Genomic DNA, 72,089 nt, shown 5'->3' with positions numbered 1-72,089 from the left:
CCTCCAATATCGAGCCCGATTCTGATCGTTCCTCGTGGTTTCAAACCAAGAATTTGATCGATCCCATAATCTATACCTCCATTGTCAAAAAGCCATCTTGTTTTCTCCCTACCTTGTAAATGAAAGCAATCTTTACAATCATATCTTGCATTATCCCTGTTCTGTCAACTAAACATTGGTAGTTTTTGCAAGTATAGGGGTCCCAAACAAGGCTTGTGTCTGGTGGAATTGACCACATGCTCTCAGGCAAAGGCGTCGGCTCAATGTAACCAACCGGGGACTTAGGGTGGCAACGCCTCCTAGGAAGTGGCTCACACCCTTTAAGCATGAGTTTTTGCGCAGACACATCGTCCACAGGACAATCTCCTCCAATGACATACGACATGTAATTTGACAAGTCGTCCTTATGCTTCAAGCATGCCCCACCAACCGAAGGATAGACCTTATCCGATCCCATTTGTGGGGTGAATCCAAGAGGAAGCTTGTGAGAGCCTAAGGAAAGTTTGGCCTCATCAGATATATCAGCAAGAAGATCATCGTAAACGAAATGTTTCTCCTTGGAGGTTTCTCTGACGTTTATGTTAACACGGGAGAGTTGAACCGAGAGAGTCTCGATCAGTGAATTGGCGGACTTGAGTTTTTGGCCCAAGTTTTCGAGCTCAAACCGAGTGGCATCGAGGTCGTCTTGCGTGGCATTTAGCTTGATCAAGAGAGTGGTTGTGGAGTCCCAAATAGGGAGAGAAAACTGCTTGGAAAATCTTGAAATAGGGTCTTGCAAATTGGAGTAAGAGCCAGTGACAATGAAGATTGTGAGGATGTTGGTTACTATGATAAGCAATAGTATTTTGAGCTTGTATCTGATTTGAGTCTTTTGGTTTGCTTGGTTTTTGGTAGAGTCTTCGCTTCCCATCCCTCTAACTTGCTTTGGATCTAAGGCAAGTTAAGCTGTTGGTGTTTATTCGGTATATATATTATTTAATTTAACAAGAATTTGCCAAAAATATACATCTTTAAAAAAAAATTCAAGGAAAAAATATATTTCAATATATTCTCTGGTAAGACCGTTAAGATACTTGCGGACTCCTATTTGATATTATTTATAACCCCAATTATATTTATATATATATATATATATTATTATCTTATCTATTTTTGTAATATAACAGAAAATTTCGATTTTAGTCATTACTTATTTTGAATTTTATAGTTACGTAATTTATTAAAGTTTGGTTTTCATTCCAACGCTTTGAATTTTTTTTTTCCTGCTCGAAGTCATTAAATCGCCGAATAGTACTTATTTAACATCGATGTACTTCAACGTGATTAAAATAAAACATATATTACACACATTAAAGTTTAGTTGAACAAAAATAAAGAGAATTATGAAAAGTAATTTTTTCGTATCATTTTGAAATATTGGAAAATGTTTTAATTTCTTTTCGCCTTTTTCTTTTCGCTAAATTTGGTTTTAATATATGTAATATATGTCTTATTCCTACAATATGTGTTGTGCAAGATATAATCGGTGTCAAATAAACAATATTTGACGGATAGAAATACCGGATAAAAAAACAAATTTATTAATTAGATTAAAACTAAATTTTGACAAAATACAATACTAAAATTCGAAACAGATCAACATACAGAACTAAAATTGTATTTTTCCCAAAAATCAAATGCTTACTAAAACCAAATACGGTTAAAATTTGAAAATATTATACATCGATATATTGATAAGGAAAAAAAAGAAAGAAGATCGCGTTTTAAATTCTTTTTATATAAAATAAATATATATAATTATGTCCTCGAACACCACAACATTACTACTATCCAATTAAAATATATGGTTTGAGCGATTAGTCATGTTACTTTCTTGCCGTTTTAGGCGTTCGAGGGAGGTTAGTTTATTCATGAAACATTAACAATCTCGAAATCTTGAGATTCGAGATCCTTAGTTTAGCCTTAATTTCAAGTCTACTTAGTAATTGTTTTTATATTTGGCAGTTAACTAAATTTAAGGGTACAAGATTTCGATGTTGAAATTTAGTGTAAGTTTCTTGTGAGACAGTTTCACGAATCTTTACATATGAGACGTGTCAATTTTACCGATATTCACAATAAAAAATAATACTCTTATTATAAAAGTAATATATTTTCATAGATGACACAAATAAGATATATGTCTTACACAATACGATCCGTGATACTGTGTCACACAAGTTTTTGTCTGAAATTTAAATATTATATTTTTTTTTATATAATAATAATATATGTAAGCCATATACATAGGTTCACTTTTTTTTTTTCTTTTTCTTTTTTATTGAAATATATAAAATAAGTAAATAAAGAAACAATAAATATTTATATGTACAAGCTGATTCAACGCTTTAGCAACAGATCTCGACATTATTTTACTCTTAAATTTAGAAGACTTTGCATATTCTCTGACAAATTTTCTTTGAAATTTTAGTGATTAATAACTTAGATTAGATCGAAAGATCCTACTTTCTCACTGCTTTGAAATCCTAATATCGTATAAAAATGATTTCCACAAGTCAAATGGAATCTTTTATTTATTTATTTATTTATTTATTATTTACTAGCTAATAAGAACTTGCATTCTGCGTATATAATTATTGGTTTTAAAATAGGGATAGTTTTGTGATTTGGGTTAAATCATTCAATAAATTTAACCAATTAATCATAATACCATTTTTGGTATAATTTTTATATAAAAACAATTATTTGTTTTTGTCCGTACACATATAAATAAATATATTGAAAAAAGAGGTTCTTCTTTTATGTATAGTATGGATAATCATTATATTATATCATAGTACTTACAAAATAGGGAGATGATATTTTTATTTTTTAATGCCAAACTTGATATTTTATTTTTTTTATCACAAAATGCATGCATGCATACATATACATATAATACTATTTTTGGTTTAGTAAGTTTTCAAATTTTGATTTTGATGCACTTAACTTTGTTTTTTAATCTTTTAGTCGTATTTCACCAAAATGCTAACGTGACACCAGAAGATGTTTACATGACATTGAAAATTAGTAACGTGACACAAGAAATTGCTGATTTATTCGATGTCACGTCAACAATTTGATCAAAATAGCCGAAACCAAAGTTAATATGCAAAACAAAAATTTAAAACCTTAACGGACTAAGACCCAAAATTGAACAAATCAGTAGACCCAAAAATTATTTTTCTTTTACATATATACTAATATCCTACATTTTAATTCTTAAGATAAATTTAATTGCTTATTTATTTTTTTACAAAGTATAAGTATGTTAGTAGAACTTTTTGAAACATTATTTTTTAACTTCGATTTTGTTATATTTTATTTTAGAGTTAATAAAACAATATCTTTGGTTAACCATTATTAGTGAAAAAATATATATAAAACATACATTTGGGACCATGAAAACCTACACACGCATTGCGAGTTGCAAAATTGACGTGAGAAATTCGAATCAATTTTTAGTTAAATCCCAGTAATTAATTTCCTGCCATGTATATTTTTGTTCATTTCAGTAACTATTTTAGTTTACGTATCCTTTGTATTGCCTAGCTTTAGTTTAATCCTTAAAAATGTTGGATTTCGTTGCGAGTGACCGAATGAATGTTCATGCCATTTGCGAATTTGTTTTCCCGTTCCTTCACTCATTTGTGACCGAACAAAGTCTCAATCAAGGATAAGTATCCCTTGTCTAGAATCGAGGACTTGTTTGATCAGTTACAAGGAGTTTCGATTTTTTCGAAGATGATCTTCGTTCGAGATACCATCAGATCAAGGTGAAGGAGCCAAATGTTCATAAGATGGCTTTCAGGACTCGATATAGGCACTAAGATTTTATGGTGATGTTATTCGGGCTGACCAATACGCCAACGATCTTCATGGATCTCATGAATCGAATATTTCAGCCATATATACATAGATCAGTTTATCATAGTATTTATAGATGATATTATAATTTACTCGAGGAGTAGAGAAGAGCATAGTCAGCACTTAAGAACGGCTCTACAGGTATGGCAAGATAGAAAGTTTTTCGCTAAGTTCAGCAAGTTCGAGTTTTGGCTCGAGAGGACCAAATTGTTTCTAAAGATGGACTTGAGGTCGATCCCAGCAAGGTCGAGGCAGTTAGAGAGTGGCCAATATCTAAGAGTGTGAGCGAGATCCGCAGTTTTTTGGGTCTAGCTAGCTACTACTGGAATTTCATTCAAGTTTTCTCTTCTATTGCAGTACCCCTGACCCCCTTGACGAAAAAAATGGGAAGTTTATTTGGGGATCAAACTGCCAGGAGAGTTTCGAGAAGCTGAAGCAAGCTTTGACTTCAGCGTCAGTTCCATCGATGTCATCGGGACAAAGAGAGTATGTTCTCTATACAGATGCTTAGAAGCTTGGTTTTGACACAATTCTGATGCAAAACGATCGAGTAATAAGCTAATAGCATATGCGTCTAGACAGTTGAATGTTCATGAGAAGAATTACCCGACTCATGACCTCGAGCTTGCAGAAGTAGTATTTGCTCTAAAGGTCTGGAGACATTACTTATATGGGGAGAAGTGCAAGATTTTCACTGACCATAAAAGCTTGAAGTACTTCTTCACTGAGAAAGAGTTGAATATGAGGCAACGAAGATGGTTAGAGCTGGTGAAGGATTATGACTGTGATATTAACTACCATCTGGGATAGGCTAACGTGGTCGCGGACACTTTGAGTAGAAAGACAGTTGTTATCGCTCAATTGACAGTTCAAAGACCATTGCAAGCTGAGATTCGGCGATTCAAGCTTGCAGTATATGCTAGCTCTGTGGTGGAATTGGACATGTTTATGAATTTGGTTAATGGATCTTAGGAATGCTGAAATCGATTGGACTATATTTGTAAGGCCCGAGAAATTTATCCTGTTAATCCGAAATGATTTGGGGATAATTGATATGATTATAGACGGAAAGAATTAGACCGGAAAAGACGGAAGGAAACATGAAAAAGGTGCGAGGACAGTACACCTCGCGCACATGCGCGACATGGATGGGCGCATATGCGCGACATGGGCAGAAGACCTCGCGCATATGCGCGACAAGTGGGCGCGCATATGCGCGAGTGGTGCGCAGAAACGAGTGTCATGACCCGAGAGCCTCGCGCATATGCGAGGAATGATGTCGCGCATATGCGCGAGCAGCCGAGGAAGTTACATGCCGAGATAGTAGGTCTCGCGCATATGCGCGAGCTGATAAATATTCAGACAGAACTCTCGGCGCATATGCGCGGGGCTTGGGCGCGCATATGCGCAAGTCATGCAGAAATAAAGAACTCCACTTGGTCTCTGCATGCAACGTGTATATATATATATATATATATATATATATATATATATATATATATATATATATATATATATATAAGACAAGCAATTCTCTTCCTTTATAAACGAAAAAGGAAAGGAATAGCTGAGGAAAAGCTTTAAGGTTCTTCGACGCTTATTTTATAATTTGCGAGAAATCCGTCCGTCTGATTTTGAATCTGAGTACAACACCGTGTTCCTAGCGACGACAGCTACAACAGGACGTAAGTTTTGTTACATTTTGATATCGTTTGAAATTATGCTATTGAAGAAATCGGATAGGATTCATATATAGCGTTCTTGACGTAATAGACATTGTATAATCGAAGTCATATTGAAGAACAGACTAGTGATGCAATTGTTATGATTTTCTGAAGAGATATGGTTGAGATTGCGCAGATTTGATATTGCGGTCTGTTATTACTGAGGTTATGAGTTGTATTGATACTGATTATTTCTCGTGATATTATATCTGTGATATTGAAATTGATGGATTATCGAGACTGTATTACTATGCCGTTGAAACATCATTAATTGGTATCGATCAGATTTAGTATTGATTATGATTGTATCGTTCTGTCGTGACATTGATCATATTATGTTTGATTTGAGTATTAATCAGAACAAGTTCTGAATTGAGTTGTATATTGATACGATATATTCGATATGTTATTGCCAGATTGATATTGATAGGCAGTTGGTTCGAGACTTCGGCAGAGTCAGAGCAACAGAATGAAAGGTATAAATTGATGTTGATGCGGGATTGAACAACTCAAGTTGGATTTGACTTGAGTTTCTCAAAATCACATACTTTATGTTATTGCATTGTTATTTGCAATTGAGTGTGATTGATATCTGTGGTCTATGGATTTATAGACAATGTATGTATTGAGTCATAGGCAGATATGCCTAGTCGTATACATTTGATCTCGTGACAGGGGTGTCTGATTGTGATGGAATCGTCACTGGCCTATTGCACATTGTCACCGAGGTTTGGCTATATCGAAGTGGATATAATTGGAGTTTCTTCTATTACTGATGTTCGATATAGACGCCAGGGTCGATAGGCCCAGTCTGTGGCTGATTCGCCAAGACGCCGGACGTTTGGTTATATCGGAGTGGATAGAATTGAAGTTTCTTCTATTACTGGTGTTCGATATGGAAAGAGCCAAAGTCCGTGAATAAGAACATGCCACCACCCCGATCGGGAGTGTAGTTGGGTGTATGTTCTTATTCCGATCGGGATCCCTAGATTAGGATTGAGTCGAGTCAGAGTCGAAGAATCACGGAGTGTGATTCGAAGTTTGTAATGAGTCATGTTTCTGATTTGATACATATTCAGAGTATGATTTACCGTTTGATATTGATTCATGTTTCTGACTTTGATACATGTTCTGAATATCTAATTCATGTTTTATATTGTTTACATGAAATGCATATATACATGATTTATACTGGGAATATAATTCTCACCTGAGTTATCCGGCTGTTGTCTTGTTTGTATGTGTGCATGACAACAGGTGGGACAGGAGCAGGGTCGAGGAGATAAAGAGAGGGATCATGATTAGAGTGGAGACTACGGACTTTAATGAAAGATAGGGTTTGAACAATTGATATATATAGTCGTCAAACTTTAGTTGGAATCGAGTGTAATGTATCTCGTACGGATTTGTACCTTTATACTGATATGTATATTAGATTGTGTTGCGTACTCTTTTATAAAAAAAATTTAGACCCTGTTTATTATAATGAATTAAATTGTCCCAATGATGATTAAGATTATGATTAGCGTCCGGGTCCCCACAATATTTATTTTTGGGCTTTAGTACCGATGTCCTACTTTTTACGCCATAAGTTAATCGTGAAGATTTTTAATGCTTTTGGGATATGTAAATTTTTCTAAGAAAATACTAATGATTCGGTTACTAGTTGAGTTAATTTTTTGGGAATTAACATAAGGAATAATGATTCGAAGACTGCGATAATCATTAGAAGTAAGAAAATGTATAATTTGGGATGTTAGGTTTCGATGGAAAGGTAATATTGATTATGAGAATTGATTTTGGGTTAATAAGTTTAAAATTATTGAAAATTATGTCATGGGAAACCTGTATAAATGAATTAAGAATTTCAAAAACTTATGAGTTAATTGTAGGATTTTCGAAAATTAAGGATCAATTGGATAATTTTTGAGGAAATTAGGAATATATTTTGCAATTGTTCAGGAATTTGAGGACTAATTTAACAATAAGTAAGAATTGAATGGTTTAAATGATAGAAATTTTCAATGATTTAGGCTTGAAATAATATTTAGAACATTGTGATAACTTGGTTATAATATTATAAGGGATGTTAATCAAGGGTATTGTAGGATGAATTGATATTAGGTTTGAAAATCTAAGCATTAATAAGTGTGTTCGGGATTATAATGTGGAAGTATGATAGGTTGTTGAACATTTTGGGTATAATATAAGAAAAGTAATATACGATAAGTGTGGTCATCCATTTCGAATATTGGGAATTGTAAGGAAATTCGAAATTCGTGGTTATAGAAAAAAGGAACTAGGTCACCATATGCATGCAAATTAATTGTGATGTGCATATTTACATGTTTAAATGTACTTCTGTGGGGACCCGGACGCTAATCATCTTCTTAATTATCGTTGGGATTTAATTATCAGTTCTGATAAACAGGGTCTAAAAATTTTTCTTTTTAAAATGTAAATGCGGAAGGTAATGGAATCTAAATAATATACATCTCTGTATAACAACTACAATTCAGTAGAAAAGTACAATACTGTACAACCTCAGTCTAAGGTTTAGTTACTAAGTTCAAGTAATAAAACAAGTCTACAGTAAGTCCGGAATCACCACGCTATCTAGTCCAGCCTCTTTCTCATCTTGACCCTGATCCAGCCCCACCTGTTGTCATGCACACATACAAAACAAGACAACAGCCGGATAACTCCGGTGAGAATAAATCCCAGTATAAAACATGGTAAGCATGTATATAAACAATCTAAATCATAAAACATGCTATCATGAATATATTCAAAGCAATAGATTTCATAATCTATGAAATATACTCAAAATAAGCATGCAACTCAATTCAGATAAACATGCAATCTATATCAAATCATATAAACACAGGCTATCATGTCTGAAAGCACTAAACATGGGTTTCATAATCTATGAAACCACATTTCTAAACACATGCAGTTCTAGTCAAATCATGTCTAGACTCGACTCAACTATAACTCTAGGGATCCCGGTGTGAATAAGACGTCAATGGCTGTCACCTACCCTCCCACTCGGGGTGACGGTACGTCTTATTCCTAGACTTCGGTTTGAGCTGTATCAACGACTGCAATAGGAGTCAGGGCTGCTCCTAAGCTGAGATACACCGAACATCTAGATAGCTGACAATGGCTGTCAACGACTCTCCTATCTCAATGCAATGCATAACAATCTGTAAACAATGCATAATCATCTCAACATATAAATAAATCATATTCAAATCAGAATATAAAAGTAATCTAGTATGTGATTTTATTGGGAAACTCAAATAAGATCTTATTTGAGTTATATCTTCCCGTATATCACATGAATTATACCTTTGTCGTCCCTATCTGATGAAGACGATGACCTGTATTCAACTCTGTCCATATCAAATCTGAAATGACAATATCGAATACATAGTATCAATGAATAACTCAATTCACCATCTGTTCTGATCAATACTCAATTCAGTATACAATCTGATCAATATCTAACCAAGACACAATCTGAGTCATATCAGTAATATCATAATCTAATCGAAATCATATCTGAATCTGATTAATCTAACTCAACTGATGTTTCGACGGCATAACAATACAATATGAATAACCCCGTCAATCTGAACATCACAAATATCATACTGAAACTCATAATCGGTGTCAATACAATCATACTCTGAATACTAACACAATTCTGATATAGAATCTCAGTCGATATCTTTTAAAAATCATAACAATTACAGAAATGGTCTGTTCTTTAATCTGACTTCAATTCTATAATGTCTACGGTAGCAGAAACATCATATATGATTCATATTCAGTTCTAACAATATCATAAATTCAAATCTTGTCTAAACGTAACAAAACTTACGTCCAGTTGTAGCCTGCGTTGATAGGAACACAGTACTGAAGTCGGATTCAAAATCAGACGAACGGATCGTTCTCAGTTTCCAAATTTTCCCTCGGTTTCCTTTTTCTTTTTCTTTCTTTTCTTTCTCTTCCTTCTCTCGTTTATGATGGATTTCGCATGCTTTAATATATATATATATATATATATATATATATACCCCCGTTTCATGATACAAGGGCAAGTGGCGTTGTGCATGTTCTGCACGTTTCGCGCATATGCGCGAACAATGTCGCGCATATGCGCCAGTTATAAAAACTAGCATTTGTCTTCTCGCATATGCGCCAATTATTCCGTGCATATGCGCCAATCATTCCGCCTATCCCGCGCATATGCGCCATTTATGTCGCGCATATGCGCCAGTTATGCAAACTAGCGCTTTGACTTCTCGCGCATATGCGCCACTTTTCTCGCGCAGATGCGCCATACCTACTGCCCCTCCCGCGCATGTGCGCCATTTATGTCGCGCATATGCGCCAATGCTACTGGACATTCCGCGCATGTGCACGCATTCAAGTCGTGCATGTGTGCGGGGACTTGTCTTGGCACCTTTTGTCGATTCTTTTCTTGACTCTCCCGATCTAATCGGTTCCGTCTATAAGTATCTCAATTAATCAATAAATCATTTCAGATTAATTTCTGATTACAGTAATAAAATCTCGGGCATTACAACTTTTCTGCATGAATGCATTAAATTGTATTTTTAAAAGGTTATTCGAATTGAGATCGAGAAATGGAGACCGATGGCTGAAAAATAGAAATTTTTTTTATTAAATAATGGTTTTTAATTATTTAAATTAACGTTGAAGATTTTTCTTATTTTTCATAAGGAGTTTTGAGGTGATTTTACACGTCGGGATGTAATTTTTATTGGTATACTATTTTCATCAAAAATACGAACATTTTGACAACTCGACTAATAATTTCACAAATTTTTCTACACGAAATATTTTAAATAAGCACTAATGGGCTTATTGTGCTTAGCTAACCTTGTTAATGGGCATAAACTACCATTAGTATTTTATTTAGTATTTAAAATACAAAACCCTACCCATTATTCTTCAAACTCACGCCCCACTCCCCTTAACCATTGATTTAGCGACGGTTTTAAATACCGTCGCAAATTCTACCTACCACAACGGATAAAAACTAGGGATGTAAATGAGCCGAGCTGTTCGCGAGTTTTTCGGATCTCGGCTCGTTAAAAAGCTCGTTCGGGCTCGTTCGTTAAGCTTATCGAGCCGAGCCCGAGCCTTATTTTGGGCTCGACAATTTTGTTGAGCCGAGCTTGAGATTAATGATGTTCGGCTCGTTAGCTCGTGAACATGTTCGATAATAGGTTCGTGAGCTCAAAATTGAGCTCGGCTCGTTTAGTTGGCTCGTGAGCTCGAGTTCGAGCTCGGCTCGTTTAGCTGGCTCGTGAGCTCGAGCTCGGCTCGTTTAAGTGGTTGATGGGCGAAAAAAAACGGAAATATCAGCGACGGTTTTTAATAAACCGTCGCTATATAGCGACGGTCTGCATTAAAACCGTCGCATATTAAATTTAGCGATGGTTTATTAAAACCCGTCGCTATTATAGCGACTGTTTACATCAAACCGTCGCTATAATAGCGACTGTTATGAATAAACCGTCGCCGATTAATATAAGCGACGGTTTGACATAATGTCGCTATAATAGCGACGGTCTAAAATAACCGTTGCTTTTTGGCGACGATGTCTGTAACTACCGCTATTTGCGACAGTTGTAGAAAAACGTCGCCGACCAGATCGGCGACGGTTTAAGAAAAACGTCGCCGATCCAGATCGGCGATGTTTGTGTAGATACCCGTCGCTATTAGCGACGCTTTTAATCAAAACCCGTCGCTATTGGCGAACCCGAGCCAGGCTCATTAAACAAGATAAACGAGCCATTAACGAGCCGAGCTCGAGCCGAGCCCGAGCTTCAAACCCGAGGCTCGTAACGAGCTCGAGCCGAGCCCGAGTCGAGAAAATAATGAAACGAGCCGAGCCCGAGCCAGCTACTGCTCGGCTCGGCTCGGCTCGGCTCGGCTCATTTACATCCGTAATAAAAACCGTTGTCGTTGAACGGGCTTTCAACAACACCCTCAGTTACAACAGTTTTTAAAAAGCTACGACAACGGATAAAATCCGTTGTCGTTGCCCATTTTTCTTGTAGTGTAAGCTCTCATCCCATTGTATTTATTCATAGCATTCAGGCTACTCTTTAGAGTTTTTCAGTTATCTTATGTAAGGTGTTGAAAAACTAAGAGTTTCAGTTTGGCAGTGTATAACTCCAACTGAAGTGGATTATTACAATCAGTTGTAATAAATCAAAGTCTTTTAGTGAAAAACATGTCCTTGAGATAGAAAGGGTGACATAGAAGCATTTGAAGCCTCTGAACATCTTTAAAACTCGTGTGTTCTATTTTATTATTTATTTAGTTTTAATAGCACATCAATCTAAGTATTCAATCTATATTACAGTCTAATTCTGCACTATCATTAGTTGACTAATTTATATTGACAAACAAGATTTCAAGATCAGTTCAATCAAAGAACTTCAAGATCAGTTCAATCAAAGAACTGATTCATACTCAAAAGATCTAAAAAACCATAATGTTTATTCAACCCTCTTTCTAAATACTCCAACTGCATTAGCCGATCCTAAAAACGGGGTATTTTGTCCTATAAACCTAGTCAACTATTATATTTAAAAAGGCAAAGACTTGTGTGAGACGGTCTCATGGGTCGTATTTTGCGAGACGAATCTCTTATTTGGATCATCCATAAAAAAATATTACGTTTTATGCTAAGAGTATTACATTTTATTGTGAGTGTCGGGTAGGGTTGACCCGTCTCACAGATAAAGATTCGTGAGACCGTCTCACAAGAGATCTACTCATTTAAAAAATAACATTCCGTAGCGTATTTCAAATGCAGTTGAGAAGGACCAAATTCATTTTCTTAACTATCCCCCTACAAGACCGTAGGATATAACAAAACAATAAATTTTATAACTTATTTCTAGAGAAAGTCCAACTGCATGGATATTATGTATTTTCTCCTCCTAACTAATCTGCTCTTAATACTAACTAACTTGTTTTCTTGGTATGACTATATGGTAATACTGCTTTTATCTCACTAAACAAATTTATCTTCAAATGATAATAATACAATTATCTCACAAACAAATCGCATGATCATTTTAAAAAAAAAAAAATAACATATTGTTCACACAATAATTTAACAAATTATTACAGAATAATTATAAATATTTTCAATACAATTTTTTGATAATACAAATACTAACTTGACAAGAATAACAATTATTCATAAATAAAAAAAAAAAAACAATTGTATATGCCCGCAGGCCGCAACGCTTTCATATGATTAGTAGTACATATAATTGGAAAACAAAAGTGGCAATCGGTCTTGACTTATTGGTCCATTGCTAGCCCAATTCTCTTTTGTGCATATATTGTTGATTCTAGTCATTTTGCCAACAGTACGCGATAATATTAAGATATATTTTTACACAAAAACTACCTCACAATTCAGTTTTATAGGTTGAATATCTTATTTGGGTCATCCATAAAAAAATTATTATTTTTTATGTTAAGAGTATTATTTTTTATTGTGAATATCGGTAGGGTTGATCCGTCTCACAGATAAAAATTCGTGAGACCGTCTCATATTTTTATACGAATTTTTTTTTTGAAAAAAAATTAGTTAAATTTAAATAAGTTACTAATAATATTACGAGATAGATGTTTAGAAATGATCATACGAGCTTTGTTAAACAAATTAATAAATCTAAGCGATTTACAGTTGTCAAATACGAAAAGGTGTCAGATGAGTTGTAGTTCATATGACATCAATATCTCAGTTTTGGAACGAGATCCCGAGACTCAATTAAAACAATATTTTCACCATTTTTTTTATCCATATTCTAAAAAATAACACTAAAAAACTCGAACTATACAACCAATAATCAAGGGGGTCAACTTCATGTAGTTGAGCACTAATAGGATTCACGAGACCTCATCCTCCTCCATTTATTGGTATCCCTAAAACCCACCAAGTCACGGAGCAATGATTTTTAATGAAGAAAGCGAAATTATAATATAAAATTCTAATAATAAAAAATTATTATTTGTTAAGTACAGAATAATTATTATTATTTATTAAGCATAGCCTATGAAAGTGACTAATTTTTATATTTTAGTCGACGGACAAAGTTATATTATACCTTTTTTTTTTTATTCAATACCATGTATTATATTTTAATAATTTATTATTCACCCGTAACAATTCAACTTTATATTCTTACTCTCCATAAAATTCTAAAAATTAATAAAATATTTCCCTAATATAATCTAGTATTTCTAATTTTAATAAAAAATATATGATATTTTGTTTCAAAAATTCAATTATGATTAATATTTGAAATTAATTTGATGAGGATCTTAATCATAAAATTAACAGTAATTACTATTTTTCTGCTATTTTTAAAAGTCCATGGACCAACATTTTTATGATAAAAAGTTTAAGGACTATTTAGTCGTAAAATCTTTGACAAATGATGCAAATGAGTGAGTTTTTGAGCTAAATGTGCTTGATTTTTAAAAATTGGAGGAAAATTATATTAGCATATTAATTTTTTCAGAGGGTTTTACACTTTTATACTTTTCATAGGTATTTTACAAGTAGGGAAAATATCATAATCAAGAAATTATATTTCATTTTTTATTAATTATTAGTTTTTTTATTGAGAAAGACCATAGTTTATCCCTTACATTGATAAAAACATTATAATATAATTCAGTTTTTATAAAATAAATTTATGCTCATAATTTAGTATATATATATGGCAAAAACTTATGTGAGAAGTTCTCACGGGTCGTATTTTGTGAGACGGATCTTTACTTGAGTCATTCATGAAAACATATTACTTTTTATTGTTAATATCGATAGGGTTGATCCGTCTCACAAATTAAGATTCGTGAGACGATCTCACATGACACTCACTCTATATATATTGTCAATATAAGAAAATGTGCAATAAAACCTGAACGGTGGTGTGGTTGGGCCGCCCATTCACGTTCTAGTGATGTATTATCAGTGGGCGCTCTATTGAATAACCAGAGATAATATGGCTATTTTGAATTAGGATAAGGTACATGATATATACTTGAAGTCTCATCGTATATTTCTTTTTTAATCTCACTTAACATTCAACAAGAAGCGATAATCAATCTGAATTACGTATCTCATGAGTCCCGCCAAAAACAAACCCTCCGCTACATATTCTATGACGATCGAGCTCGTTATTGCTCGATTTCTCTATCTATCGATCTGTTTCAGGTGATTTTCCGCCATTTTGCTGCATAAAATTTGTGATCCATCAAAAATTATCTATCGAAAGGAGTTTTTTCAAATTGAAGTTGCTCAAAACTTATCTCCGATCAACTATGTTACAAGAAAGACTAAATGACTTGAATACATTATTGATCGAGAAAAAAATGATCGAGAAAATTGATTGTGAAAACTTAATTTGTTGGGTGTGATAAACGTCCATGCTGGTAGAGCAATCGAACCGTAGCGTACGTATTGGTATATGTTTCAAAATATTTGAGTTGCATCATTTCTCTTAACTATAGCTTTTGATAAAGCGGCAAGCACTCGGTCCTGCACAATCAATATTTTCGCTTCCATATTTCTTATGACATATTATTTTGTATGACATATTTTATCAATCTTTTGTTTTTAGAATTCATATTATTTATACTACCGTATTTATAAAAAAAAATACGTAAATATTAATAAGCTTTAATAACACCATTTTATTGAGTTTGCCTCATGCTTCAAAAATATCAGGATCGACACTAAAGTACCCAAACCAATAAATGGTGTATGTAATATATAATGCAATAAATCAAACGGTGGTGTTGGTACTCTTGTTTAATAATATAGAGAAATTTAAGAAAATAAGAAAATGACAATTGATTTACTACAAATCGAAATATAAAGTAATAGATCTATGTTTTTTCTGCATTTTGAAGGTTATTTTGGGAAAAAAAAAACTAAAAAAATTACAATTCAAACAGAATATTTGATCAAATCATTTTTTAAACTATTTCGTTTGTTATATGATTAATGGATCAGGCCAGTAGTACGGACAGTATATTATATCTTTGTAGTCTAGAACAATATCATACTTGTATTCTAAAAAAAAAAGAGTAACGAGTGAGGCGACATTCCTTCAATGTCATTTTTATTAATCTTGGTAAAAGTAATCACTAATTAATTTGGGTAATTGTGAAGAGCAGGTCAAAAACTCATGCAAATCCCCACCTCCATCAGTTTGTAAGTGTCAGGTAATAGGTGATAATGGCTGTAATTAAGAATTTATGAGAGGACTGTAACTCTCAGATTTTCACTCCCTATAAATATCCATGTGAAAGACACTCAAAAAGATAGAATTTTTTTCTACAAGCAGCTGATGGCAGGAGTCTATGTCAAGATGAAGTCATTCTCGCACTGCAAATAGATTCAAAATTGTCCAACTTATTTAAAGTACACTGGTTCGTAAGTGAGCTTACTATTTTAAATCGATCATATATAGTATGAGTTCATGATGAACTGTTTGTTAATATCGAAATCTACGTAGAAATGAAATTTTGAAGTCTGATATGATCTTGATGTTGTAGGGTGAGAATGGTTGTTCTGACCTTATACGACGTGAAACTGTGTTTTTAGAAGAAAAAAAATTTAGACCCTTATCCGGTAGGTGAACCAATGTTCTGATTTAAATTCTAGAATGGTTAATTCTAGAGAACAGATGTAAAACCCAAGATTTTGTAATCGTGATAATATTTTAGTAATTTAAGTGTGCTAAGATTATGCAATCTTCGGGTATCTATATCATTATTTAAGATGTAAGATTTGCAATATTATCTAAAGTTGGGTGGATAATTATATCGTGTACAGTATTTTTAGATATCAAGATTTAAGATAATATTGTGCATATATTTTGAACTTGAGATAATAAATAAGTCTATCACAGTACAAGAAATTAAATAAGCAATTTGGATATAAGCAGGTAAAGTTGGAGATATAAATTGAAAGTTGGAAAGATTTTTACCAGTTTCAGATCTAAGATTTGATATACCTGGATAAAGATTAAGCAGAGGATAATATGATCCCTAAATTTCGAAATATCCAAGAAGTAAATATTTAGATTTCGAAATATTATCCAAGATCGCGGTTAAAAGAATGATAATTATCCTAGATTTAAAATTTGATTCAAAAGTTCAAGCCGAGGATATTACACGATCAGGATAACAACCACATCCCTATAAATAGGAGAAGCTCTCTTTCAGAATTTACACCTCTTTTACACATCAAATTTTCAAAATTCCTATCCAAAAAATTCTGCACGAGTCATCAAAATTCTGTCAGGGTTCAGAAATTCGTTTATCTAGCTCGGGTAGTGGGAATCCGATCTCCACCCTTCAGAATATGCTTCCATATGTTTCAAATAACATATCGAAATTTCAGCAAAATCCAACGGTTAAAACAACTTCCAAACTCGATCTCCACCGTTCATATTTTATCTGACGTACTTTTGAATGTACTATAAAAGTTTAAGCCCGATCCAATGGTTCAATAAGGCGCAATGAATTTTTCAAAACTGCTGATTTTTCGGGCAATGGTGTTGCTGTGTTTTCGAAGTGTCAGTTGCATGATTCTTCTATGATTTTTGAATTCTTCATGTTTTCTTCCAGGTCTAAGGTAAGTGGGCTTGTTTTAAAGATTTAATTTCGGTTATATGCATTTTCGTTTTCGAAAATTCGATCGAGTGCAAATTTTTCTTCAACCCCTTCTGATTACGATTATCGCATGATGTATGTGTTGACATTGTGAGGATTCAACTTGATATGGGAGAGAATCTCAACTATGATATGACCCTTACGCGGTGGGGAATGTAACCGCTATATGGCCTCGTCCCCTTAGAGAAGTAAAAATTAGGGACTGATATCAGTAAAATATTGAAAGTAGAGAAATCTCAGTGCCTGGTCAATGGCATGCATATGATATGAGTCATGTTATGCATGATATGTGTTTCGTATTTTTATGCATTTTGTTATGTTGTGCTCGAACGGACCCACTTGCTGAGTGAAAACCATATCACTCACCCCCTTACTCTGTCCTCCCAGATAAATTTTATCATTTTCAGAGTTACTATTGTAAAGACGATTCTATTTTTATAGTATTTATGATATAAACTGGTTTTAGTTTATAATGTACTACAAGGATTAATGTTTAGCAATTATGTGATGGTTGAATAACGTCGGTGTCGACTAATCCCGATCTCGGAGCGTGACAACTGATATAAGTAGTCATGGAGAAATTAGAGAATTTTCAATGCTTATATGTTTATGTTCGTTTTTTAAATATTTGAAAGAAAGAAATGATTTCCCGCTATGCTTCAACGATGTTGAGTATGATCTAAGTTGCCAAATGCTTACATTTTGTGACGCATTAACTTTGTCCAATGGGCAAATAACCTAAAATGAAGTTGGGAAAATGGACGCACATGATTCGCTATTTGAGCAACGCTGAACACATTATACATCGCGAAAAATGATATTATGTTTGATTGACCCCCGCTTATTAAGTGTTTTCAGCTTTTCTCCCGGATAAGAGTGAGAAAGAGCTTGAACATGACGAGCATGCATAATGTAAACGGCACTAGATAAACCTTCGAACTAACATAATAAACCTCATCGGCTAAACTCTGGTAGATATATATATATATATATATATATATATATATATATATATATATATCTACCAGAGTTTAGCCGATGAGGTTTATTATGTTAGTTCGAAGGTTTATCTAGTGCCGTTTATATATATATCATTGACTAGGAGAAAAAAATGAATAAAAGTTACAAATATTGTAAATGTCACGCGTGACTTTGAAAAAATTATTAGTAATAAAATGTCCATGGAATTTGACTTTGAAAATGTTGAAACAATTACAAAAAGAGGAGACCGAGTCATTTGGCAGTGTGCAAGACTTCGATCCAAGTAGGAGTCTTTTACTCTTATTGACAGGTCGGTCCATTGCACCACTTCATTGAAAATGGTTGTCGCAATCGAGCTAAATTTTGTGTTTACTTTTTTAGAAGAAGAATATTAAGCTACAAATTATAATATTTGTTTTCCCTTTTTAATTGTAGAAATAACCATATTTTATATGTAAATTTAAGCTTCGATCAATTTTTTTTTTCATTCATAAGCATTGGACTATGTTCTTTTCTTTTCCATGTGAAACTTGTTTTATATAATTATCACTAATTATTTCCGAGAGTCGAAAATTAGTAAATTAAATTATGCATCCAAATATTGGATTCATGTACGAGAATCAACTATACGTTCTAAAAATATTTCTTTTTTCTCGAGCAATCAAGTTGAATGAATTGAATTTTTTGTTTTCATGTATGACATTTGACTTTGATTGCTGACTTACTTTTTTGGAGTCAAAGAGATACATTTTCTTCTAGTAAACTCATGATTGAGTATTTGGGAGGAAATTTCAAAAATTGGATCACTTAGAGTTGTAATATTTGAATTTAAATCAAATTATATTAGAGTATAGTTTCTAAGATTGGGAATTGGAAAATCTATAAAACTTGTTTAGTTACTTGCTTCGTTTTTATTTTTTAGTTTTGAAAATCGTCAGAGTCTGGTTTTAGTTCAGTACCTTTTCTCCCTGGAGATTGATCATGTGGCCAGACACATTAAAAATATTTGATATCGCATCAGTAATATATAACATCATGACATGAGTCATATTCAAATTCACGTCATTAATGTCTAACTTCATGTCACCACACAAAAAAAAATGTCTAAAAGTAAAAAAAAATTGACAAACTTATTTAGATTACGAATATATTTTGATATATACAGGACGGAAAGTTAAAACAGACTAACTTACGAGATGAAATTTATGACTCCATCCCCTCCAAAATGGGTTCATTGAATTACCAAATACAAACTAACCACAAGTTACTTCCCCAATAAATTGATTTAGAAAATTATTTTTTATTACATTGGGGTGGTAGGCATGTTGTCGGATCGGATCAGATCGGACTGATGACGGATTATTAATTCATTAATTAATTATCTTTTTTGAATATCTTCATGGAACCAGTTCCGATATCAGAACCCATGCATTAAAATATATTAAAATGATTCCGGATCCATTTCAAGAAACCCTATCCGACTCATTATAGGTTTCGGATTGAATGGATTCGATTCAATCCGAAACCTATTAATTCGGTTCCAGATTAAATCGGACCGGTTCCAATCCGATTCTCGATCGATTGATTCGATCCGATAAAGATCCCTAATTCTACGTTTATGTCACTATACCACTAAGTCCTACTTCAGTTAAAAATTAAATAGCTTTTAAAAAAAAATTGAAGGGAATGAATTTTAGTTATTGGTTATTATGCATAGAGTGGTCTCGGCCATTTCTTTGACTTACGAATCCATGCCCATCCTACAGCAACCCCTATTCCACATTTATTAAAATTATTTACGAAAGGACATCGAGAAATTATTTCCTAAGAATTTCACATTTTTAATTATGCACTCTTTAAGATAATTAAAATGTCACTAAGTCTACGAATTATTATGCATAAAATTAAATGAAAGAAGCAACGTGTAAGAATTCTAGTCGTCGTCGTTATTACTTTTTTTATAGGTAAATAAATTTATTAACAGAATAAAACTTAATTTAAATCAATAAAATGGACAAATATTTGTATAATTTGAACAACGGATCAATTATTTATTTTTGATAATATATGAACATAATTTTTTTAAAAAATAAGACGAGTTTGCGATTTATTTGAGAAAAAAATTATTTATTTCACTCGATCACATTTTCATGTATTTATATTTTTCAAAATAAAATTTAGTTATTAAAATATGATCTAGTTTATTATACTAGAATTTAGAAAAAATCAATATTATAAAACTGAGAATATTAATATAATTTTTAAAAAAATATTTTTATTAGTGATATTCAAAAGCAAAAAAAAACAAAAAATTTAGAATATTTATGTTAACTTGCTTTAATTTATTGAAAATTATTTAATTATATCCAGATTTAGAGTATACACAAGTAGCGCGTGCAAAATCTCGCTAGGGGGTTGAAATAGAATTTCTGGATTATTAATATGACGAAGGGTCGCCATTTTATTCTCTCATTGAATGTACCAAATATTGTCAGTTTTGGCCATTTTAGACTATATTATATATTAATATTTTAAATAAAAAAATTTCATAGAAATATCATTTCACTAATTTTTTTTAGAGTATGTCTCACGTGAGACCGTCTCACGGATCTCAATCTGTGAGACGGATCAACCCTACCCATATTCACCATAAAAAGTAGTACTCTTAGCATAAAAAGCAATATTATTTCATGGATTACCCAAATAAAGATCCGTCTCACAAAATTTGACCCGTGAGACCGTCTCGCACAAGTTTTTGTCTTTTTTTTTATATATCAAAACCTGTTATTTCAAAACACGACATATCCTCCTAAATTATTCTTATTCATTTATTTTACTTATAATTGAATTATATAAAAAAATATTGTAATTAAATTTTTTCTTAACTTATAATTTAGTTTTTAGGTTATAATCATGAATCCATAGATGAAGATTTATGCCGTCTACATGAAAATATATCTTTTCAGATTAAAAAAAATTCTATTTGGATAAGTTTTTATTGTATATGTAAATCAATTTTGCAAAAACTCACCAAAAATTAAAAAGGGTAAAAGAAATAAATTACTTCATTCAATAATGATTTATTTACTTATTTGAAAGTTTATTATCATAAATTTTCATGACAGGCAAATAACAACATACTGTTTCAAGATCCATCCGCTTATTGATTGTAATTACATGTTTTTCATCCGCTTATTGATTGTAATTATTTTTTTCATGTCACTTGCACATTTTCCATTTTTTGTCATACTATTAGTCAATTCATGATATATAAATTTGCAGACTAAAACCGTAAATTGACTGATAACAAGCAAATCATACAAGTTAGATGACAACAATCGTAAGTTTCCTATATCATCCTGACTTCATCATATGGATTAATTCCATATGTTACGCATCATTTTGGCGTGTAACAAAGGGACCATACCGCAAAAAAAAAACTTTAAACTAAAATGTATTCCCATTATTGAATCAAATGAACTGTAGTTCTTTTTGTCTACACAAGCTCTTTTTCTTTCTAATGAAGGAAGAAATAATTATTCAAGTGAGAAAGATCAAGGTAAAAGAAATATAAGATCTTATTATATCACGTCAATTTCCTAAGTGAATCTCAATATGCTTAATTTTCAACAAATAAATAATATACAATTATGATGTGATTGCAAAAGGCAAACAAAAAAAAGTAATTTTCACCAAAATACTTCACAATTTTCGAAAGTAACAAAATTTATGTTGGAATTAAGAAGCCTCCAAACCCACCGCTGAGAAAATTTGGCCACCCTTGTCATGTCCTTTTCCCCTTTGAAACTACTCAATGTAAAAATCTGCCCACAGGTAGGGACTTATATAACACGGTCACGAGAAAGCCAATTAATTATCATAATTGTACAACCTTTTTAAGATTAATTAAACAAATTCCTATCAAATTTGATTCTTAATTTTGATAACATGAAAGTTATATGCAAAAACTTGTGTGAGACGACCTTACAGGTCGTATTTTGTGAAACGGATATCTTATTTGGGTCATCCATGAAAAAATATTACTTTTTATGCTAAGATTATTACTTCTTATTGTGAATATCGGTAGAATTCACTCATCTCACATATAAAGATTCGTGATACTGTCTCACAAGAGACCTACTCAAGTTATATACATAGTTGTCGAATTAACATAATTCACTAATTTTCGATTTCGGCGGATGATTTATACTAAATCTGACACCAAGGTCTCGGATCCGAAGTCTTATAACAAATATTTCTCCAACTAAAAAAAACCTTCACTGATTTTCAAAAAGAAATTTAACTTTAATATTGAAAATATAAAAGTATCAAATTAGTCACTTGATGCCATAAACTTTATCGTCCACTCCACCTATGCTCGTTCCCTTATCTCTTGTTCTTCTTCCTCGTTGATTTTAAATTAAGAAATTGAGAACTTATAGTCTTAATTTTACCTCCCACTTGTCCTTTCAATCTCATATATATATATATATATATATATATGTGTGTGTGTGTGTGTGTGTGTGTGTGTGTGTGAGTGAGTGTTTTGTACATATAGTTGATGTACAAATAATTGAGGGCGGTAATTTGCTATAATTGTATGGCCATTGCAGCCGCCATGAGCAATCTTCAAGAAGAAGAAGAAGAAGACAGACACAGGCAAGAAGATGACCAACACGAACACGACGCGGTTATGCCGGGATTTCGCTTCCATCCCACAGAAGAAGAGCTTATTGAATTCTACCTCCGCCGTAAGGTGGAGGGCAAGCGCTTTAATGTGGAACTCGTCACTTTTTTAGACCTTTATCGCTATGACCCTTGGGAACTTCCTGGTATATATGCATATACATACGATGTGTATATACTCGTTTCTCATTCATTTTCTATTTGTCAACCCCTTTTGCCCATTTCTTGATTTGTAGCTTTACAAGCTTCGCAATTTACATATAAAATTTGTCTTCTCATTTGATATGAAAGTTTCTTGCTAGGTCTGTTTTTGTGTGTCTGATTCGGTTTTTGGTTTGTCAAAGCTTTGGCAGCAATCGGGGAGAAGGAATGGTACTTCTATGTGCCAAGGGATAGGAAGTATCGAAACGGAGATCGACCAAATCGGGTGACGACTTCTGGATACTGGAAGGCAACTGGTGCTGATAGAATGATAAAAAGCGATAGTTTGAGGTCTATTGGCCTCAAGAAAACCCTTGTTTTCTACTCTGGTAAGGCTCCGAAAGGGATCCGGACTAGTTGGATCATGAACGAATATCGACTGCCACACCATGAAACCGAGCGCCTACAAAAGGTGAGAGTTGGATATACAAACTTAGATCCAATGGCACAGTGAACAGGATTGATGGTTAAACTTCCTTTGAATCTCTGATATTCTTTGCAATTTTTTCGATCTAGTTTTGTGATGCAAAAAAACAAAAGCCCAGTACTTAAATATCCAAACTTTGAAGTTTATGACATGAACTCTCTGTTTACTGCATGTTTTTCTTGAGATATACATGTATATACCCAATATCCCAGTTCTTTTTTAACAAGAATACCCAGTTCTTTTTTTTTTTTTTTTTGTAAAAAACAAGAATACCCCTTACTCTCATGAAAACCCTCGTATAATTTGCTACAAATAAGACAATCATCAAAGATTAAACAATTCTTTATTCATATACGCGTGTTTTCGTTTCATTTTATTTTATATTTAACCCAATGAATTGATCTAACAATTTATTTCTCAGGCTGAAATTTCAATATGCCGAGTCCACAAAAGAGCTGGTTTCGAAGACCATCCATCTCTCCCCCGTTCTCTTCCAACAAAAACTTCATCATCAAGATCAAAATCAGCTCAAAATCCATCAAGGTCATTGCATCAAAACAATGGACCAGTAACCGAGTCAAGCCCGAGTAGCAGCACAAACACCGGCACCTCTCTTGCCCTTTCAAACCCCAATTCTTACAGCATCAATCCATTGCAAACTAGTCATATAATAAATCCTACCATAGCACCAATTGCCACTGCAATCTTCGCCAATCGGACCTCGAATCCGATTGATGACCTTCATAAGATAGTTAACAATTACTCTCTCAATCAAGAAAATCATTACAATAATATTAACACCACCAATCTTTTTCCCCACTACTCAACTTTGCAGCAGCAACAGCAGCAGTCAGCAAACGTGATCCTGGCCGGCTCGAGCCAAGCGACCACCATTTTGGATAGATTTTGGGATTGGAACTCAAGCTCCGAGGCAAGCAAACTAGACGACAATTATAACATTTTTAAGTAACTGATATATTGATGCATGCACATTTTATAGTTGATGATGATAATGATATTATTATATATACTTCTTACAGATGACTGATGCGTGTTTGATATATATATATATATATATATATATAAACTTTATGATAAAGATGAGTAAAAAACAACTTTATGTTAAGAAACAGTGCCGCCGGGCGTTGTGTTCCACTTTGTGTTTTAGGGTTTTTGTTTAGACATTGAACTGAAATATAATGTAATAGCAAATAAAAATAATAATAATAATAAAATCGTCATCTGATCTAAGTTAGCAGCTTTTGGCTTTTGATCCGGTAAGTTATCAAGATTTGGTGATTTTGGTTCTAGTGCAATAATCGGAGAAATGACAATTCTAGTGTATTTTTGTTTCTTTTGTGATTTTGATATCAAAATTTGGTGATTTTGGTTCTAGTGCAATAATCGGAGAAATGACAATTCCAGTGTATTTTTGTTTCTTTTGTGATTTTGATATTCTATGATGTCAAATTCTGGAAAAGAAAAAATACATGATGTCGACTTGCTCGATAACATGTCAGCACTCAAGTGGAAACTAACTAAAATTGTCAAAAATTAAAAGATACATGATTATGAATCAATATTGACAACATAGATGTCAAAATCGTAGGATGGTGAATATATAGAACCAAAACAGGAATTTTCCCAGCAATAAGTTGTTTTTTTAGTTCTTTTCCGCGAAAGCGTTAGCATGAAATCAATATTCAACCCTTCAGAAAAAAAAAACTGACTAAAATTAAAAACTTACCAATCTAAAAAAACACTAAAACATGACATGATGATTGTGAAATTTTTCTGTTATTTTTGACTCCTCTTTGTCAACTATGAGAGCTTTCAATATCAGGCATTGATTGAAGAAAAATTAACTCTCCTATGATATGAAAGTTTAAATATGATGCTTTTTTTGTTTTTTTGTTTTTTTTTTCTTTCTTGTTTTATGATGCCTTTTTTTGTTTGTTTTACCTTTTATTTCAGACTAGAGAGGCTTAGCTAGTTTGAAAATTTCTTCCCTTTCCCTTTTATCCTTCCTTTTTCACTTTTTCCTTTTCCTTTCTATTTTGGTATTTGGATGAACAAAAATTAAGTTCCATTCGCTGAATGAGCCAATTTAGTTTGATGATTTGTTCAAGTTATTCTGATAAATTGGTTATTATTTCTTAAAAATATAGATTAATTATATTTTTTATAATTATTTAATTTGGATATTCGAGTTCCATTAATTTGTTCTAATGCAATAGATTGGTTTGTCTATATCTAAATTCTTATGAATTTCACTCGATTTGATTAGTTCAAAACAACATCTTTTCGTCAGAATTTAAAGAATTCGGTTTAATTCGTGATCAAATTGGTGGATTGATAAAAAAATTAGCATATCATGCATAAGCATGTTGTGCTTAACCATAATATATATTAGGAACTTATATGCAATATAGGGGATGAGTATAATTAATCAGGCATAGAAAGTAACATAAATGTAATTTTTATAATCAATTACGGTAGCTTTTGTATTGATCGATTTGATTAGACGAAGATATTAATTTTAAAAAACATTCATCTTGAATATATTGAAATCGACCAGAAAATTATTATTGAAATATATTGCATTTGAAATTTATTTGAATTTTTTTCAACAAAACAAGTTAATGAATTTAAAATTCATCAATTTAAGCACAATCGATGTGATATAAACTATAGATAAATCGTGTTTTTTCGTAGAAAATGGTTTATGTTACACACGCTTAATGCAATAAGATATATATTGTGGTGGTTTACATAATAAATAAAAAAATATGTCGCAATTCGACACATGTTATTAAAATCAACGTTTGCCGAAATTGCGGTTTGGTTTCATATTGGAATAAAAAATAAGGTTCTATAAGCTATATAAAATTTCTAATATATTCTCAAAAAAAAAATTCTCATATACCTATTTGTTTTCGGAAAAACTGTAGTTTTAATCCTAAATATATATTTGTCTATTTGCGATTTGGTCTTTTGTGTTATCAAATTTTAATTTATTATGTTATCTTTATTATTTTTGTAATTTTAATCATTTTTCTAATGTAGTGTTGACATGGAACCTATGTACTGCCTACGTGGCCCATCATACACCAACATTTTTTTTATGAAAAAGCTAAATGGAAATATATAGAACTAAGGCTAAAAGTTGACAACTTATAGAACAAAAAATGCAAATAAACAAATATGTAAGATCAAAATTATAGTTTTCCCACTTTATATATAAAAAAGTGAGAAATGTCTTGTTCGGAAGAAATTTTAAAGAAAAGTATGTCACAATAAATTTATGAGAAAATTACAATTTTGGTTATATATTCGTCTCTTTAAGATTTTGTTATTTTAGTTTGTCAAATTTCTGCTTTAGTTCCACTATCTTTGATTTTTTTACAATTTTAATCATTTTTAAACATGGCTCTGAGTACCACCGATGCAACGTTGATATGGCGTCGGTATGGCTCTGATGTGTGCATTGCCATATCAACTCTCCTGATGAAAAATAAATAAATTTGTCAAAAATTTAAATGTACATGAATAAGACGGAAATTTGACAGCATAAAGGATCAAAATCGCAAAAAATAAAGGTACAAGACCAAAATTGCAATGAATCGCATATATTCAAACATGAAAAAAAAAAGATGAGAAAATTTCTTCTAAATAAATTCAGAAAAAATAAAAATTTAGTCATGTAAGTTGGTCTATTTTAGGTATTATTAATGTAACCTGCCACTGTTTGGTTTTCATCTAGTAACTTATATTTTTTCTTGTTTTGTTCATTTTTTGCCCAAAACCACTAAATCCACCAAATATAACTTATTTGTCACTTATGCTCTTCTACGTGGCTTATGTGATAATAATAAAACTTATATTATGTTTGGATAGGATTGGAGTTTAGAGGGATGAATAAACTGTGAAGACCCAAAATCTTGCAACGGGAATACCTATATATATGTCATAGTAAATTTCAGCTCATTTTGGCACAACATTTTTGAGTTCCATGCAATTACAAAATTATAAATTTGAATAATCATTTTCCCCTCATTATTGACTATTTATCACCATTTTAATAACTAATTTAAACCACAATAAAATTAGTCATTAAACTACCTATATTAAAAGCAAAATAATGAGAATTCAGAGGAGATTAATAATCATGAATAGGTGTTTTTAATATAAGGTTAATGGTCATGAATGAGTGTCATTAAGAGGATGTTAATGACCATAAATAATGACATTTAAGTGAAATAAATGACAATTAATGGAGGCAAATAGAAGAGGCTACATTCGGCCATTGTAGTTATGTCCAAGTGATACCCAAATCGTGACCGAGGTGCTGCCCAAGTACACTCGAATTGCTACCCATGTTCGACCCAAGTTTTACCTAAGTATCGGTTAAGTTCGAATCGTACATTTGAACCAAGTATAAGTGGGTTTTTGCTATATATAATTATTCGTAATTGGATTTTTGTATATATAAAGTTTGACATACTTGTTCTTTGTAAGTGTGCTTATATATATATGTATATTCGATAAAGATTTGCACACTTATTTTGTTCGATAAGTGATATTTTGCAATATATATTTCTTCGTAAGTGTCTTTTTTACTATACTTTTATATACACTTACATTTCATAAGTACTATCTGATGATATAAGTGTGTCCACGTTTGCACAAAAATAAATTATTTATGTTTATTGAATTTCGATCGGAATATATTTGAAAGCATGTTTGAGAAAAATATTTTGAAGTCACTGTTATGATTTGCATTTGAAATGATCAGAAAATTCCGACATTTGATTTGATTTGGTCCTGATGCGATGGGATATAATAACCGATACTATGGCCTCGCCCTTTAAAGTATATAACTTATGGAAATGATCAATTATCCATGTAAAATAAGATGATTTTCAGTGTCATTTGTTTGATTTAATATGATATGATTTGAACATGTTGTCTATATTCGAATTATATACGATATATATATATGTATTTGTTATCAACTAAGATCGATCGGCCCCACTTGCTGAGTATTCCCTAAACACTCACCCCTTAATCTACTATCTCAAGATAAGAATGAAGATCAAGTAGACGAGAATGAAGAAGACATGTTTTGTGGTTGATGATAAAGTTCCAAGACATGAATATTACCACCCGCTTATGTTTTTCCTAAGTTTTGATTCAAGTTGTATAATGCTTCATAACATTTTACTTCGTTTTGGGAATTTATCGCTGTAAGAAAAGATTATTTTGAGTTAATTATGAAATAGATTGATTTTGGTTTATATTGAACTATGAGGCTTTTTGTTTTGGCGAATATGTGATCGTTGAACAACGTCGATGTCGACTAACCTCGGTCCCGAGAAATTAATCTGTAAGAAGAACTGAAGAATATGACTGATCGAACAGTCAAATAAACGTAACTGAATTCTTCAGTTGAACTGAACTGGAAAAACCCTATCAAACTAAAGTATTCATAACAGATAGGACATCAGTTACAACTGATAATGCCCAATTGACCTATAATCAGTTGGCCACGTCATCAGTTGAAGAATCAGTAGACAAACTGACAGGTCGTACCAAAGTAGAACAGTTGTATCATAACATAATAGTCGTAATACCTTGTACTACTATCATATAAAGTAACTACACGACGATTCAACGAATATTTGTCATTAAATGTTCATTAAATACATTCAATACAACCGTTGAGATCAAAGACTATATATAACTGATCGAATCAGCTGAAGCAGGTTGGTGACTGAAAAGGAAGCAAAACACACAGAGCAATCAAACCACAACCTTCAATCATTTGCGATACACTTCACGAGTTGTTAATCTAACAGCTTCAGTTTGGCAGTGTATAAGACCAGCTAAAGTTGAGTATTACAATCTGTTGTAATATATCTAAGTTTTTTAATAAAATCCTATCATTGAGATAGAAGGGGTGACATAAAAGTATTTGAAGTCTCTGAATATCCATAAAAATCTATGTGTTCAGATCATTTATCATTTCAGTTTTACACTATATTTACCTCAAGTATTCAATGTAATTTTTTAGTCTGATTATGAACTTTTAATTGTTGACTGATCTATATTGACAAACAAGATTTAGGATCAGTTTATCAAAGAACCAATTCACTCAACAGAAAAGAGTTCAAAAATCCTAAGTGTTTATTCAACCCCCTTCTAACACTTATACTTCCTTAACTGATGGATCGAACGCTTGCCGCTTTACCAAAAGCTATATCTGGTGGTAATGGTGCAACTCAAATCTTTTAAACTATATAGTAGCTCAATCACCATGGTTCGATCACCATACCAAGCAGGGACAATTATTGCACCCAATAATCTCCCTCCGAATAATTGTAGGATCAAGCGTTTGCCATTTTACCAAAAGCTATAACTGACAGTAATGGTGCAACTCAAATATTTTAAACCTCACGTTAGCTCAAGCACCACAGTTTGATCGCTCTACTAAGTAGGGACAATTATTGTACCCGACAACAGTTTAACAATAACAACTTGAAATGATATTTGCAGGAATGTAAGTGTGTAATGTAATAACACAAATATTTTTATGGATATTTGGAGATAAATCATCTATTTCATTCCTTCTTCTACTTAAGAATGTTTCCACTAAAAGACTTCAATTTTACAAAGTCTTGTTACAACCCAATTTATTTAGGGCATATCATTGCTTAACTGAAATTCTTAGTGATCACTTTACACTTCTGGATATTTAAGAACTATTGGTTCACCAAACAACAAACACAAAACCCAAAAGTCAGACTTGATGACTTGAGTTTTTGGTGTAGTACAAATTTGATCCTTGATGATTTGATGTATTTTTGATAAGCGTGTGTTGTATGAGCAGTCTTGCAGTATTCCTTGTACGAGTGCTCAGAGAATTTGATAATATAGATTCGAAAGATGCACGAAAGTTGTATATATTTGGTGCTTCTTGAAGCCAAATCTGCATATAAAAATATTTGAAAGCTTCCAATGGTGGGATAATGTTTTTCAACGATCACTTATAATTTCCTGACATAATGAACTTGTCTCTTTTAGACGAAGTACATAGCATTAGCTGCTCATTTAATATTTCTTTACTTTTGCAACTTATAGCTCCTAGCTTTTGAAAAACCGCTTTGACTTTGGACATTTTAAAGAAACTTTCTGTCATATCAGGAGTTGGTGGGATACTGTTGCATAACTATAATTGGCAGTGTTCTTGACGATTGGAAGTAAAGTATTTACTTTTCTTTGCATATATTATGCCCGACGGTTTGATAGTAACAGTCTTTATTTAATACAGGGCGATCAGAAAATGAAAGATCTGCAGTTGGTGAAGAAAGAAGAAATGGACAGGATGGACTTGAATAGGTCAATTGAGCAGCTAGATATTGCATCAGCTGTCAGAAACCTGAAATATAAAATAATATAACGACTAGTTTACTGTAACATCTCAATGTTGTTATTTTGTCATTCACAAAAACTTAGGGTAACAGAAATATTTTAACAATTTCTCTTTTTTTGTGATGACAAAACCAAGCTGCAAATATATATAAAGAGTCACATAGAGCAAAATTTGCAATGATTGAAACAAGATGAATTTCATTAAGTAAATGAAATATCATTCTACAGGTGCATTAAATTAAACAAAATAATATTACACCGTCAAAAGAATGTTATTTTCTATGGCTTGAACTACTGCTTCAACCACCTTTTCTTCTTCTTTTAATCTCCTTCATTTATAGTTACACTTGGACTCTACATACTTGGCCCTTTTGGCTCGCTGCTTTTGCTTTTCAAGCTTCTTATAATCCACTACTTCCCCTTTTTTGACATCACCAAGTTTCATATATATGATTAAGAATTTCTGAAATTGGCTGCCAAGGGTGGTCATAATATGATCAAGTCAGCCATTCATTTTCTCATGAGATCGAATTATTTGACTAGATATAGTTACACCCAAATTTTCAGTTTGACGCTCGGTTGCGGCTTGATCAGCGTTGTCTAGCTTGAAGTTATTCTCTAGAGAATAAAGAATACGTAGAACATCTCTAAAAGTTTGTCAAAAGCAACAATATGAGCACGCTATTTGATCTAGACATTGTTGACTGTTTTGGAGAGAATCTTGATTTGCGTGTGAACTAGATCGAGTAAAACTTTGGAATAATTATTGTAGAATTCAGAGTAGATATATAGGTTGGGATCGGAAGAAGTTTCTTCTTCAAGAATTGGAGAGCTTGATTGAAGCTGTAGCTGATGGAAGAGAGGAATAGAAAAGTTTTATTCTTGAGGATCAACAGTTAAGTCACCAGATGAAATTTGTGAATCTTCAAACCATTGTTTAGCCATTTATTTCATACCGCTAGGTCCCTGTTGGACTAGTTAGACTGTCAGGAAAAGACAACAATCTCCTTGTCGAATAGATTTTTAGGTAAAGTAGTTGGAACTTCATTTTTCTGTTAATCGGCTAGAGTTGTTGATAATGATTCCAAAATTTAACTCTTCATCCGCATAATTTCTCCCTTCCTCACTAGAAAAATCTTCAATCATTGGAGTCGAGGGGTCATCTGCTTTGATCGAAGTCAAAATGGGATATTGAATTCACCATTGATCCACAAAGATAAGAAGAATCTCTAGGAGATCTCCAGTTTGCATATTCTGTGGTGAGAAGATGGAGCTTCTTCATTCAAAGGTTCAAACCAGTCCTCTTGACCATCGGTCTAAAAAGTGTGTGTCTCATTAGTAAAAATTTGAGAAAGTTCTTCCACAGACTTTGGTATATCAACCTCTTGAACTGTTGATTCTATATCAATATCAGGATCTGAAATTGATTCTTAGATATTGACAAATTCTGGTTGTGGTACTTCTTCAATTTTTGGCTACTTGCCAGCCTGACTTTCACCAATTTCAAAAACAATAGAAAAGTCTTCTTCTTCAGCTTCTGGCAGCTCATATTGTAGTGCCCCAAAACTAATACACGTATGATTGAAATAATTTATTTATTTAATTAATAATTTTGGTGATGTATGTTATGAATTAAATTATTTTAAATGTATATATTTATTTTATTATGCAATTTAAATTGTTTTCTCGAGTTCTAGTTTTCAAACGAATATTCAATGCCGAACAGAGAAAGGAGACCGGAGACGATTAAGATGTTAATAAAATTATTTTATGAATATATTAATTAAATTAGGCAGTATTTAATTATTAGGTAATATTTAATTATGTGTAGAAGTTTAAAATCGTAGGACTCTTAATTTAAAATTGGAGGGCTTAAATAGTAATTTAAAATTTGAGGGATTAATTATTAATTTAAATCTTGATTAAATAACCTAAACACCTAGCTATTATCAGATTATATATATGAGACGGGGAGTTCTACCCTAATTCTACTTATAACTCTCGGTAACACACAACACGCGCCAAAACACTAAGAACACACACTATTTGCACACCTTTTGGCCGAAACTTTGCATCACCCAAAGGCTTGATTTTTATTATGACGAATATGAAAATGTTTATGCAGGAAAGTTGTGTTATAAACTAGGACTTCAGTACGATAAAATGTATGCTTGTCCAAATGACTGCATGATTTATTGTGGGGAAAATAAGAATGAACAAGCTTGCAAAGTGTGTAACCTCTCAAGATGGAAGGACTTGCAGAAACAAACCAAGAAGTCAAGTAAAGGTGAAAAAAAACGTCTTTTGGTGAAGACACCAACCAAGATATTTTGGTATTTTTCTTTAAAACCAAGATTACAACGCTTACTCAGGTCATCTAAGACACATGAAAACATGCAATGGCATTCTAAGAAACGGGTTTCGGATGGAATCATGAGGCATCCGACTGATTCACAAGCATGGAAAGCCTTTGATGAACGCCATCATGACTTTGTATCTGATGTTTGAAATGCACGATTAAGAGTCGATGCTGATGGCTTTAATCCTTTTAAAAATCAAGGTGTGTCACACAGTAAGTGGCCCATTGTCTTGATGCCTTACAATTTACCACCTTAGGAGTCTTTGAAACCTCATTCAATAATTTTATCCACATTAATTCCATGCCCTAAAGCACCTGGAAATGATATTGATGTACACTTACAACCTTTATTGGCGGATCTGAAAGATTTGTGGTAAAATGGGACTCTGACATATGATGCTTGCAACAAACAAATGTTTCAAAAGCACGCTGCATTACTTTGGACAGTCAGTTACTTTCCTAGTTTGGGATGTTTGTGATGTGAATCTCGATACGAATAAATAGCAAACACGATTAAAACGCAATCGCACCCTCTATTTAATTACGATAATAAGACTCGTGTGTTTTCCCGATCTTTTGAATCAAGTAATTGATGTGTTATTCACCTCTAAACTATGAAAGTTTAGCAACAAATAATCACGAGGATAACAATCGAAATTTGATACGAACCTTCGAAGAACGACGCCTACGACAATCCGCACAAGCACGATCGACAAACGCCACAAAGTTTTAAACTTTGATAAGTTTGATTTGATTTAACAAAGCTAAAGCCTTGAAAAGTTGAGAGAAAAATCTCACAGGTTTGATAAAACTCAAAATAATATGTGTATTATGTGTAAAATTTCGTCCAAGATATGTCTTATATCAAAAAGATAACAAAAATCTAGTTTTCTAACAAAATAAAACTCTAAAGAAGGTAATTTTTCTCGCCCAAAACTCTAGGACACGGACCCCGTGTAGCCCTCCGTGTCCGGGTCCGTGTACACTCGGGACTAAGCTTCAGCTGGAAACAAGGGGCACGGACCCCGTGCTCACCTCCGTGTACGGGTCCGTGTAGACACTGTCTTCGCCAATATAATAGGGCACGGACCCCGTGCCTGGGGCCGTCGTCGGGTCCGTGTAGACACTGTCAATGGGCATCTCAGGCTGTATACAGCACGGACCCCGTGTGCAGGTCCGTGTCAAGGTCCGTGAAGACTCGGTTGATGAAATTAATGCTTGAATCATATTCCTTTGGCCTTCCAACATACTCCTATGCATCACGACCCCTTCATGCATGCTCATTACTCCCTGTAGTGCCTCCTTGAACTTCTTTAGTCGACCCCTCGTGACTGGTCCTTCCGGCAACTGCAACGGATCCCATGCTTTACTTAGAGCTTGGCCGTCCATGTTCGCATCATCCTCCCCTTCTTGAAGAGGATTTGTCCTCAAATCTAGCTCATCACCTACATCAAACAACGACAAGTCACTAACATTAAAAGTAGAACTAATATTATACTCACCTGGCAAGTCGAGTTTGTAGGCATTGTCATTGATCCTCTCAAGAACTTGGAATGGTCCATCGCCCCTAGATAATAGCTTTGAACGACGCTTCTCAGGGAACCTCTTCTTCCTAAAGTGTAGCCACACCCAATCACCCTTTTCGAAGATCACCTTCTTCTTCCCCTTGTTGGCTTGCTTAGCATATTGCTCATTCCGCTTTTCAACATTAGCCTTGACCTTCTCATGCAAACTCCTAACGAATTCAGCCTTCCTTTTGCCATCTATGTTTAACCTTTCACTCACAGGTAACGACATCAAATCCAACGGAGTTAAAGGATTAAAACCATACACAATTTCAAATGGCGAATAATTAGTAGTAGAATGCACGCAACGATTATATGCAAACTCAACAAATGGCAAGCAATTTTCCCAATTCTTTAAGTTCTTTTTAAGAATAGCACGTAATAAAGTTCCTAACGTCCTATTAACTACCTCAGTTTGACCATCAGTTTGAGGATGACAGGTCGTAGAAAATAGTAATTTAGTGCCAAGTTTAGCCCATAGTGTTTTCCAAAAGTAACTTAAGAATTTAACATCACGGTCAGACACAATAGTCCTAGGCATGCCATGCAACCTAACGACTTCTCTAAAGAACAAATCCGCAATGTTAGATGCATCATCAGTTTTGTGACAAGCAATAAAATGTGCCATATTAGAAAACCTATCCACAACAACAAATATAGAGTCCATCCCCTTCTTTGTCCTAGGTAACCCCAAAACAAAGCCCATAGAGATATCAACCCAAGGTTCACTAGGGACGGGAAGTGGTGTATATAATCTATGTGGTAGTGTCCTAGACTTAACTTGTCTACAAGTTATGCACTTCTCACAAATACGCTCAACATCACGCTTCATGTGTGGCCAATAAAAATGTTCATGCAAAGCATTCAAAGTTTTTGACACACCAAAATGTCCCATTAAACCACCCCCATGTGCTTCCCTAACAAGTAGTTCACGAGTTGATGATTTAGGGATGCACAATCTATCTTCTCTAAACAAGAAACCCTTATGCAAGTAGAATTTATCATGTGAACCATGCATACAAGTTTCAAACAAACTCTTAAAGTCCTCATCTAGCGCATACAATTCTTTAACAAGCTCAAACCCCAAGATTTTAGATTCCAAAGTAGAGAAAAGCACATACCTCCGTGATAGTGCGTCGGCCACTATGTTTTCCTTACCTTGCTTATATTTGATCATGTAGGGGAATGTCTCTATGAAAGCCACCCACTTAGCATGCCGCTTGTTCAGCTTTTGTTGCCCCTTGAGGTGCTTTAGAGACTAATGATCCGTATGAATCACAAACTCTTTAGGCCTCAAGTAGTGCTGCCACGTCTCAAGAGTCCTCACAAGTGCATAGAACTCCTTGTCATACGTGGGATAGTTCAGCGCTGCCCCATTGAGCTTCTCACTAAAGTACGCCACCGGCCTTCCTCCTTGCATCAACACGCCACCAATACCTACACCTGAAGCATCACATTCAATTTCAAAGGTGTTAGCAAAATCGGGTAAAATAAGTAAAGGAGCATTAATTAATTTTTGCTTAATGAGATTGAAGGACTTCTATTGCTCCTCACCCCAATGAAATGGAACGTTCTTCTTGATCACTGCCGTCATTGGTGCTGCCAATGTGCTAAAATCTTTTACAAACCTCCTATAGAAGCTTGCAAGACCATGAAAACTTCGAACTTGGCCAACAGTAGTAGGCGTTGGCCAATCCCGAATAGCACTTACCTTGTCTTCATGAACTTGTATACCCTGTGAACTTACCACAAAACCAAGGAAGACAAGTTTGCTAGTACAAAAATCACACTTCTTCAAGTTAGCATATAAATTTTCAGCTCTTAATGTGATTAGAACAAGCCTCAAGTGGTTAACATGTTCATCCAAGTTTTTGCTATACACTAGGATATCATCAAAATAGACCACAACAAATTTTCCTATGTGTGCACGCAAAACATGATTCATTAACCTCATAAAGGTGCTAGGTGCATTAGTCAAGCCAAAAGGCATAACCATCCACTCATACAACCCGTATTTGGTTTTAAACGCAGTTTTCCACTCATCACCTTCCCGCATCCTAATTTGATGATAGCCACTCTTCAAGTCAATTTTGCTAAAAATGCAAGAACCATGCAATTCATCTAACATATCATCTAGTCTAGGTATGGGATGCCTATACTTAATGGTTATGTTATTGATTGCCATACAATCTACACACATACGCCATGAACCATCTTTCTTAGGAACTAATAAAACAGGCACCGCACAAGGTGACATGGACTCACGCACAAACCCTTTATCTAATATCTCACTTACCTGTCGTTGCAGCTCCTTAGTCTCCTCTGGATTGCTCCTATAAGATGGATGGTTCGACAAGGCACTCCCGGGCACCAAATCAATTTGGTGTTCAATCCCCCTCAATGGTGGTAAACCTTGAGGTAGCTCCTCCGGAAATACATCGTCAAATTCCTGCAATAGTGAAACAATAACGCTCGGAAGGGATCCGGCTATATCACTTGTGTTAAGGAGGATCTCTTTGTAAAGAATTAACACAAGTGGTTCATGTGTGTGCAACAATTGTTTCAACTCACCTTTTTGGGCCATATATGATTTCTTTTTGGCCTCTTTCCTCTCCTTTTCTTTTCCCTCATTTTCTTTCCTCTCTTTTTTTTTTGTTTTTATGATTATCTCACTCTTTTGATCACTCTTTTTTTCAGCCACTTCATTTTTGTTTTCAAAGGTCATCTCACCTTTTAATTCACTCCTTTTTTTCGGCCTCATCTCTCTTTTTCTTTTTCAATTGGTCCTCCAATACTTGCTTTGGGGACAAAGGGAGCAATACAATGGATTCTTTCTTTAAAACAAATGAATAACGATTTTTGAACCCATCACGAGTAACGTGCCTATCAAATTGCCATGGTCTTCCCAACAAAATATGACAAGCATGCATGGGCACCATGTCACACAAAACCTCATCCACATATTTCTCAATAGAAAAGGACACTAGAACTTGCCTATTTACTTTCACCTCCGCACAATCATTCAACCATTGAAGCCTATATGGTTGAGGATGTTTTATTGTAGGCAATCCCAATTTCTCCACCATCTCAACACTAGCCACATTGGTGAGACTTCCCCCATCTATGATTGCATTGCAAACCTTACCATTCACAAAACATCTAGTGTTGAACAAATTCTCCATTTGGCTAGCCTCCCCATCCTTGACTTGGGCACTCATGATTCGCCTAGTCACTAGCGCTTCTCCTATAACCGCTCCATATCCCTCATCGGGATCCTCCAACGCAGGCATATCATCATCACTACCCTCGCCATCTCCCTCACTTTGAGACTCATACTGACCATACTCATTCAAAAACATTACCCTCTTATTAGGACAGTCACTAGCAATATGACCCAACCCTTGACATCTAAAACATTTAGTATCTCTAGAACGAGTAGAAGGAATTTCAGTTTTACCTTGCACTCCGTGTCTAGGTGCCTCCTGCTTTGTCTCAATCTTAGGCTTGGTCACCACTTTGCTATCATCACGCTTTGCAACATTTGGTCGCCAAGAGGAAGACGTACCTCCAGTTTGGTTGGTGCGGCCAACTCCATGCCTTTTGAGTTGTTGTTCCACCTTTATGGCCATTTGCACCATCTCGTCAAGGTCCAAGTAGTTCCTAAACTCCAATTGATCTTGAATCTCCCTGTTCAAGCCACAAAGAAAACGAGCCATGGTTGCCTCACTATCCTCCTCAATATTGGCCCTAATCATGACTACCTCTGACTCCTTATGGTAGTCCTCAACACTCTTTGACCCTTGCCTCAAAGTTTGTAGCCTCTTAAACATCTCCCTATAATAGTGATTGGGCACAAACCTCTTTCTCATTACCCTCTTCATCTCATCCCAAGAATTAATGGGTCTCTCGTTATACCTCCTCCTAGTGGTCACTAATTGATCCCACCAAATGAGAGCATAGTCTAAGAATTCCACCACCGCCAACCTCACCTTCTTTTGTTCGAAGTAGTGGTGACACTCAAAAACAAATTCTACCCTCTTTTCCCATTCTAAGTACGCTTCCGGGTCAGATTTGCCATGGAAAGATGGAATTTTCATTTTAATGCTACCCATGTTCCCATCTTCCCTATGCCCATCATTAAATCTACCCCTCATAGCTTCTCCTCTTCCTCTACCAACTCCTCTACCTCTTCCATTCCTACCCCAATTTTCATTTTGACTCTCCTCTTCTCCCCCCAAATCATATTCCTCATCTTCGCCTCTACCCAAGTCTCTAACCTTAGATTTACCCCCACTAGGACTCACTTCAATCCTATCCAAACGCTCATGTAACGACTCCATCTCAATCTTTATCATCCTAGAAAAATGTCCAGTCAACGCCTCCATTTGGACCTTAGATAACCCCGGATTAGAACTATCTCCTACCTCCCTCTCCATTTAATTTCAAATTTTTACCTGCAAGAAAAGGTTAGTAGAAATAAAATAATCCTCACCCAAATGCTCACGGTCACTCCAAAGAAATTCACTCGTCTCTCTGATTTTGTTTGCTCACAACAAATACTCACCGTTCACTCCAAAGGAAAGTCACTCGCACTCAAGTGTATCACTCGAATTTTGAAGGCTCTCTTAGAAGTGCTCAAGCTTTGTATTTGGTTATATCAAACAACCAAGTTTCAACTTGTGAACAAATGCGACCGACTCACTTGGACTGTGTAGACAAGAACTTCGAATATATGAAATAAATTTTTTTTTTGACTGTGTGAGGCAAGTGTATATGATTCACAAAAAGAATAGAACAAAATATCAAAAAGAAATAATGGTGGATTTTCGGATTTTTGGTAATCTTTTTTTTTAGGCTGCGTACTACTTGAAAATCCCAAAAAAAAGACACCAACAAATTTCGAGAATCACAGATTCACGAAAAATTTACGAAGAACAATAGAACAGAACACAGATATGACTGCGAAACTAACAGATAACTAGATCTGCTAAAAGAACGAATGATAAACTTACTTGAATTCAATAAACCCAAAGCTCTGATACCAAATGATGTGAATCTTGATACGAATAAATAGCAAACACGATTAAAATGCAATCGCACCCTCTATTTATTTACGATAATAAGACTCGTGTGTTTTCCCGATCTTTTGAATCAAGTAATTGATGTGTTAATCACCTCTAAACTATGAAAGTTTAGCAACAAATAATCACGAGGATAACAATCGAAATTTGATACGAACCTTCGAAGAACGACGCCTACGACAATCCGCACAAGCACGATCGACAAACGCCACAAAGTTTTAAACTTTGATAAGTTTGATTTGATTTAACAAAGCTAAAGCCTTGAAAAGTTGAGAAAAAAATTTCACAAGTTTGATAAAACTCAAAATAATATGTGTATTGTGTGTAAAATTTCGTCCAAGATATGTCTTATATAAAAAAGATAACAAAAATCTAGTTTTCTAACAAAATAAAACTCTAAAGAAGGTAATTTTTCTCGCCCAAAACTCTAAGACACGGACCCCGTGTAGCCCTCCGGGTCCGGGTCCGTGTACACTCGGGACTAAGCTTCAGCTGGAAACAAGGGACACGGACCCCGTGCTCACCTCCGTGTACGGGTCCGTGTAGACACTGTCTTCACCAATATAATAGGGCACGAACCCCGTGCCTGGGTCCGTCGTCGGGTCCGTGTAGACACTGTCAACGGGCTTCTCAGGCTGTATAGAGCACGGACCCCGTGTGCAGGTCCGTGTCAAGGTCCGTGAAGACTCGGTTGATGAAATTAATGCTTGAATCATATTCCTTTGACCTTCCAACATACTCCTATGCATCACGACCCCTTCATGCCTGCTCATTACTCCCTGTAGTGCCTCCTTTAACTTCTTTAGTCGACCCCTCGTGACTGGTCCTTCCGGCAACTGCAACGGATCCCATGCTTTCCTTAGAGCTTGGCCGTCCATGTTCGCATCAGTTTGTCTGGATGGAACACATATGCAAAGAATGGATGTCTAACATGTGCTGATAAGACAAATGCATTGTACTTTAAGAATGGCAATAAGTGGTCATTCAGAGGGCACTGTCGCTTCTTATCTCCAGATACAGAAATTCGAACAATGGCAAGTTATGGAAAGCCAGAGCTACGTGAGTTAGATATGTCTCCGTTGTCTGGATCTGATGTCCTTAAAATGACTCTAAACAAAAATGTCTTGTATGGTAAGAGTAATGCATCGAAGACAACTACACGGATAAAGGGTCAATTGAACAAATGTGGCAAAAAAGAAGTATATTTTTTATTCTTCCTTATTGGGAGTTAATTTGATCAGACATAATTTGAATCTCATGCATATTGAAAAAAATGTTTGTGACAATATCCTAGGTACACTTTTAAATAATCCAACCAAGAACAAAGATAATGTTGCCGCGTAGAGATTTGAAAATTTTAGGCAATATGAAATAATTATGGCTGCATAAACAACCAGATGGTACAAATTATTTTCCAACCTCTTGTTATTCTTTGAGTAAACCCGAGAAGAAAATATTTGTTGGGTTCTTAAATATATACGTGTCCCTGATGGTATGTCATTTGACATTTCAAAGTGTGTTGATGTTGGATGTTGTAGAATTATGGGTTTAAAAACCCATGATTGTCATGTCATTATGGGATATTTCTTTCCAATTGCTCTTCGTCGAGTGTTGTAAAAAAAATTTGTTGCACCATTAATCATTTTGTGTGAATATTTTAAGGCAGTTTGTGGAAAGTTATTACGAGAAAATGAGTTACAGAAAGCTGAAGAAGGTGTTATATTGGATTTATGTCAGTTGGAAAGAATTTTACCACCATATTTTTTCACAATAATGATGCATTTGGTGGTACATTTAGCATATGAGGCAAGAATAGCCGGACCGGTACATTATCGATGTATCCAATAGAAAGATATCTTGAGAAACTTAAAAATTTTGTTAGAAATAGAGCACGGCCAGAGGCAAACATTGCAGAGGTATATTTGGCAGATGAATGTTTTGTATTTTTTTCTCGTTATTTAGAGGGTGAAAACCCATTCTATAGTAATGAAACAAGACACAAAAAGACATCAAATTTTGAGTTTCTTTCATTGCCAATGTTTCCACAAGTAGGACGACCTACGAAAGGGCGCAAGTAGTCACCTTGGATGTCAAAACTCTAAATCAAGCTCACATATATATATTCTTTCTAGATATACAATGTTGAACCCATATCGTGAGTATGTAAAAAAAAAAATTAAAAAATATTATTTTTATTGTTTTTATCATCAATGAAAGTTTCTAACTTTCAGTTCCTGCCACTATTGAACAAAGAATTTAAGAACAAGTTGAATAGAAGACATATATATGGGCGTTGTTCAACTAATTTTGAATTAGATGATTTGGTACAAATGCGATTTGCGGGCTATTTTGCAAAAAAAAGTAAGTAATTTATGATTATATATTTGTACATCAAATGTTCATCGATAGAAATATTAATTTTTTAATATTTATATATGATAATTATTGAAATTTTTTGTATATTGTAGGCTGATCGAACAAATGAACAAATTGATGACTAAGATCTAAGAGCTCTTTCATGTGTACAAATTCTATTGCATTTCGTTATCATGGGTTCAATATAAATGGTTTTGCATTTCGCACAGTGGAATCTGAACAAAACAAAAAAATATGCCTGCTCATGATAATGATGATCACGAGTCAACTTATTATGGTCGAATAACTGATGTTATCTCACTTTATTATGGTGGTCGTGGACGAATCGTTCTTTTTCAATGTAATTGGGTTAATGTTACTAATGGAGTGAAAATTGATTTGTTAGGATTCACAATGGTGAACTTTTCGCATTTAATACATACAGGAGAGCGTGAAGAACATGAACAATTTATTTTGGCTTCACAAGCTCAAACGTTCTATTATATATGTGATCCAAAAGATGAGAATTGGTATTGTGTCATTTGTCACACACCAAGAGATATATACAATATGGGAGATGAAGATGATTTTGATACAACACATTTCATTCATAATAATTTTTCTGGTGTGCAGTCATTGTTAGGTGATGTAAATAGAGAATATATTGAGTTGATAAGAACCGATGTAGAGTGTTGAAACTTTTCAAGTTTGCAATCTTGATTTGATGATAACAAAACTTATTAATTGTGTTACTAATGATCTACCTTAGTTATGCAGAATCTAGGATCACTCTCGAGATGTTTACATCGCAAAACTGAAGTCCCAACTGATCACACAAATTAAATCAGTCTAACTGGCTACGTCATTTGAGCAGTACAGCTGGTTGACCAGTTGATAGGTGATTCAGCAGGAAAACCTCAGAAGCCTGGCCAGCCGAAGGAGTGTTAAACTGATGAAGAAATCCAGCTGATCAGTCCAACTGAACGAATGTGAAATCAGTTCTACTGACGAGTCAACTGATTTCACCAGCCCAACTGAAAGATCAGTTCAAACTGACCAATACGAAGCATCAGTTAGAATCCTTCAGTTATGGTTGATGATAATTTCCTTCGAGTGGATTCCAGCTGTGCGAGAAGGTACAAAGCCATTATCCAGTCAAAGGACAATAATGGACGTTGCATCAGAGCATTAAAGACAAAACGCTTCAGAGGGACAGTCAAAAAGACGAGACACATAGTCCAAGAAGCCGATTCAAATGCAACAGATACAATAAATGAGTCTCAATGTACGATCAGCTTCCTCCGCCTATATAAAGAGAAGATCGGTGAAGACTCAAATAATAGAAGGAGCACATATACAATACTAGAGAGAAAAGGGCACGCTCAGTTGCATATCAGCTTTCAGAAGCACTTAAGCCCAAAGGGAATTCTTCATCGTTGTATCAGCTTAGTTTAGAAGCCACTTTCCCTCAGTTTGTGAGAACATTCTTGTTCAGTTCTCACACACATACTTACTCTCAATACCACCCAAAACAGTCTTGCACAAAGACATTAAACTTGTGTATGTAGTCTTTCTCACATAGACGTTAAATAAGTGTTGGCTGGAAGTTGCTGTTTTCAGTCGTAGCTAGGAGTTCAGTTTAGGTAGTGGATAAGTCCTAGCTGAGTGGGCTTGTACATGTAATTTTGTAAACCAAAGTATTCTAGTGCATCCTATCCATGGAGATAGAAGGGATGACGTAGGAGCAGTTGAAGTCTCTGAACATCCATAAACATATCTTGTGTATTTAACTGATTAACTATCGCTTTAAAATCATTTTGATTAGTTAGAGTGTTCGTGTGTTCAGTTGTTATCATAACTGAAATAAAAGAATGCAAAAACTAGTATGTGTTCTTTCAGTTAGTCAGTTTACACAAGTTAAAATACTTTCTAACATTTCAGCTTTCTTTACGAAGGATTACTTCGAGTTTCTTCAGCTTGGTTTAAAACCAAACTCGATTTAATTCATCGATGTTGATAATCTTAGAACACGAGCTATTGAAGCTCATTGAAGGTTGTTTTGTGCGAAATGTCTTCGAAGGCGCTAGCACAAACGATCCATCATAGAGGGATCAAAAGTTGAGGACATGCCAATACTGAACAATGAAACAGATGATGAAAATTCATGTTGATTTTTTTTCTCCTTGTGAATCTTTTGCTACTCTAATTTATGTATATTAGATCTCATTGACTTATTGATTGTAAGATTCAATGAAAAGGGGTCAACTTTATCGAGAAATGCAACCCAAACTTTCAAATTTTGTGAGAACGATTGCTCGGAATGGAAACTTGTCGCCCCTTAATTTTTTGGACTAGAGGAAAATACCTAAGAATCGTTTGGATCTTACATGGGGATCTGTAACTATAAGTTGAGAATCCTTTAGTTCCAAACTTCAATTTGAAATTAATATAATGTGTTTAATGTTTGTAGGCACGTTTTTGTATCCCTACTCGCCACAGAAATATTGTGATGCAAATAATGGGAGCTGCATGGAGATAATGGAGGACTCAAGTCAAGGCAACATCTTATGACACAAATATTCCTTTAGATGAGCTTTTGCAAATTCGTCCTGTCCCTCATAAGATGACACCCGAGGTTTGAGAAACCTTTTGTGACTATTAGAAGAAGAATGAGGTAGAAATAATAAATTTATTGTTTTTTTTTAAAATGGATAGATAAGTGTTTATGATGTATTTTTTTGTAAACTTATTGCAGAGAACTTCAAAAATTAATAGAGAAAATGTTAATAAAAAACGATGACGTCATGCACAAGGACACATAAATATTCCAACTTTGGAACATAAATTTGTAAGCATTATATATAATGATTGTTTCTGCAAGTTTTATATGATTTTAATTCGTAAGTTCTATATTTTTAGGGGATTTTAAGTATTGACTAAAGTGAATAGAATATATTTGGTGTTAGTTAAGTGTGATGGCAGAATTTGCTGCCAAAATTTGTTGATTAGTTTAAGGAGAATGGCATAAAACCTACTCGTATTGAATTATTAGAATTAAGTTGTCGCATTAAAAAAAAATATAGGTGCTCCTATTGATGATGAAGCTATAAGACATGAGGTAAGAAATTATTTCAGTTGTTTTAAAATGACTTTTCAATATATTTTTAAATTTTATGGAAAATTTCTATGTCAGGCTTTGTTGAATGAGGCTATGAAGCACCATCTCCAAGACATACCGGAGGGAATAGATCCAGGACAAGTGCATGAGCAAGCATTTTGATAATGAGCACTTTTAATTTTGTAAAGTTATAAATTTTATGATACTAATTATTTTTTATGCAGCGATGTGTTTGGGCATGAGCATTCTGGGCGAGTTCGATGTTTAGGAGATGGTGCATTGCCTAGCCAAGTTTTTCAAGAGAAATATAAGCATAGCCATTTCCAAGGATATGACAATGCTTTAGATGTTATAGAAAAATTCAAAGAACGGAAGAAAAAATAAAAGATATGGAAGCAGGGAGGCAGCACGAGAAGCACAATGGAAGGAAGAAATAGTGCCAAAAGAAGCAGAGAGAGAAGCACAAATACATGCAGAAATGGAAGCACGTGAAGCACAAAGGCAATCTGAGATGGAGCAATCAATGAGGCGGATGCTGGAACAACAATTACAAAATTTTACCCGTAGTATGCAAAGTATGATGGTCAGAATTGCTGTGGGATCTCGAGGGCCCGAAACGTTACCAGGAAAGGTGTTAACATGTTTGATATTAAGCAGCCGTGCCTTTGCGACCCACAGCACCAGAACAGGGTAGCACCTCCGGAGATCCAATGGATGTTACTGCTACACCCATGGAGACTTTGTTGAAACGATTCCAGTCTTTCAGACCACCTACCTTAAGAGGTACAGAAAATGCAATCGAATGTGAAAGCTGGTTGGAGGATATTGAGATGTTATTCGAGTCTCTGGAATATAGTGATGAAAAACGAGTGAAACTCATTGGCCATCAATTGCAAGACGTAGCTAAGAATTGGTGGTTGAACATCAAAAGAGCATTTGAGCAGCGTGGCACGGAGATTACATGGAAAGTGTTCAAGACAGAGTTCTATCAGCGATTCTTTCCTGTATCCTACCGTAAAGATAAAGGCGCTGAATTTGCAAACCTGAGGCAAGGGCAATTGAATATTGAAGAGTACGTTGCTAAATTTTCTTCCTTGCTTCGCTTTTCACCTCATGTTTCAAGTAGTGATGAGGCCGTAGCAGATCAGTTTATAAACGGCTTAAACCCCGATATCTTTACCTTGGTAAATACTGGGAGACCCAACAATTTCGTCGATGCATTGAACCGTGCCAAAGGAGCAGAAGCAGGATTCCTTAGGCAACGGAGCGTTCCGTATGTTGCCCCGAGCCCGAGACCGCCACAACCTCCAGTGCAACCTCCTCCTAGATTCGATAGCGGCGGTAGTAGTAGCGGGCGGAAAGATCAGTTGAAAGCGAAGGGGAAGCAGTTTAAAAGACCCGGGAGCAGTTCGTCGAGCTCCAGTGGATCGAGACAGAGTGGTTTTGAGCAGAGTGCAAGGTATACAGGAGTTTACTGCAATTCTTGTGGGGGTAGACAAATGATATTTAAAAAAAACTTATATAAATGCATGTCGTAAAATCCCCTTTCTTTTGTAGATGACAAGTGTCATGTCAGAAATAATGCAACAATATCTGAGTATTTCTTCAAATGCTTAAGAAAGTATCCATAGATCTCCTTGAGAGAAACCACTATTAGAATTTTGGAAAAAGATTTTGGATTTATATTAGGGTTGAAAATAAATAATATGTTTTTAGTTGACTGATAAGTTATTTTAGTTGATAATGATTTCGTAAGGATTATATACTGGTTTTTTTTATATATATATATATATAATGGAATGTCATTGTTTATTTCAACTATTTATTATATTGAGTTATGCAGTGATTTCGTTTAGAATGAATTTTTTTTTAAAAAAAAATCTATTTGCGATGTCTAGTGGATTGGATGAAAAATCAAAGTATTTATTATAAATTTTTGGAATAGAAAATAATTAATTTGTTGAATTGAAAGCTAATGCAATGGTCGATTGGTTAAGACTCATGATTTGTAGGAGCGGATGTTTAACCCTTCCTAAATTACAACATTCAAGTGTAGTCACAAAAACTGCTTCGAAATATGACTTTCAAAAGCAGTAACGAAACCGCTCCCCATGCACGCATGTAGAAGTAGTGAAGAGAAGCGCTCTTGCAGCCCACATTTAAGAGTGGTTAATATATGCTCCGAATACCTGCAAACAGAAGCTGTTTCGTAAACCGCTCCTAGGTTTCACCTTCTGCCTCGGCTTAAAAACCCTGGCCATATCCATGTCTTACGCTCGGTTGGCAACCGATTTAACATCCTTACTTGCAAGATCGGTTCATGTCCATATCTGATATGAAGACTTCAGATCGGTTTACTTAAACACTCCATCTGAGCATATATTACCGATGTTTCTAACCGGAGCAAAACTAACTTTTTAGAGCGGTGATGATAACATTTACCACCGCTTTGTTCTTCTGTTATAATTGCCCCTGGGAACGGTCGCAACAATTGCGCTTGAGAAACTGTTGCCATATTTGTAGGAGCTGTAGAAAACCACACTTGCAGGTATTGGAGGATAATAATTTAGTCTATTTTTGTCTACATAAATACACAACATAAATACGAAATTTACAAATAATTTTGAGTTTTTCGAGCACTAACTTGAGTTACCTGATATTTTCAATGGTCAAGCTCGAGCTCGAAACTGAATACATGATTAAGTTTAAATCGAACTCGAAACTATAAAATTTAAATCGAGTTGAGTTCGAATAGAATGATACTCGAGTTCGACCCGTGTACACCCTAAATATACATGTACGACCAAAGCCGAGACACAACTATATTTTTATTTCATCCAAATTTTTTTTATTATCAACAATATATTATCAGTCAATCAAATATTATAAAGGAAAAAAGAATTATACATTCGATCTAACTTCTTTGCCACTCTTCAGAGAGATTAACAAATATAGTAGAATTTGGCGATAGACTTCTAAAGCAAAAACCAAAAAGTCGGAATTCGTATCAAGTCAGGGCCTGCGACTACGGACGGCTCCAGTGTTCCCTTTCCCCCTTCCACAAGGCACCGAGTCAACTTTACCCAAAATTCCCCCACAAAGAAGCTAAACAGTTGATTGGAAATGGCGACGCCGATGGTGGAAGACAATTTTGAGGACGACCATCTTTCCTCCATGATTACTGAAGATATCATCCGCGCATCGCGCCTTCTGGACAATGAGACGCGAGTCCTCAAGGTTTCTTCTTGTCCTCCATTTTTGTGGCTATTTTCGGATTATTTATTCAATAATTGAAGTGGATCCATATGTATTGGGATGTTATGTGATTTTTTTTCTTTTTTTACAGGAAGAGTTGCAGAGAACGAATCTAGAGTTGGATTCGTTCAGGGAGAAGATAAAAGAGAATCAAGAAAAAATTAAGCTCAACAAGCAGCTTCCTTACCTTGTTGGAAACATTGTCGAGGTGCGTATCTTCAAGTAGGATTCACCTTATTTATTTTGGTTCCTTTTTTACTTTTTGTGAAGTGTTTTTAAATTAAGTTTTTACAATTTTTTCTTTTTGGCCCGGGGAGGAGTACAATTTGAAAGGAATAGAGGCAACGCAGTTTTTATTGTGGGTTGGGACTTTAGGTTTTGATTAGGAAAGTGAAGGAATAGTTTACAAGGTAACTAGAAAAGTGGATAAAGTGCAATGGCCAATATATTAAGTCCGGCCGTCCAGTTTTTGCGTCAAAACGAGTTGCAGTGGCTTCTCATGGTATATCGTATATCTTTGTTAGAGCACCGCTGCAATAGATTCGATCACCGGCAGTTAACACATCCAAGGAAAGAATTCACAGAGAAGATTAGAAGAAGAACAGAGCGTAGTTGGGATTCTTATTCCTTCTTTTTTGTTTCACTATTTATACTCAGGTGCAAAGTTTGCTACTGCAATTGATTTACAAGTAAAATGGTATTTTGTTTCTTCTACCTTTTACACATTTATTTGCTTGCATACAAATTGAGTCTTGACATTCTAGTATTATTTATGGGCAACAAAATCCACCAATTGTCTCTGTGCTCCTTTCATACGTGTTGACCTTTGTTGGTTTCTTCCTGCACTTCCCCGTATCATATCATTGCCTTCCCCTCTAAAACTCACCTTGCCCTCAAGGTGGAAATCTGGATATAATTGGCGAAAAGAAGCTAAATCCTCCCACGATGTTTCTTCCAGAGGCAGACCCAACCGCTGCATTAATACCTGCGAGGACCAAGAATTCTTAAGACGAACTTTGCGATGATCTGAACAGCCAATGGAGTCAGCAGGGGTTGATTATCCGCGATAGCAACAGGCAGTGGCAAAGAGGGGACCATCTTTGGATTCAGACAAAACATAAGAACGGAAATGTGAAAATCATTATGTATTTTGACCTCCTTCAGTAATTCCAATTTGTAGGTAACCATACCCACTCGATTGATGATTTTGAAGGGCCCATAAAAACGCTTGCTCAACTTAGTAAATTTCTGGTTGCCGAGAGAAGATTGCTTATGGGGGCTGTAGCTTTACATAACACCATTGTCCCACCTCTATAACCTTATCCGAGCGATGTCTGTCAGCATGAAATTTCATTCTTTCTTAGGACCTTCACAGATTGTCACGTAAAATGGAGAGTAATTCATCTCTATCCTGTTACAGCGCATCTGCAGCCTCAATAGAAGCAGACCCAGGAACATATGATGGTATAGATTATGGGGTTGGCCGAGTTGTATGATGACAAGTTTTCTGATTCCACTTTGTATTCTCCTATCTGGGGTAATAATGCACCAACTGTTGTTCCTCGTTTCTTGTCAACACCAGCTGCCGTTCCGCTGTTACTTCCCAATCCACCCGGACCAAAAAAATTTACGCTAGAAAAAACTTATAACAGCAGAGATGCTTTCTCGACGAGCAAAGGGGCTGTGTTATAACTCTGATGAGAAATTTTTTGTTGGTCATAAGTGCAAAGGGCAGTTGTTTCTGTTTGTGACTGAGGAAGAGGAAACCATTGAAGAAGGTGGTGTTGAGGAAATATCTTTTTATCAACCTTCTATGGTCCATGAGCGTGAACTACCTGAAATTAGTCTTCACGCCATGGCTGGTCAAGTTTGCCCTAGGACCTTACGGCTTAAAGGCAAGATCTCGGGGCTGCTGGTGCAAACACTAGTGGATGTGGAGAGTACACACAATTTCACTCAAGAACATCTTGTCAAGTTTTTGAAGATTCCTATTGTTACTTAATCTCATTTTTCGGTTTTGATTGGCAATGGGGAGTTAGTGGAGTGTCGAGGGTTACTGCCCGAAGAAAACCTTTCAATTGAATGATGAGCCATTTGAGGTGATTTTTTATGTGTTGCAGTTGCATGGGGTAGAGGTGGTTTTATGGGTTCAATGGTTTCAGATCTTGGGTCAAATAATCATGGACTATGAGCAGCTCTATATGGAGTTTTTGTATGATGGCAAATCAGTTCGCTTGCAAGGCCAGCCGTTGTTACAGGTGGAGGAAGTTCAATCACACGAACTCCGGCGGTTGACACAGACTGAGAGTATTGCCCAATTTTTTCAACTATTTTCTATATCTGTTTCAGCTACTGCCATTACTCACATTCAATCGACACCAGAGTCATTAGCATCTCTCCTTGAGTCGTATCAGGATGTCTTTATGGAACCTAATAACTTGCCACCTATGTAGCACGGATACCTTGAAATTTTTTTTTTGAAGTATCGGATACGGATACGACACGGATACGGATACGATACGCGGATACGCGTGTCGGATACCCCAAAATCCGTGTCGTTGACTTTGTTTAGGGTTGACCAGTCGGATACGTTTTGGACACGGCGAGGACACGCCATGGATACGGCGTGGATACGTTTTTCGGATACGTTTGGGCAAAATTGTAAATTTTTAGAAGTTTTAGAGGCTAATTAAAAAAATTAAAATTGCTAAGGACTAAAAGGAAAATACTTTAACATATATTGGGCTGGGCTTTTAAATTCCAATATACATTCGTCTCTTTCTTTCTCTTTCTGCTGAAGCCTCTCAACGTGATATAGCGTCGCCCTTCTTCTCTATTTCTGCCACTGCTACTGCTGCCGCTGCCGCTGCTGCCGCTGTCGTCGCCGCCGCCGCCGCTGTCGTTGCCGCCGCCGCCGTCTCCGTCGCCGCATATTACATCTATCTTTATGATTTTTATTTTTCAATATTAAATTTATATAAAGTATAAATATATATAATATTATATATATTTTAATGATTGTCGTATCTTAGCCGTATCGTGTCCTATATTTTCAAAAATTGACGTATCGCCGTATCCGTATCGTATTCGATACGATACTCGTACCCGTATCCATGCAACATAGCTTGCCACCCCATCTCACTATTGATTGCTCTATTCGTTTACTTCCTCACGCCCAACCAGTTAATGTTAAGCCTTATAGATATGCTCACTCTCAAAAGGCTGAGATAAAAAAGCTTGTTATTGAGCTCGAATCGGGCATCATTCACCATAGTCAATGTTCTTTTTTGTCTCCGGTCCTTTTGGTAAAAAAAGAAATGGCACTTGGTGTTTCTTTGTTGATTATAGAGCCCTTAACCATGTCACCACTAAAGATAAGTTCTTATCCCTACGATATATGAACTCTGGGATGAATTGAATGGTGCAACTATCTTTTCTAAGCTTGATTTACGGGATGGCTATTACCAGATCCGTGTTAACCCCTTTGGTATTCACCCATGATGGCCGTTTGGAATTAATTGTTATGCCGTTTGACCTCACTAACGCCCCCGACACTTTTCAAGCTTCCATGAATCTTATTTTCAAACCATTTCTTCGTAAGTTTGTGATTGTATTCTTTGACAATATTTTAGTTTATAGTCAATCTTTTCCTGATCATCTTATTCATCTTACAACTGTCTTACAATACCACTTGATGATTCTTTTTTTTGAAACAATCCAAATGTTCATTTGCTCAAACCTCTATTGTTACCTTGGGCATATAGTTTCTGCTCACGGTGTTCAACTGGATCCCGCAAAACTGCTGGTTGTGCTTTCTTTGTCAGTACCTAAGGATTTGAAGGCTTTGAGGGAGTTCGTAGGGCTTTCGGGGTTCTATAGAAAATTTGTTCGGGGCTATGCCACTGTTGCTTATCCACTCACCGAGCTTCTAAAAAAAGATAACTTCACTTGGTCCCTAGCAGCCCAAGATTCTTTTAATTAGCTCAAACAAGCTCTCGTTCACGCCCCTTTCTTAACCTTGCCGAATTTTTTCTTACCCTTTCAAATTCAAACAAACGCATCTGGAATGGGCATAGGAGCTGTTTTGTTGCAGCAATACCACCCCATTGCTTATTTCAGTAAAAAACTCCCTTCCCACTTGCTTAATGCATCCACTTATGTCTGGAACCGTTACCCAGGCTGTACTTAAATGGCGCCAATATCTATTGAGTCATCATTTTTCTATTTTAACGGATCACTATAGCCTCAAAAAAGAAATATTAAACCAAGTTATTCACACTCCCGAGCAACAAAAATATCTCATTAAACTCTTGGGGTATGATTTTGATATCACCTATCATTCTGGAAAATCTAGTATTGTGGCGGACGCCTTATCTCGAAAGTTTGAGCCCGACCCTTCTTTACCTTCTAGCAATGATCAACTTTTTGCTTTCTCCATACCTATTTTCTAGTTTATCGAACAACTTAAAGCAGAAGTAATCTCCGACCCTTATCACCATAACCTTCTTTCCACCCCGACCACTTCTTTACATACTCCATTCTACATCCGGGATGGGTTGGTTTATAAAGGCCATATGATTTGTCTCAGCCCTTCTTCACCCATTATCCCCAAAGTATTATTCGAGTTCCATAACACACCGGTTGCGGGTCATGGAGGGGTGCGCAACACGCTGGCTCGTATTGTTCCGGGGTTTTACTGGGTGAAGATGAAACACGATATTTGGAATTACGTGGCAGCATTTTCTGTGTGTCAGCAGACCAGATATAGCACGTAGAAATCTTGTGGGTTATTACAGCCTTTCCCGATCCCAAGGAATGTGTGGGACGATATTTCTATGGATTTCATTACGGGGCTTCCTTCTTCCAATGGATTTACTGTCATTTTGGTGATGGTCGATAAGCTTTCCATGTATGCGCATTTTGGCACCCTTAAGTATGGTTTTACAACCTTGACAGTGACCTCCTTGTTTGTTGAGATTGTGGTAAAACAACATGCTTTTCCAAAGAGTATTGTTGTTTTGGACAGAGACCCCGTCTTCTTTAGCAAGTTTTAGTCCGAGTTGTTCAAGTTCAGTGGCACTTCTTTGGCTATGTATAGTGGGCAGATGGAGGTCCTTAACCGATGTTTGGAGCAATACTTGCGAGTGTTTGTGATGCATCTACCTGCAAAATGGTCTCGCTACTTGGCCAACCCCATAGCTTGAATTAATAATTGCGGCCTATAAACCTAGGTTTCCTTTTGATATGCAAAAAGTTTATTGTGTAACTTTTTCATTATTATAATAAATTTAGTTTTCTATCAAAAAAAAGAATTAATGATTGCGGCCTATAAACTTGGGTTTCCTTCCGAGTATCACCACGTAACCCAAAGACAAAACAAAACTAATCAATACATGTTCTGGCACTCTAGAATATCATTAGCAAGTTGTTCGAATTGATGTTGATAGGTAACCAAAGTTCTTGTTTGCGTGAGCTTACTAAGTTTTCCAAAATGATCCTCATACTCGAACGGACCAAAACGTTTGGTGATCGCAACTAAAAATCCAGGCCAGCCGTGAATCAACCCATTTCTACTCATCCAGTCAAACTAGTCTAAGGCATCCCCATCATAATGAAAAGAAGAAACAATTAAGCGCTGAGGTTCAGGCGTTTGGTTATAATCAAAGTACCTCTGGATTCGTGCAACCCAAGCTGATGGATTATCTCCTGAAAACTGCGGAATATCCACACACATCGACTTAGAGAATGGCGGAAACTCACGAGCATTGTCAGATCGGGATTGAGGCGAAACAGGAGGTGGTTGTGGAGTCTGCATCGACATCGAAGGATGTCATCTCCGTTGCTGCTCAACCTTACCATCAAGTGCCTGTAATCCAACAGTAAGCTCCTTCACCGAAGTCGTCAATGAATCGAGACTCAAATTCTGTTTTTCAACAAGAATCACCTGCGATTCCTGAAGTGCAGTGAGCTTCGCTTGATTTTCCTCCAATCGAGCAAACCTAGTTCCTTCCTCCGTTTAAGACGAGAGCACCAATGTTAGAGCACCGCTTCAATAGATTCGATCACTGGCAGTTAACACATTAAGGAAAGAGAATTCACACAGAAGATTGGAGAAGATTAGAAGAAGAACAGAGGGTAGAGCTAAAAATATGGGATTTTTATCCTTTTTTTTTGTTTTGACTATTTATACTCAGGTACAAAGTTTGCTGCTCTAATCGATTTACAAGTAAAATCGTATTTTGTTTCTTCTACGCTTTACACATTTATTTGCTTGCATACAAATTGAGTCTGAACGTTCAAGTATTATTTATGGCTAATAAAAACAACCAATTGTCCCGGTGCTCCTTTCATATGTGTTGGCCTTTGTTGGTTTCTTCCTGCACTTCCCCGTATCATATATCTTCTAATCAGTGTCGGAGTTTTATAGTATTTTTAGGATTTGTTACCATGGATGCTACGTGAAACAGATTTTTGGGAGATGAGAATGTACTGACCTTATAAGGGTTTAAAAAGTTCTTATGGACAAGCTTTATGACCTTTCAGTGGCTATGTTGATTTCGTGCTTTGCTCTCAATGGCTGTGTCTTGAGGTCCAATCTGTGCATTTTCTATTTCCAAGTGTTCCATGCAATTTCACTTATGTTACAAATTGGCTTGTTACTGTGGAGTTAATGGGTTCTGACTTTCGTTAGATTTTGGAGATGAACCCTGAGGAAGAGGCTGAAGAAGATGGTGCTAATATTGATCTTGACTCACAAAGGAAGGGAAAATGTGTTGTGCTAAAAACATCTACACGCCAGGTTAAATAGAATACTCCTATGCATCTCTAACTCTCATTTTCTTTCAATCTCTTCTTGTTCTTGTGCATGTGTGGTTATGACCTATGGGGGATTTTGTGTGAATTTTTTTACTTTCAATGGTTTCAATCCAGTGCGTTTCCTTTTTATTACTATTGTTATTTTTCTAAGAAAATATTAACCTGAGGCTTTTGATATGCATTTTTGTCTTTCGAACTCTTTCAATTGATAGGTGTTTTTCCGTCAAAATTCATTTTAGAAAAATGTGCTAATAAAATTTTACTCTATACACGCGTGGAAATATCGAAATGAAATAATTCTTTAGATTTTTCCTTTTTCTTAAAAACCTCTAATCTAGATTTCTACGCCATATGGAGCCCATGAATGTGTCTACTCTTTTGAAAAGTGTATTAATTTTTTAGTTTATGAAATGCAGACAATTTTTCTGCCCGTAGTAGGCCTGGTCGATCCTGATATGTTGAAGCCTGGTGATCTGGTTGGAGTAAACAAAGACAGTTATCTCATCTTGGACACTTTGCCATCTGAGTATGATTCTCGAGTGAAAGCTATGGAGGTTGATGAAAAACCGACTGAAGACTATAATGATATCGGTGGCTTGGAGAAACAGGCAAGCTTATCCCGCTAGGGTCTATTAATAAGATACAAATTCTTCTTGGGAATCTTTTTCAGGCATATTTTGTTGTTAACTATTCTATTATTTGTAAATAATGTTTAATTGCTTGTGAGGCTGGACTTAACCTATTTTGTCTTTGGAGGTCTTGGCTGATGCTTTATTTCAAGAGACCACCAACTTGCTTGATAAAGCAGAATTTAATAGAATTAATTGATACTGACAAATGAAAGTTACTTTTTATGATTCAAGATGAAAATATTTGACTAATACTATTTGATTTTTTATTTTGCTGCAGATTCAAGAATTGGTCGAGGCAATTGTATTGCCCATGACACACAAAGAGAGATTTCAAAAATTGGGAATTCGTCCGCCGAAAGGAGTCCTTTTATATGGTCCCCCTGGGACAGGGAAAACTCTTATGGCCCGTGCATGTGCCGCCCAAACTAATGCTACTTTTCTGAAGCTGGCAGGTCCCCAGCTTGTGCAGGTTGGGCATTTTCATACTTTCTTGTCAATGATCTGATGGTATACTTTCTCTAGCAGGCAATTTGTATAATCTAATTTTTTAAAAATGCTATTTTTACTATATTACAATCTCTGCCTATAAGGCTTTTACAACAAACAACCTTAATAAAGGTTCGAAGTAAAATTTAGTCTTCAAATCTTCAACTTTAAGCAGCAAGTTGTGAACCCTGCTTCTCGTATGCCTTTAAGGTCGGTTTAGATCTTTCTAAATGTGGATATATAAACCACTGTTTGTAAATAGGATTGATTTTCGAGACTCTCAATTTGAGTTTTTATTAACTTAATTTTCTTTTTTAATATTAAAAGATAATTAGCAGATGACATGATATAATCGAAATGTGGATCATAAATATAATCATAAGACATAGACTTACATGATTTTGCAGAAATATGAGAATAGAACTTGAGAGAGAATGCTTCAAAATAATAGACTTTGTATTCAGAAAGAGAAAGTAGTATTTTTGGTGTGTGGATCACAAAGGGAATCCACTCCTTTAAAAAAAGTTAAATAGTAGTTCCACTTACTGCCTCTAAAAACATGACACATAAAAGATAGACACGTACAAACCGATAAGAAAGCATCTACAATAATTTACATCAACAATTCAAACTTTCTTTTTTTGATAAGAAACATAATTATATTATTTGGAAATTTATCAATTACAAGTAGCGGACTAGTGGTTCACCGTAGGAAATATTCAAACACACTTTAGCAATAAACATAAGTCAAGTCCCTTAGGAGATCTAATATTGATAAGCTTCGGAAATCTTTATGCATCCCAATCCAGCTCACTATGTTGAACTTGATCTTCTCCCAACACTCATCCGCATTGTATTCCACCTCTTCAAATATTCTACGATTTCTCTCTAGCCAGATGCCCCAGCACATACCATGGATCACCACCCTCCAAAAAACTCTTCCTTTTTTTCCAACGTATTGTCCCAAATCCGTATTGAACAAATCTGTTGTTGTCTTTGGTAACACCCAAACAAACTTCAATTCTGTCAAAGCCCTTGACCACAGTTCGTTGCTGAACGTACAGTGAAGCAGCATATGATCTTGCGATTCCAGCCCATTACGACACAACACACACCAACCGGGAGAAAGAGCACAATTAGGCCATCTCTTTTGCATCAACTCTGAAGTCGGTAACTTACCAAGAATAGCCGTCCAAGAAAAAATCTGAATCTTTGAAGGAATAGGAGTCTTCCAAATGATTTTATGAAACGCAAAATTTTGATTGTGGAAGGAGCAAAAAAAAGACTTGACCGTGAACTTCCCCGACGGGTCTCCTTCCCAAACTTTAAAATCATCAACCCCTTCTACAATCCTAACCATTTCTAATATTCCTAACAAAGATGACAACTGAACCGCCTCCTCCTCGCGGAGAAGCCGACGAAAATGCAAGTCCCAAGAATAAGTATTTGATACAATGTCGAAAGTGTAAAAATATGATATTGGCAAACTACTAGCTGAAGTTACACGAAATAAAGAGGGGTACAAATCACGAAAAGCAACCTCCCCCCACCAAACATCCTCCCAGAACCTGATTCTATTCCCCCCTCTAACCTCTAATCTAACTAGTTGGTGATAAGTCGGGTAAGTACTTGAGATAAATTTCCACGGACATTTAAACGTCACATTCTTCGCCAAACCTGCATCCCAACCATTATCTTGCAGCCCATATTTGCTCAATATTATTCTTTTCCACAACGGGTCGTTTTCCTCGCTAAACCTCCACCACCATTTTGCCAAAAGCGATATGTTCCTCAAACAAATGTTTCCTATACCCAAACCTCCTTTCTCTTTCGGTTTACAAACTTGTTCCCACTTTACCATATGACAATGTGATTCATCCTCGTTTCCATCCCACAAAAAATCTCTCATTATCTTTTCCATCTTCCCCGCCACTCCTTTCGGTACCCTGAAAAGTGATAGAAAGTATATAGGCAGAGCATTTAACACCGAAGCAATCAGTACACTTCTTCCCCCTTTTGACAAAAACACCTTTTTCCACGATGCCAATTTACGTGTAAGTCCGACCAATACCGGATCCCAAAAAGAAGCTTTCAATGGGTTACCCCCTAAAGGAACTCCCAAGTATGTGATTGGCCATTTTTCCCTTCGGCAGCCAAGCCTCTGTGCTATCTCCTCCTCTTCGAGTTCGTCTTGACAAACGCCCAATAAAGCACTCTTATCCCAATTTATCCTAAGTCCTGACATAGCACAAAATGACTCCAAAATTTGGACCAAGAATTTTAAATGTACCTCTTTTTGAACAAAAAACAATGTGTCATCCGCGAATTGTATATGAGATACCTCCACCCTATCTCTGCCCACCTCGAAACCTTTTATTAATTCCGCATCTTTTGCTTTGTCAATCAAACTCCCCAAAACATCAACTACCATGTTGAACAAAAAAGGTGACAACGGATCTCCCTGACGAAGTCCTCTACCTGCTTGAAATTTCCCCCTCGGTCTTCCATTAATCATGATCGAAAACGAGACATTAACAACAATTCAAACTTTGAGTCATGGGTTCCAGATCATCTTCCCATTATGCATTCAATAATGCAAAAATGTCATCATCTCCATCATACGGATCTTGAGCATCTTGCTCTGGATTATCTTGATCTTTCATCGGAGTATCATCTTCAGTCTTTTCTTTTCCTTTTGAGGAGGTCGAGGTCGATGCCTGAGTTGATAAATTTGATTTTTCACCAAATACTTCAGAAAACATAAAAGTAATGGTATTTTTATCCAAATGTTGGAAAATCTCTTTAAGTAATGTAGTCTGATATGAGATGTCATGATTTAAATTTTTCATAGTCTCTCTGGCTGGTCCTAAAGCAATTACCCCTCGTCGATCATAAAACTTTTCCTTCTGCGAAGAAGTCTCTTTTCCCCACCATTTTATTAAAATTTTTCTGATTAAGATAGTACGGGCGAATTTGATTTCGAACTTTTCTTTAACCATTTCTTGGAGTCCATATTCCCATCGTATGATCCAGGGAATATTATAATTTATAGCAAATTGAATCATGGCTGTCAATCCATCAAATTGTATATTTGCTTGTTGAAATTTAATCCATATATTTTTAACATTTCTCGGAAGAATAGAGGGCATTACCCCCCATGAAAAGAAGAAAGTTTTAAACCAAGTAGGGATAAACTGATGAATATCATATAATTGGAATTTTATCCACCAAGAATGTTTGCGTTGAGAACTCTCGTATATAAGAGTTGTATCCCAGGCCATGATATAATCATGATAATTGAACATATTTGGCATTGCCTGAAAAGTGTTCAATTGCCTAGCTTGACCAAGAGGTAAACCCCAATTAGCTGCTGGGATAATTTTCTTTATAATCATTTTAGAAAATGCGAAATCTCTGTTGCGATCCATATGTTGTATTTCAACTGAACCAGTTTCTACTAGGATTGTTTCAAAATAATCTCTAGTTTTTCTTCCCAATATGGGTTGTAAATCTTTAATTAAATAGCTTTGAGCTATATGGATTGGTGATAGACCTTTTAGGTCTTTATCAACATGACAACAATTTAGACATCCTGAAATTAAGTAGGGATATTTTAATTCTTCTTTTGAACCTTTTAATGCAAATATTGCATTATTATAATAATGAATTTCATATGCAGCAGGATCGTCTGAGAATTCTTTAATAGGGTCAAATTTCTCTTCCTCTGTAGTAGCCATATTAGGCTGGGAAACTGTTGCACCTCTTTTAAAAGGTGGTTTATTCATGGGTTTTTTTCCCGTTGCTGGCCTCTTTAGGATTGTCTTCCAAGGTGGATCCTTGCAAAAATTCTCTAGTTAGAAAATCTAATAAAGAATTAGATTTTCCAGAGATATGTTCAATATCAAAATCAAAACATGCTAATATAGCTTGCCATCTAGCAAATATTTGTTTTGATGCTATTACTTTAACATCTTTTAAAAGAATATCTTTGGCAGATTTACAATCTACTCTTAATAAAAACTTCTTATTTAAGAGATCACTTTCAAATTTTGTAATACATTTAACAATTGAAAGAATTTCTTGCTTTATTGTAGAATAATTCTTTTGAGTATTATTCCAAGTTCCAGAAATATATCTGACAAGAATTTCTTTAGATGTATTATCTATTTTTTGTTTAAGTATTCTTCCATATCCAATATCAGAGGCGTTTGTTTCAACTATTTTCAATGCTTCAGGATTAGCAATAACTCGTTCTTTTATTTTTTGTATTGCTAAAGTATGACTATTAGTCTATGATTGAGGATTTTTCTTCAACCTTTGAAATAATAATTTACAGTCTTGAGCGAGATCTTTATAAAAATCTCCTATGTAATTAAGACTTCCAAGAAATCTTTGTAATTGATTTATATCAGTGATTTTATCAGGGAATTTATCAGCAAAAAAAATTGCTCTTTCTATAGGAATCATTATTCCATTTTCAATATAATGTCCTAAAAATTTTATTTTAGTTTGAAAAAGTTTTACCTTTTTTTGATTTACTGCCAATCCAGCTTTTTTAGTTGCTTGAATAAATATATTAAAATGTTTAAAATGTTGATCAATATTATCGGAATATATAAGAACATCATCTATATAAACTATGATATAATCTATATATGAATTATAAATTTCATTCATTATATTTTGAAATTCCATTGGAGCATTTTTTAATCCAAATGGCATTACATTCCATTCATAATGTCCAAATGTTACTGTAAAAGCTGTTTTATATTTATCTTCTTCTTTTAGAAGGATTTGATAAAATCTTGATTTTAAATCAAAAGAAGAAAATACTTTTCCTTTGAATAATCTATTTAATAGATCTCTTTTATTTGGTAATGAATGTTTTATCCATTTTAATGCTTTATTAAGCGGTTTATGATTAATAACAAGTCTAGGAGCTCCTCTTTCTATTTCAGCTGCATTTTCTACCTAGAAAGCTGGACAACTCCAGGAGCTATTACTTGGTCTAATTAAATTCTTTTAAGAAAAATATCTATTTCTTCTTTGCAATAATTTAAAAGTCTAGGCCCCATAGCGATAGGCCTTGCTTTTGTAGGAATTTTATCCTCATTAAAATCATCTGTATAAGGAAGACTAACTTGATGTTTTTTCCTATTCCAAAAAGCATTAGGAACATATGCACATATTTCTTTAGAAATAGTTTCTGAAATAATTTTTATTTTTTCTTGAATTTTTTTCAGAATTTATTTTTTCTTTAATATTTTTAAAAAGAATTTCATCTTTTAATGAAATAACAAAATTTTCTTTATTAGTTACTTTTATCTTTAAAATATTGTTTTTTCTTTTTAAAAATAAATCTTTTTCTTTTCTTATCCCTTTTAGGATATTGTATTGATTGAAAACCTATTTGTTCACAAAAGTCACCGATAATATTTCGGTTTTCTTCTTTGTGCATATCAAGTTGTCTTTTTAACTTGATATCATTGCCAAGAGATATCTCTTCGGCAGTTATTTTTGCAGATAAATCTCCGTAAGTAAGAATGCTCCAATCTATAGAGTTTGTTGGAGATTTAGATTTTAATCTATTTTTAACTCTTTCACCAAAAAGAACTGAAAGTTCAGAAATAAATTTTTCTTTCCAGAAATTTGCATTGCAATCATTTCTGGTTAAAACTTTTGTCATAAACACATCTTTATACCATATAAATTCAGGTAGCATTGAACATCTCAAATTCATTAATTGCTCTTGAGATCTATCTAATTGAAGCTCATTAGCTCCAATAAAATTTGATAGAATAATATAAATAAGTGTATTAACTGCATCTGACTCTTCTCTTTCATTAAGCTCAATTATAGAAGAGTTAATAATTTTATTTTTTGCATCTTTTGAGAGATAAAAATCCCACCAACCTTGAAGTTGGCCAGTAAAACCAGTAATAATGGCTTGAGCAATTTGCCTATCATTATTATCTTTTATTTTTGCGGCAGAAGAGTATATTAACATTTGTTTAATAACAGTTTTAATCTGATATTCAGACTTTCCATAATATTCCATTCAGTGATGGCTTCCCCATTAAACTGAACATAATCTTTGTTTTCTTCTATTTTAAGATCTATAGGTGTTGCCTTTTTATAAAAAAGTTTTACAATTGATACTTTATGCATTTTATTAATTTGCATCTCATCTTCAAACGCCTTTTTATAAAAAAGTTTTACAATTGATACTTTATGCATTTTATTAATTTGCATCTCATCTTCAAACGAACTTGAAGAATTTTCAAGTTGTTCGTCTTTGGTAATTACCGAAATAGAACCCTTTCCTTTTATGTTAATTTTTTGTAATCGATCTATTAGACTTTCCATAAAATCCTCATCTTTTTTAGAACTTACAAGAAATTTTTCTTGTTTAAGATTAGGAGGAGATTTTATCATTAAAGTTTTTGAACATTCTCCACTAGAAATGTCTTTTTTAGATTTTGATAAAATTTTTCTATTCTAGTAGTTTGATTTCTTAAAGAGTGTAGGGTAAGATTAGTACAATTATTTTGTTGAATAATATGATCAAAATTACCATTTCCTAACTCAGTTTTTATAGGAGAGGCATATATTTCTTTATTTCCTTTTTTAATCTGTAAAGTCGTAAAGGGGGGATGAATCTCAAAAGATTCTTCACCCGTTTCATGAACATACAATTTATATGTAGATTCAAGAGTATTTATAAAAGACTCATCTTTAAAATTTGGAAATATTTTATTTCTTGCTGTAAAATAAAATTTTTCTATCCATTTGAAAAAATCTAAATTTGATTGAGTTTCTTTAATCCACTCTTCATATCTTGAAGAATATAGATTTTGTTGTTTGAGTTTAAACAACTTGAAAACCATTTTTTCTTATCTTTATTTTTAATTTTTTCTAAACTTTTTTGAATAAAAATATGATTTCTAATAACCATAACATTATAACCCATATCAGAAAAAGTAGGGGAATTAGATTTTCTAATATTAACAGAATAACTTCTTTGAAATCGAGAAGTACTAGATTCAGGAAGATCAACCTTATATTCTGGTTGAGATATATTATCATTAGTCTTTTGAAGACCAGATACACTAATCTTTTCAAAATCAGATATGGAAGAAGTAGAATTTCTACTTTCTTCTGGGAGTTTAATTCGTAAATGTCTTTGGATGAGAATATTATTTCAACATCACCATCTACATATTGAACTATACTTTCTAGTTTTCTAGATTCTTCTTTAACAGTAGGAGAAATATTCTCCATTTTCCGGATTCTGGCAAAGTAAATTGATTCCAATTTATTGTTTTGGGAATCATGATATTACTTTTATTAATATCAGTTATAAAGAGTGTAGTTTCACCTCTTTTTGAACTAATTTGATTAGTATTAATTCTAAAATTAGAAATAGTCGAATTCATTACTTTATAACAAATTCTATATAATAAAACAACATTTTCTGTTCCATCTATCATATCGAAGCCTTCGGTCTTTATATTTAATGTAAGGGCTTTCATGATATTTGGATCAGAAAGAGAGATTGGAAAATTAGGAAAACAGCCGGTCTTTCACATAATGAGGACTCTACTATTCCTTATAAGGAATCTTCAAATTTGTTATGCCTAAGGCCGAAGTATTTAATCCTAATCTAGTGAGCGGTTTTAAACCTACTTGAATCATACCTAGATGCATAAATCTATAAGATTTCATATGAATATTTATAAGATTTTGAGATAACAGACTGAAAGAATCATAACCTCCTTTTAGAGGAATAGCTTCTTCTATAGTTTTAATTATATAATCAGATTTAAATTAAATCCATTAGATCTATATATCTTCGTATTAGAAGATACTGGTAATTTCCAGTTTTGAATATTCTTTTCAAAATTTTCAGAAATAATTAATTCTTTATTCTTAGTATTACTATTTGAAGATTTATTTTTTGTACAAGATCTTATTATTTTATCCATTAAGAATTAAGTAGATATTGTCAAGGATTTACACCAATCTTACCCTTTGGCTTTACAGGCTTTACGGAACCCGACTTAAGGATTTCTCCTGGGTAGAGCTACCTTCTTCTTTATAAGATAAAAGATTAGGATATATTACAAAAATAAAACTTTATTGAAGTCTGCCTATAAGGCTTTTACAACAAACAACCATAATAAAGGTTTGAAGTAAATTTAGTCTTCAAATCTTCAACTTTAAGCAGCAAGTTGTGAACCCTGCTTCTCGTATGCCTTTAAGGTCAGTTTAGATCTTTCTAAATGTGGATATATAAACCATTGTTTGTAAATATGATTGATTTCGGGATCTTTTAATCGATTTTCAAGATTCTCAATTTGAGTTTTTATTAACTTAATTTTCTTTTTTAATATTAAAAGATAATTAGCAGATGCATGATATAATTAAAAGGTGGATCATAAATATAATCATAAGACATTTACTTACATGATTTTGCAGAAATATGAGAATAGAACTTGAGAGAGAATTCTTCGAAATAATAGACTTTGTATTCAGAAAGAGAAAGTAGTATTTTTGGTGTGTGGATTACAAAGGGAATCCACTCCTTCAAAAAAACTTAAACAGTAGTTCCACTTACTACCTCTAAAAACATGACACGTAAAAGATAGACACGTACAAACCGATAAGAAAACATCTACAATAATTTACATCAACAATTCAAACTTTGAGTCATGAATGCAAAAATGTTATCATCTCCATCATACGGATCTTGAGCATCTTGCTCTGGATTATCTTGATCTGTCATCGGAGTATCATCTTCGGTCTTTTCTTTTCTTTTTGAGGAGGTCGAGGTCGATGCCTGAGTTGATAAATAATGCAATAGTGCAACAGTTTCCCAGCCTAATATGATGCATCGAGTCTCTGATGTGGTCCAACTGTTGCTTGCTGCAATATTTTTTTCTTTTGTTTCGCATGCTCTATAAAAAAGACTTTTGTGCATTTAGATGTTCATTGGGGATGGAGCAAAACTTGTTCGTGATGCTTTTCAACTTGCCAAAGACAAGTCTCCTTGTATCATTTTTATTGATGAGATTGATGCAATTGGTACAAAGCGTTTTGATAGGTAAGCACATACTTTCCCAGTAAATGTTCCATGATCTTGTCTTCTGCACTCCTAACTGTTAGGGTTTGGAGGTTCTTGAGGGCTATGATGCAGTGTTGGTTACACTCACAAATTATGTGATATTCTGCAGTGAAGTTAGTGGGGATAGAGAAGTGCAGAGGACTATGTTAGAATTGCTCAATCAGCTTGATGGTTTTAGCAGTGACGAGAGTATAAAGGTTTCTACTCTACCACTTTCATTTCCTCACTTTCATTTTACTTTGCTTTCCTTCATTTACTTTGTGATTCATAAAATCAGTCTGAAGCTTCTGACATTGAATTTGTTTACTGCATTATGATTTTTGTCTTTGTTACTTATTTTGGCGTGCAACACTTTTAATTATTCAGGTGATTGCAGCAACAAATCGAGCTGATATCTTAGATCCTGCCTTAATGCGGTCTGGTCGGTTGGATCGAAAAATTGAATTTCCCCATCCTACCGAGGAAGCTAGGGCTCGCATTTTGCAGGTTTACCATCCGACTTGGGAACTTTTTTTTTTGAGTTTGAGTGTATCTTGCTAATATTGGGTGGGCTTGTATATTCGATTTCTTCTTTACCAATATGATACTTTGTTTTCAAAAATTCTAACTTATGGTTATTATCTTGTCATAGATTCACTCTAGAAAGATGAATGTCCATCCAGATGTCAATTTTGAGGAGCTTGCTCGCTCAACTGATGACTTCAATGGGGCACAACTCAAAGCTGTTTGTGTGGAAGCGGGCATGTTGGCCCTTCGTCGTGATGCCACTGAGGTAATAATATTTGATTTTATTTGTTAAGTGTTTTTTCCTGATTTTTCCCACATATATATATTTTTTCATTGTAAACTAAGCACACGGTTAACACGGCAACAAGTCCAGAGTTTTTCAGAAACATAGGAAAAGAATCAACTAGAAGATATGCCAGTTTAACTCATTTTTATCAGCCAACAGTTTTTTAGGTGTAGCGGTGGCCCGTTCGATTTTCTTGCATCTTGTATCTAAATTGGTCAAGATAAACTAACATTTTATAATTTTCGATTTATTCACGTGTTTCATCTATTTTCCAGGTTAACCATGAAGATTTTAATGAAGGTATAATCCAAGTTCAAGCCAAAAAGAAAGCCAGCCTAAATTACTATGCCTAGACTTTAAACATGGTATAGTGTCAAGCTTTTTTGGGTGCAAGCTTGGGAAAGGAAAAACAACGTTCCAACATCGAATGACTCCCTGGTCCAAGGCATGAATTACGAAGTGTCTCATGTCGTCACTATCCGGCTTTTTTTTCTATCACAGCGGTGAGTATGTGATTGTTTTTGTTCACTGTGCTCCAGGATGATGTATGAGGGTTTATTCTTCTTAAAGTGGGTTGAATGCGAGTAGATTCGATCATATTGTTCACCACAGCCCTTTAAAGCTAGGTTGTGGCATGAATTTTTACGGCTTACTAGTGAATCTCGATCTGGATTTAGAAGACATCATATTCAGAATATGGAATGAATGAAGAAATTTTTAATAAACCACCTGACCCATATGAAGTTATCTCCGTTGTTCGATCGGATCAAGGAAGATATGGGCTGTTATTTTCGAAAAATAAAGTGAGATTCAAATTGTTTGGCTCCTCTCGAATTTACTTATTATTTATCTTATAATGATTTGTTTTCGATAGGAGTGGTGGATGTCAAATTTCAGTTATAGCATGTTTTGACAAACTAAGGTGAATGAGTGAGGCTAAGCTATGGGTTATGGTATTAAAATGATAGTGTACATCTGGTTATATTTTAGTTGATGATACTGGTATACTAATATTTTGTTTTTTTTAGTTTAAATATATTTTAATTAATTTTAAAACTATAAATTTAATTTAATATATAATTTTTTAAATCCAATGATATTGACCTCAAGCCCAAAATAATCTGGTACCTAAAAATTATTTTACGGGTAAATTACAAAAAAATCTCTAACTCAAGTTTCACTGTTGGATTTTCTTCATAGGACATTAAAATTTAGTTTGAACTCTTAATTTTAATTTAAGTGAACAAAAATACATTTGATTTTATAAATGAGCCAAAAATGATATCATAGTCGAGATAAAATTATTTCAAACATACAATGTTATTATTAATATGTAATTAAATGTTTGAGAATGAGTTTTTTCTCAAAAATTATGGATTTTAACAAATGTTCGAGATTAAATTTTTATAGGATTTATTCCAATATTTTGAATATTTAAAAGAATAGCTAACCACGCTTAGACATGAGGGAGAAAATAGAAACAAAACATAATCCTAAGATAAACTTATGATTCAGTGCAATAGGTTCCTAGAAATATTATCATCTAAACTCTCCGGAGATTTTTGAGAATTCCTAAAGATGATACAAAACTATGCAAATCAACTATACTATGTACCATATAAAATTTAGGAAATCCTTGAAAAACAAGAAGAAATTCTTGGTACATTAAAGAATTTCAAACAATAATCAAAACTCTAGAACAACAACCAAGTTATACTAAAATGATCTCAGAAAGAAGAGTATCACTATCCTTTGGTATCAAATCCTTATTACACCAAAGAGGCGTAATATCAAAACCTTTAACCAACGAAGAAAAAATTATCAATCTGCTCAAAATTGTCTCAGAAAAGAAATTAAGATGATAAAACTAAAGAAATGATTGGTCCAGAAGATCTTTTAGAACTTCAGGGTCTTTTGCGAATTTAAGGTCGTAAATATGAAGTTGAATAAAACAAAGGGTGAACCTCTTTCAATAACTTGGTCATATTCCCATGAACCAACAAGGAAAAGTGTGGGATCTAATAATAGAAATATGAGAGACCCCAAATAGTTGTCAAGTAGGTGGAGAGCACACTTAGTGAGAACAAGATCAAGGAGAAGTCAAATTTCCTTGAAACAAACACCCTACGGGAAGTCCGTTTTAGAAACAATACATGTTTATGGTGTTATTTTTAACCTTGATGTAGTGTATTTAAGAAACAAAGAATATCTCATAGATGAATGGACATCGACGGTGAGAATCATAATATGAACACTTAATTTCAATAAAGAATGGTTCATTAAACTTTTATAAATGAGTCTGATGTGATTTTGTAGTTTTGAATTACATAATATCTGTTTAGCGGATAAATATATCATGCTATTCATTAAATATATATGGAATTCATGGGTCGAATAAAATATTAAAATGCAATTTTTCTTCTCTAAAATTCCAAGTCTATCGAGAGAAATGCTAATTAGGGAATATTTCTCTTGCAATCCAGATATTTTGACACGAATGACCTCTATTCTCAAAGTAAAATTGGCAATAATCGTGACATATGACAGCATTACAAAAGAATTATAAAAGATTAGGAAGAAATAATAAACAGATTCATTTATTTTGTAAAGAAAATGATCTTCCAACAATCATTGGAAGTAAGCCACAAAGGCCGAAAAAGAAGATCTTTAGATCTCATCCTTATGTCAGAAGTGCAAGAAGGCGAAGCAGTTCTTGGAAACCAAGAACATTATGTTTTAGACAAAAAGCCAAATCTTACAAATCTAGGAAAATAAGTGAACCATCCAAAATTAAGAATTTATCCCACACATCAAACTTATCTCGAAGCATGTGACGTACACTAAAAAAAAAACTTTCAGAAGAACCCAAACTTGAGCAAGTGAAAGTTTTAAAAATTGTATTTGCTAGACATATAGAGAAAGATGTCATATTTCAACCAACTGTCCATAAGGAGAATAAAACGCTTCGAACCAACTCCGAGTATTTAAGAAGCAGTTTATTACCAAGACTAGAATACATATGAAGAGAAAAAATCTTGAGTCAAGAAGAATCTGACTGAATACGAGGTGTTTCGACACAGAACATATGAAAAATTGTTTAGTTTCTTTAGCCAGACAACAATATATCATAACATGGACAAAAGGTAATGCAAAAAAAGTTGTAGGAGTAATTTACCCTAGAATTTTCTACAACTTGACAGATCGATATTTCAGCTGAGCGTTAACATTACGTTAAAATTTCAAGAAAAAAGGCTGATGAGAATAGACCGTATTCTATAACTTATCAAATTTCATATGATCTGTATAATACACGTCACATAGAATTAGAATTGAGAGAAATATTTGAAAAAGTTTCTCAAGTAATTTATCCAAAAAGAATCATGTTTCCTTTAATACAAGAAACAAATATCCAGATCTAAGACAAACTGATTCTACAAAGAAATCAATGTCTTAGACTAAAATCAAGAAGATTATATTTTCAAGGAGACAAAAAATTAAGTCACTCGTAGGGAAAATATATATGTCTAGGAATCCCAGCAAGAACTAAAAATCTTTTAGACAAAAGGGAAAAGATGTCCAGAAAGGTAGAAAGAAGTCGAAATAATATTTGATATTACAAGACAACGAAATTAATTTTCTTGTAATATTATATACTATTTGGAACAACATATGATAGTAACTTACTAATGAACGATCAATATCAGTGAACTAAAAGTTCATATCAAAGGAATCCTAGGAAAAGAACTAGATCAATTGGTACTTGAGCTAGAGTTTCTAGAGGAAAAAAAACATTGAAAATGTCTAGAGAATGAAATGAAATTTATGGCAGATGATAGAATGTCTAAAATCCAATGACCACGAGGCTATTCCTGATATACATCCCAGTAGAGATTTTATATGAAAATGTAAGACATAATATTTTGTTTTCTATACTGAATCCGGAGTTGGAATCTGTACAACAAAAAGATCAATTTTTCCAAAAAAAATTGGAAGAAGAATTACCTCAGATTGTTAGACGAGATTTCTCCAAGTGAATCTTAATCTTATGTAAAGAGAGATGACATAAATATTAATCAGAGGTACTAAAAAAACACATTGGTACAATGTGAAAACACCATCAATTTATTTTCATGATACAAAGAACAGGCATTTTTCTAGAAAATAATTTATAGCAAATGTTAAATCATATGCACAAGAAAATGAGACTATAAGATTAATGTTCACAACACCATGTGATCACAAGGTCATAATCTAGATACTATGAAAGGCATTTTTCCATAAAATTGTCAATCCAGTTTCACAGCAAGCGTGGTGATTAAGAAAAACTTCTGAACCCAAAAATGTAGAATTCTAAAGGTTTGGAGAAAAATACTTCAATTAAGAGAATAACAAGACCTCCAACTGGAATAAATATAATTCCTCAAAATAGTTTTATACCAGAAGGATGTAGAGTTCGAATCAAAAGTATCCCTAGAACTTGTCAAGAAAATGATCAAATAAAACTACAATGAAGATATTTTGGAATAATGGAACATAAACCAACTCCAAGTCAGCCTTAAAAGTAAGGAAGGCAAGGAATTTGAGATCATCGCATGTAAGCATTTCCTAATGAACATAGTAGATCAAAAGAATATCCAGATTATTAACAAAGAATATTTAAACATTGGTTTAACCAAAGCATGAATATCAACATATAGTAGTCCATGTTTTCCAGTAAGCACTCCGTGTAGGGCCCTTAACTCCTAATCGTTATTACAATACAATTTGATTAGGGTTAATTAATTACAGCGGAAAATAAGTTTAAATTTTCTTTACAATGGGCCCAAAATATCTTATTTGAAGACTAAAAATAGTATTTCATCTCATATCACAAAATATGCCCCCACACATAATCAAAACTAATCACATACAAACAACTCATATCCTCGGGACATAAAACATCAGCTCAAACTGTGACTCCCTCCAGAAGTACCATTTCCGCTCTCCTGATAACCTGAAGTACCTGTCATTGTCAACATACAAAGACAACAACAGCCCCCTCTGGGGTGAACAAAGCTCAGTCTGAAGCAACCACAATATATACCACAAATATCTAAACAATGATTTATGATATGCAATGCATGTATGTCGTGGAGATATCAGGTCAAATGCCCATCCATTGAGCACATGTCAGAATCAATCGAATCACTATCAAATAAATGCTCGAGATGGCACACCGACCTCAATCAGGGATACTCGTATGATAGCGTCGACAAAGCGCCATCAAATCTCAAATCTCAAATCAATCATCGGGGCCCCTAATGACCATGTTTTAAGGGCCATGTAATGCCAAATATAGCATCGTGTTCACAAACCCCAGAATCAAATCCAATCATATCAGGGAATCCAAAGATCA

The 72,089-nt window shown here is 34.4% G+C and overlaps 3 protein-coding genes and 1 pseudogene across 3 annotated transcripts; 2 read left to right on the top strand and 2 right to left on the bottom strand.

The window, feature by feature from the left end:
• LOC140809902 (probable methyltransferase At1g29790) overlaps positions 1-923 on the bottom strand; it is a 1,535-nt pseudogene extending 612 nt beyond the window's left edge.
• A 21,986-nt stretch (positions 924-22,909) lies between these two features.
• LOC140809239 (uncharacterized) lies at positions 22,910-24,723 on the top strand. Its single transcript, XM_073166788.1, has 3 exons — positions 22,910-23,197; positions 23,396-23,664; positions 24,101-24,723. Exons 1-3 carry the CDS (start codon positions 22,966-22,968, stop codon positions 24,647-24,649), a joined length of 1,050 nt encoding a protein of 349 aa, XP_073022889.1. The 5' UTR covers positions 22,910-22,965; the 3' UTR covers positions 24,650-24,723.
• Positions 24,724-48,547: 23,824 nt separating this feature from the next.
• On the top strand, positions 48,548-67,417 carry LOC140809711 (26S proteasome regulatory subunit 6A homolog). The gene is made up of 10 exons (XM_073167421.1): positions 48,548-48,825; positions 48,935-49,051; positions 55,535-55,642; positions 56,076-56,267; positions 56,569-56,760; positions 65,762-65,880; positions 66,011-66,098; positions 66,268-66,387; positions 66,533-66,673; positions 66,970-67,417. The coding sequence occupies exons 1-10, from the start codon at positions 48,712-48,714 to the stop codon at positions 67,045-67,047; spliced, it is 1,269 nt and encodes a 422-aa protein (XP_073023522.1). The 5' UTR covers positions 48,548-48,711; the 3' UTR covers positions 67,048-67,417.
• On the bottom strand, positions 56,781-60,767 carry LOC140809712 (uncharacterized). Its single transcript, XM_073167422.1, has 2 exons — positions 59,326-60,767; positions 56,781-57,412 (listed from the first exon to the last, which is right to left on the bottom strand). Exon 1 carries the CDS (start codon positions 60,560-60,562, stop codon positions 59,357-59,359), a length of 1,206 nt encoding a protein of 401 aa, XP_073023523.1. The 5' UTR covers positions 60,563-60,767; the 3' UTR covers positions 56,781-57,412; positions 59,326-59,356.
• Positions 67,418-72,089: the final 4,672 nt, after the last annotated feature.

This window comes from Primulina eburnea, chromosome 13 (genome assembly GCF_022965805.1).
Source record: "Primulina eburnea isolate SZY01 chromosome 13, ASM2296580v1, whole genome shotgun sequence".
NCBI classification, from domain to species: domain Eukaryota; kingdom Viridiplantae; phylum Streptophyta; class Magnoliopsida; order Lamiales; family Gesneriaceae; genus Primulina; species Primulina eburnea.
The sequence above is the reverse complement of the archived record's forward strand: the minus strand, read 5'-3'. Positions and strand labels throughout refer to the sequence as shown.

Excerpts from the sequence above, each read along its gene's own strand:
- LOC140809711 (XM_073167421.1), top strand. The coding sequence starts at position 48,712 with ATGGCGACGCCGATGGTGGAAGACAATTTTGAGGACGACCATCTTTCC. Across the intron at positions 48,826-48,934 it reads ATGAGACGCGAGTCCTCAAG|GAAGAGTTGCAGAGAACGAA; the intron begins GTTTCTTCTTGT and ends CTTTTTTTACAG. Across the intron at positions 56,761-65,761 it reads CAGGTCCCCAGCTTGTGCAG|ATGTTCATTGGGGATGGAGC; the intron begins GTTGGGCATTTT and ends TTGTGCATTTAG.
- LOC140809712 (XM_073167422.1), bottom strand. The coding sequence starts at position 60,562 with ATGAATAAACCACCTTTTAAAAGAGGTGCAACAGTTTCCCAGCCTAAT.
- LOC140809239 (XM_073166788.1), top strand. The coding sequence starts at position 22,966 with ATGGCCATTGCAGCCGCCATGAGCAATCTTCAAGAAGAAGAAGAAGAA. Across the intron at positions 23,198-23,395 it reads TGACCCTTGGGAACTTCCTG|CTTTGGCAGCAATCGGGGAG; the intron begins GTATATATGCAT and ends GGTTTGTCAAAG. Across the intron at positions 23,665-24,100 it reads AAACCGAGCGCCTACAAAAG|GCTGAAATTTCAATATGCCG; the intron begins GTGAGAGTTGGA and ends TTTATTTCTCAG.